The 70,644-nt window shown below is 39.8% G+C and overlaps 6 protein-coding genes across 8 annotated transcripts in view; 4 read left to right on the top strand and 2 right to left on the bottom strand.

Moving 5' to 3' along the window:
• The window catches only part of LOC121971824 (proteasome subunit alpha type-3-like), a 6,483-nt gene extending 2,170 nt beyond the window's left edge, over positions 1 to 4,313 (top strand). Inside the window, exons 4-10 of the mRNA XM_042523282.1 lie at positions 343 to 416; positions 618 to 704; positions 819 to 903; positions 1,216 to 1,262; positions 2,602 to 2,667; positions 2,906 to 2,996; positions 3,984 to 4,313. Of these exons, the coding sequence (XP_042379216.1) occupies positions 343 to 416; positions 618 to 704; positions 819 to 903; positions 1,216 to 1,262; positions 2,602 to 2,667; positions 2,906 to 2,996; positions 3,984 to 4,055 (522 nt within the window). The 3' untranslated portion in view covers positions 4,056 to 4,313. The remainder of the gene's footprint in view (positions 1 to 342; positions 417 to 617; positions 705 to 818; positions 904 to 1,215; positions 1,263 to 2,601; positions 2,668 to 2,905; positions 2,997 to 3,983) is intronic.
• Positions 4,314 to 4,825: 512 nt separating this feature from the next.
• Positions 4,826 to 8,363, bottom strand: LOC121971814 (probable protein S-acyltransferase 4). Its single transcript, XM_042523270.1, has 6 exons — positions 7,927 to 8,363; positions 6,859 to 7,050; positions 6,464 to 6,772; positions 6,153 to 6,386; positions 5,281 to 5,899; positions 4,826 to 5,137 (listed from the first exon to the last, which is right to left on the bottom strand). Exons 1-5 carry the CDS (start codon positions 7,993 to 7,995, stop codon positions 5,387 to 5,389), a joined length of 1,317 nt encoding a protein of 438 aa, XP_042379204.1. The 5' UTR covers positions 7,996 to 8,363; the 3' UTR covers positions 4,826 to 5,137; positions 5,281 to 5,386.
• Positions 8,364 to 28,991: 20,628 nt separating this feature from the next.
• Positions 28,992 to 33,685, bottom strand: LOC121971807 (histone-lysine N-methyltransferase, H3 lysine-9 specific SUVH1-like). Its single transcript, XM_042523259.1, has 4 exons — positions 33,551 to 33,685; positions 32,763 to 33,043; positions 30,913 to 32,669; positions 28,992 to 29,269 (listed from the first exon to the last, which is right to left on the bottom strand). The coding sequence occupies exons 2-3, from the start codon at positions 32,953 to 32,955 to the stop codon at positions 30,964 to 30,966; spliced, it is 1,899 nt and encodes a 632-aa protein (XP_042379193.1). The 5' UTR covers positions 32,956 to 33,043; positions 33,551 to 33,685; the 3' UTR covers positions 28,992 to 29,269; positions 30,913 to 30,963.
• A 215-nt stretch (positions 33,686 to 33,900) lies between these two features.
• On the top strand, positions 33,901 to 35,598 carry LOC121971803. The gene is made up of 2 exons (XM_042523249.1): positions 33,901 to 34,016; positions 34,180 to 35,598. Exon 2 carries the CDS (start codon positions 34,258 to 34,260, stop codon positions 35,278 to 35,280), a length of 1,023 nt encoding a protein of 340 aa, XP_042379183.1. The 5' UTR covers positions 33,901 to 34,016; positions 34,180 to 34,257; the 3' UTR covers positions 35,281 to 35,598.
• Positions 35,599 to 37,046: 1,448 nt separating this feature from the next.
• Positions 37,047 to 56,195, top strand: LOC121971791 (regulation of nuclear pre-mRNA domain-containing protein 1B-like). 2 transcript variants are annotated; one of them, XM_042523227.1, is made up of 8 exons: positions 37,048 to 37,298; positions 38,677 to 38,793; positions 50,067 to 50,314; positions 53,571 to 53,726; positions 53,839 to 53,995; positions 54,076 to 54,215; positions 54,308 to 54,343; positions 54,990 to 56,195. In XM_042523227.1, the coding sequence occupies exons 2-8, from the start codon at positions 38,718 to 38,720 to the stop codon at positions 55,752 to 55,754; spliced, it is 1,578 nt and encodes a 525-aa protein (XP_042379161.1). In that variant the 5' UTR covers positions 37,048 to 37,298; positions 38,677 to 38,717; the 3' UTR covers positions 55,755 to 56,195. The 2 variants fall into 2 exon arrangements, with proteins under 2 accessions (XP_042379169.1, XP_042379161.1); XM_042523235.1 differs by lacking the exon at positions 54,308 to 54,343 and having other exon boundaries at positions 37,047 to 37,298.
• A 1,214-nt stretch (positions 56,196 to 57,409) lies between these two features.
• LOC121971779 (F-box protein SKIP24-like) lies at positions 57,410 to 60,148 on the top strand. 2 transcript variants are annotated; one of them, XR_006109246.1, is made up of 6 exons: positions 57,410 to 57,714; positions 57,786 to 57,959; positions 58,717 to 58,879; positions 58,966 to 59,098; positions 59,639 to 59,921; positions 60,064 to 60,148. XR_006109246.1 is itself a non-coding variant. In XM_042523217.1 (5 exons), the coding sequence occupies exons 1-5, from the start codon at positions 57,500 to 57,502 to the stop codon at positions 59,695 to 59,697; spliced, it is 744 nt and encodes a 247-aa protein (XP_042379151.1). In that variant the 5' UTR covers positions 57,410 to 57,499; the 3' UTR covers positions 59,698 to 60,148. The 2 variants fall into 2 exon arrangements, 1 of the variants encoding a protein (XP_042379151.1); XM_042523217.1 differs by having other exon boundaries at positions 59,639 to 60,148.
• The last annotated feature ends 10,496 nt before the right edge of the window (positions 60,149 to 70,644 follow it).

Below are 70,644 nucleotides of genomic sequence, written 5' to 3'. Positions count from 1 at the left end.
CATCATGTGTAATAGTGTATATACCTATTATGTCAGTATCACACATATAAAAATGCACGTTATTTCGCTTATTATGGTCATATTCATGGTTTTGAAATTCTGATTTTATCTCTGCCCTTTTATGGGTGTCTTGTAATAGTATTTTTGTTGGAGACAATGTTTTATTTTCACATCTTCAATAGCCATGTGAAAGTATAAATTACTAAAGCACTTTATGCAGGGATATATATCATCCTTATTTACCAAGGAAAATCAATAAGGAATTTCTTTAGTCACATCTAGATATATCTGGCAGAGGCTCAATTGTTAACTTAAAACGGGAAAATCTTACCATGGACACAGGCTGTGGCTGGCTTAGCAGCTGATGGCAGGCAAATTGTTGCACGAGCAAAATCTGAAGCAGCTAATTATGAGAGGTCAGCAATATTTGGTCGTTTGTGCTCATTAGACAGTAGTTAGGTTAGATGCTCCATGGAATATTGTATTGTATTAATCAATATTAGTTATATTAACTAATTGTACCTAAAGATGCCTCATGCAACTATAAACACAATATAAACACAAAACAACTGTCTTTTACTAGTTTGATATACTATTTGATGTTTGCTCACGCGCAGAGTATATGGGGAGCCCATACCTGTCAAGGAACTTGCAGATCGTGTGGCAGGTTATGTTCATCTTTCTACACTCTATTGGTGGCTCAGGTAGGAATGCAATGCTTTGCATATGGTGGCATTTATCTGAAGACGACCATGCATGTTGGAAATGCTTCCTTCCATTTATTTATTTCTGTGTAAGATGACTATGTTTTATTGCAGGCCTTTTGGCTGTGGGATTATTCTTGGTGGTTATGACAGAGATGGACCTCAGTTGTACATGATCGAACCCTCTGGAATATCATATGTAAGTTCTCATAATGGTATATGTCTTAATTTGGAGTCTTGAATTAGATTACTGCTTACAAATTTCTCCATAGAATCCTTTTGTAAAATTTCTCATGCTATGTTTCTGGTACAAGTAGAATATTAAAGTTAAGAAAGTTTGTATTGAAATATGTGTGAATGGTGCATAGTGGATGATGCTATTTTCATACTTCCAAGCATGGGAACATAAGTTCTTTGTTGAACAAAACTGAGTGGATTTTTACTGATATGTTCAACATTAACAAGTTTCCTAAGTATTTAAAATTTCTACTTGTTGAATGTGTAACTGCAGAGATACTTTGGTGCTGCTGTTGGGAAAGGAAGACAAGCTGCCAAAACGTAAGTTGAATGACAAAGATACACACTATTCATGGATGGTTTGGTTTAGCAAGTTTGATGAAAACTACTATATTCATTGCCTGTAAATTAACAATTTTCGTATTTAATTTATAAATACTGAACTTTCAGTGACGTTGTGCTGCTTTTCTGTATTTCCAAGCTAACAATATTTGAGAAAACCCAGGCTTAGAAAAATCATTGTTCCAAAAGGCATTTGAGGTGTGCAGTTTCATCAAGGGGCCACTTTACATGATGACTAGGTAACCCTTGTTAGGTAGACCTTTTAAAATCGCACAGGTGGTTCACCTGGGCAGTCCAAGTAGGACTAAGGAAAAAAGAACTTTTTTTAATACATTGTTGGTTCATTTGCAATTAGAAAGTGACCCTGATTCTTTCTATTAGCCCATTCAACACCCTTATTCGCCTACACCTCCTATCCTTATCTCCTCCTAGAAAGGACCAAACATGATTGTTGACTTATGGATGAACTTTGTCATATGATATTGGTTATCTTATCTATATTTTGATATTATAGTATAACAATAATTCTAAACTTACTATGCGTTTTCTTGCAATTTAATTTAGGATTATGAATTATTGAATTTAGGTTTTGTTGTGATTTTAATGTTTTTAGTTGCAATATGAAAAATGAAATGTTTTGATGTAATTATGTGTTTTGTGCTTCTTATCAATTATGACTTATTTATAAATTTGTTTTGATAGCATAAAGATGTAACTGTTATATATAACACACACTAATATTAATCATTCTTAATTTAATATATTTATTTTTCTTATTTAAATATTATGTTAATATTGATCATTTAGCTGCTCAACAAAACCTAGACACCTCATCTAAACCTAGGTGCTAGGCAATGGGCCAACCACTTGAAACTGCCTTCTAAGACCTTGAAAAAAAAAATAATAATAACAACAGACTACCTAGACTACCTAGGTTGGGGTTCACTTCTCAGACATTGATTATACTAGTTGTGTATATAGTCCTTGGCCAACTATATGTTTGGCTAATCATTAGTTTTTGGCCAATAGTGATTCCTTATATTATTGTAAATTAGTTTTTTTTTATTTTTTAGTTTATGTCTAATTGTGATTTTTCATAACCAAATTTCACATTTTTGTCTTAAATGGTTGTGATAAATATGCAATCTACAATTTTGGCCAGTCCTACCAGTTAGTTTGGTAAGGCCAATGCCTCTACTGAGCTGACTAATTGAACCATTAGTCTGACCAGTGAACTAACCACCCAGAACTAACAAGTTTGGTTTGATTTTTATAACTGCGCCTAATGCTCCTACATTTTCCTGCCTTTTTTACTCAGTGAGATAGAGAAGTTGAAGCTTTCTGAGATGACCTGCAGAGAAGGAGCGATTGAAATAGCCAAGATGTAAGATGTGTTTTTCCTCCCTTTTTTTCTCTTAGAACTGTTGATGATTTTGGTTATTCTCTCAATTATATTCAAGACATTAAGATGCTAGGGGAAAAGAGCTGTGTAATTAAATTTTTGAACCAAATTAATAGAAAAGAGACATTGAAACATTTGTGTTTGGTTTCTGGTTAAATTCTTCATTGATGGAACTTCTACTAATTGACAAACACACTGTTTTCCCTGTTATGGAATGCAGAATCTATGCAGTGCACGATGAAGCAAAGGACAAAGCATTTGAGTTAGAAATGAGTTGGGTCTGTGATGAATCAAACCACCAACATCAGAAGGTTGTTGTTGTTACTTATGAACTTGTTGACAAGTATAAGCTGATTTAATAATTTAGTTGATACTCTTTAGTGATGTGAAATCCATCTCATTTGCTTTAGCATGAAATTTCTGTGTCAGAAGTCAATTCAATTTTATTTTCATAATTAATTGGGAATGCAATTATCAATCTACTCTCCCTTTTTCTTTGATCGCTTGGATTTAGTTGTCATATGTTAGCTTGACATCTCATTTGCATCATATATCATAGTTTTGCTTACCCAAGTCGTATGTGGAGCAACCTAGTGCCCTTTGCTGACCCTAGGAGTCCTACTAATTATTGGAAGTAATAGTTGATATATAATGTTATATTAATTCGTCACTTATTTATTTCTCATTCTTTCTTTGGTTTCTGGATTTTGCTTATTCGGTTATTGTCCAACACTTATTCTGTTACTTAAATCGTTAGACACATCTTTGTGGTAATCTTCATTTGCCAGAGTAAGTTATCTGGTGACCTAAGTTAGTGTCGTAGAGCAGCTTTACTTGCATTTGTCATTAACTTCAATTAACTCTCCTATTTAAAGTTACCTCGAACTCATAAATGAAGATTTAATCCCCAGTTCCTAATCCTACTGTGTTTTTCCTACTTAATCTGAGAGATCCGCCAAGAAAGCTCTATGCAGTTTTATTCAGTAAAAAAGGTGAACAACTTTATGAAAACTACTATGTTGCACCTCCCTAAGAATACATAGTCGTCTGTGCTCGTCTCCGCTTATTTCTAAAAACAAGAAGATTGAGCAGGAAATTTGCTTGTTTGAAATGATCCTTGTTTCTACTTTTCGCAGCTCTAAATTGTTTGTTACTCTTTAGCACACTTGAAGTGCATAGTGAAGCTGCCTAATATTAGTTGAATATTTATTATACTCCATTATTTTATTAACTAAAAAGAAACTTAAACACAGCAAATCTTTTTCCATTTCTCAAACTACAGATTTACTTTTTCACAGGTTCCAGACGATCTCTTAGAGCAAGCTAAGACGGCCGCAAAAGCTGCATTAGAAGAGATGGATGCTGATTAGGGCACAAATATATATATTTTTTTTGTCAGAAATGACCCACATGCTGGTCTAACATTATCAGATAATTACCCGATCATTGCTGAGGGTTTCCGCCATGGAAAACAATTTACTTGTGTTATTCATTGTGCGCTAGTGAATGTTGTTCATACGACACAAACTGTTTCCAGATATTTGAAATTATTTAGTTTGTTTCTTTAATAGGAAAATTGAAATGTATTTGAATGCTCGGGTTAATTAACTACTTGGCTTTCTTGCTCATGATTTTTCTTTTTCTTTTTGGACTAGTGAACGAACATGTATTAACATTTTTGTGATTCCCCCGATGAGGACATTTTTTTATATTTTTTTTAAAAACTATTTCGATAAAATTTGGATCAATTGGGTTAGGAATTTGTTTATTTATTGTTAAATCTAATTGCGTGTGCATGGTTTTATATGATGCAAATTTTAGTTCAAACTGTACCATTGGATATTGGGTAACTCCTGGCATTGAAATAAATAATTCATCAAAAAAATTGCCCCAATTATTTTCTCTGTCATAAAAATTAATTCATGTACTTTCTCAAAATTTGATCTTAGTTTATTTTTACATAATTTTGTTAAAAATGATCCTAATGACTTTCAAGACTATTTTTCTTCATTAAAAAAATCATAAATGTGAGTGCGGCTCCCAACAACGTCAAACTAACATTTCAATCTTGTAAATATTTCTAAGAAAATTCCATTTCAATCTTGCACTCATTCCCTTGCTAATAGGTACCGACTATAATTTCAACCTTTTTGATACATAAACATTGCAATACTTTATAAATATGCAAAAGCAACACGGTCAAAGTTCCACGATATACACAGAACTCTCAGGTGCCATCTAAGCATTTTTTTTTTTACGACTCTCCTGAAACCATCTCACACTTGCAAACTTGTATATGATGCAATTCTAAACAATTTTGGAGTTAAACTGAAATGATTCTCTTTCTATTTTACTTTGCATGAATGAGGCATCTCCATGAATCAAAGCTCGATAGGCTGCAGAAGAGTATAGGTGGGAAACCGAATTTCACTTATCTGAACTCAAGCTAAACCTGCAAAATTCCAAGCAAATTTTGTTAACGACTGAGAATTTCTATCATTTCTCTGATCAAAAGACCACAAGGAACGTTCTATTTTTCTCTTCTTCCTTCTTTCTCGCAAAAGGAACAGAAATTATGTCAAAGAGTTGGCATACCTGAATCAATAAATGGATTATGACTAGTTATGAGAAAGAGAGATGCAGAATTGATCCTTGCCCCGTGTTGAATTCTAGTTGATAGCATATCATCATCAGGCGAAGTTTATACCATGTTTGAGTATCTTTGATTGGTAGTTCTTTCATCATTGACAGCTTCAGGAGCTTCCTTAGCTGCCCTTTCATTACCAGACGCTTCATTTTCGCTACCGCAGCTTTTTGAAGCCGAATGCCTTGGTGAACAACAATGACACTTTTGAGAAAAATGAATACCAAGAGGATCGAATGCATTGTTGTCGGTTTGATCCTTGACATCTTCGTTATCCTCAATGCTACTGTAGTCCAGATTCTGTAGTATACTTGGAATGGTCATATTGTCGCACACTGCAAATTTATTGCCCATCTCTATGCCAAACTTCTCTTTCATGCTCGTTATGTTCATGCCAATGTTTGGGGTGTAAGGTCCAACTTCTATCGTTTCCTCATCTATAAATGATCTAAAATCATGCTCTGAAGGTGGGATCTTTGAGAAAAAAACCTCTTTGAAATTTCTCCAGTAGCCGTTGTTGTGGGGGTTGTCTTTCTTATCGTATCGATATCGGAAGTTTTCATAGGTTGTCTGCAACATCATTAAAGAACAGCATCAATCAAGCACATGTGGAAGGAAAAATTGCACAAGGGTGACGGAAAAATTGCACAAGGGCAAAAGAAGCACATTCAACCTTGTGATGTATGATGCTCTCTATAACAAAAGTATATGCGCTACGAAATGTTATAGGATAGGGGTCATGTTGCTTATATCATTTAAGTCTCATCGTTCCTAACTTATTGTAACAATATTCCCTCACATAAATTGGCAATAGAATTTTTACCTGATTTGTGCTCATTAGATAGCAATGGAGAACAGAAAGCCCGCCAACGAACCACACCATGATGAAAATGTACACTATGAGAACCAATGACATCACCTCATGTTTCATGGACTTCCACGTCGAGTTTCCATAGTGCTTCCTTTGATCAATAATGTTCAGCCAGGAGAAGATGAAGATGAAAATGCAGAGAAATGTAGACGTCGATATAAATAAACTGAAGAACCGATAGTTTCGCTGCAGAAGACACACAATAACCGGTCAATTTCAGAAAACCGGTGCCAAGATGATCTGTCATAGAGAACTCAGCTTACTAGTCCAATGCACTGACCAACCCATGGGCAATGATGATCGAACTTCTTCACACAATTGTTGCAGATCGAGCAATGTGAGGCGCGGGGTGGCCGGTACAACATGCAAGTATCACAATACTTCACTTTGAGGACAAAGCCATTCACAATGACATCCTTTGTTCTAGGCAACCGTAGACGAGGTGCTCTTCCACTGATCCACTCCATGGATGGAGTTGTGGCATTGTATGCTTCATTGCCATCCAGTGGCCTTGTGTTCCTTTGCACAATACCTGGGTCTCGACTGGACGTCATGAACAAAAAGGTCAAGTCCTGCACCATCCAAATCCCAACTCTTTAAGATGACAAGAAATTTAACACAAACAACTCTTACGTCAAACTTGAGTGGTTCCACTTACAGCAATTGTCATCAGCAATGTCAGTATCAGAACTGGAAATCCAAGGATCGTACTGGGTTGCTTCTCATCCTTGTTCATTTTCAAGATTATATCGATGCAGAATGTTATTGCTGGACCAGCTATTAGAATTGTTGTTAAGAATAATGAAGCAACATCTGGGCCAAATATTAATCTTCCACCACAAAAGAATATCTGAATCATTTCGAATATGTAAGGAAACAAAATACATTGAACATCCCAACCAAGAAATCATCAATGAAACAAGGAAAAAACAAGTGAATTCTACATTTGAAAGAAATATCACCAAGAGAATTTTATGATCATGGATTCGCAATTGAAGGTTTAAATTGTAACTTAATGGATTCTCCTTTGGAAGCTGCAAATTGTAAGCTTGAAATCCATTAAGGGTTCATTTTGCAGAAAAAGGATTCAAATAAGAGTGTCAAGTATTAAAATCTATGAAGTAAGATTGAACTACAATAACCATGATTGCTAAAACTAAATAGGGAAATGTATACCCATCACCTCTCAATCAAGCCTATGTGCTGATTTGATCGAGAAAGATCAAAGTCATGGTTATGTTTCTCCACTCAACATTGGCCATCTCTAGGAATGATTCCGTACTAAAGTTTTGCAGAGGAAATGCACCTAGTGTAGTAGCTAACAAGGTGGCATTAGGAACATGCATACAAGTTCGTAACAAGGGATATGATCTTGCTTGTGAAGAAGCTTAGGTTTCGATCAATTGTGGACAAAACAGGGTTTTGAACTCATGAAATTAAAAGATAGATATACAACAACGACAACAACAACCAATTCTCCAACCCACAAAATGTGTTTTATTTTAAATTTTAATAGGAATTGTAACTACATCACTTTGGACCTCTCAAACCCTAAGACAACAGAATACAAGATTACAATCATCTAATAAAAGCACCAGAGGCAAAAGCTCAAACACTTTGGAGGCATAAAATTGAAACCAAAATGCAACCTCAGAACATTGATGTAAATCAAACTACTGAATCAAAAACAAAACATAATTAAAAAAAAAAAAAAAAAAAACCTTACATTGTTTCCCTTCCAAGCTTGATACAATCTCAACCTCTTGATCACCTCTCTTTGCTCTGGCATCGCCATGCAGTCCTTTGCACCGAACTTAAACCTCAATAGCTCAAATCACCAGGAGGAAGCAGATACAGGCGAAACCAAGATGTACGAGTAGTCATCTAAAGGACTCCTTCCTTCTTCATGAATCAGCCCTTAAGGAAGAGATCGGGTGGATTAAAAGAGGGAAGAAGAAGATAGGAACGGATCGTTCCGTCGCTCTGTGTGTTGAGATCCAATGCATGCAGCTGCTGGATCAATCCATCCGTGCAACGTTCTTCCTCGAAAGAACGCCGCGCAGCTTTCCTTCATCTTTCGCCCCAAATCGAGAAGACAATCAAGAAGGAAGAGAAGCCGTTGGGCGTTGGCTTATGTGGAATGTGTAGCTTGTAGGTGGTGGACGACAGCAATGTCCATTTGGTTTGGCACGGGTGGAAATAATAATAATAATAATAATAATATGGCGATGGAGGGAGGTCTATCTAGAACGGGGTCAATTGTCAGGGTGAAGGTCAATGCCCGGGTGCCAAAGGGTGGAACGGAGGACAATGACAATAGTCGGTCGGGCAGCCAGGCCCCGATCGACAGGAGACAGGTCCGAGCAGACCTCCAGTCTAGCTCGGGATGATGCATAAGACAACTGACGCTCGATACGAAGCAGCAGGACATCGAGAGAGACTGGGTAACTTGTTCGAATGGGGGAAGGCAGGTGCTACAAAGTCATCGCATAGAAAAGCCACTAAGGTCGACATAGCGAAGGGGTCCCGGCAGAGCGGCTACCCCACTCGGCCAAGCAACGGGACCTGGTCATGGACAGAATGGAATCCCGGCCGAGTGACTACCCCGCTCAAGCCAGCAACGGGACCACTGTAGTATCTCTCGACATCCTTTTGGGAGGTAGTACTGCTAACACGAGGCATGGTCGACAAGTGGATTGTACGACGGAAGCTTCTACTATATTGTCAGGGATATGCATGCTCTGTTAAGGTATGGTGTCAGAGGTACTTTCATGACAAGCCATTTCGTGGGACATATTAGATAGCATGCCCATGCCTCGAGAAGCGAGCATGTCGTCCACTAGGGCTTTATATAAAGGGAGTTCCATCGCCAACAGAGGTACGCGTTATCTACTGTTTACGCATAGTTCTACAGTTGCTCCACTTTTCTCCATATTCCGGTGACTAACTTGAGCGTCAAAGAGCCAATGTCGGGGATCTCTTCCCTGGCCTGACACTGACATTATTTGTTTTGCAAAGCGGAGTGAGGTCTTTAGCCAATCAGCGAAGCCACCACATCCTCAGTTATTCACCTTCCCGCTTTCAGACGGGGTCATTTGGGCACCGTCTGTAGGAATGTAACCTGCATCCAAACGAGAAAATGGAAGACGCTGGACAATTCATAAGGGTGACGCTGATGCAAGAGGAGCTCAATATGCTGGTACAAGCCCGAGCAACCAAGATAGTAGAGCAGTAATAACAACAGGCGCTGGTCAAACACCAAGCGCAGGAGCCCGCAGCATCAGTCGATGGTCGACCAGCTTACCACGATGACCGAGCGGACTGAGTATCCGCTCTGGGTAATAGCAAGAAGTCGGTTGGCATATATGGGGAAGCGCCCAATGCACCTATCCCCTTCCACCAAGCGTTGTTCAAGACCCCATCAGAGGAACGGGGCCGAGCAGAAGAGGACCGGGGGTCTTCTTCAGACGATGCACCCGTTCGGGATGCAAGGAAAGGGAAGGTACCCAGGGAGGATGATTCACCTAAGCAAATCAATCAATAGTTTTCAGATGGGATTCTAAACGACCCTCTGCCAAAGTACTACACTCTGTTGGCGATCGGAGAGTACAACGGAACCACCGACCCAGACGACCACTTGGCCAAATTTGACAATGCGACCACACTTCATCAGTACACCGACGGAGTTAAATGTCGAGTCTTCCTCACCACTCTCTTCGGATCAGCACAACACTAGTTCAAGAGATTGTTGAACGGATCAATCCATAGCTTCAAGGACTTTCGGGCGACATTCCTTCACCACTTTACCAACAGTCATCGCCACCAGAAAAACGAGCATGAATTTGTTCTCGCTGAAGCAAGGGTCCAGAGAAACATTTAGGGTCTACATCCAGCGCTTCAATCAAGTGACCATGGACATCCTAGCGGTCTCCTCGGACGTGTTGGTGAACGTCTTCACCTAAGGGCTCACGAGAGTTCTTCCGATCGCTCATCTAGAAGCCGCCGAGGGACTTCAGCCACCTGCAAAAGAAGATCACCGAATACATCAACATGAAAGAAGCTTAGGCTATAAGGAGGAGAGAGACGCCTGCCGAGCCTACAGGAGTGTTTGAACGGCGGTAGCAGAGAGGCCATCAAGCCCCTAAGGGGCCTCGATCGGGAGGATCCCAACCACACCATAAGCCCAAGACGCATGTCATGCAGCATGTGACAACCGATCGCCGAAAGGCTGCAAAGGGCAAAATATGGACGTCGATGTTTTGTTCCTTCCATCAGTCGGCGACACACAATACCCGGGACTGCTACGACCTGACACCAATAGCCAACAGGCCGGCCCCAAGGGGGTATCACCATCGGCCACCATCTCCTTAGCGGAGACACAAGTGTCGATCAACCGGACGAAGGGAAGAAGAAAGGACAACAGCTGAGTTGCGCCATCATCAACCCCAACGAGGGAACAACCCAAGTCCTGCCAGAGCACCTGTCGAACGAAGCAGGCCTTCAGCTCGAGAGGAGGACAATAGGAGCAACATCGCTTGGGGAGAAATAGGAATGATCGTTGGAGGGCCAACTAACAGTGATTCCAATCGAGCGAGGAAGTCACACGCTTGATGACTTGAGATCCATGTTGTTGGCTGCAGCAAGGAGAGGGGGTCGAAGGACCCAAGATCAGCTTTGGCCCGAGGGACCTAGAGGGAGTGGATATCCCTCATGACGACGCGTTGATCATCCGAGTAGTAATCGCTAACTACGTTATTCACCGAACTTTTGTTGACACAGGGATATGGATGTAAATGAATCAAACGGTTCGCGAGCTATTCGGAGCTCGAATCGGTAAAAAACTCGTTCGAGTTCGTTCGTTTATCTTATCGAGTCGAGCTCGAGCTCGATTTCGAGCTCGACAGTTTTATCGAGCCGAGCTCGAGCTTAAGGATATTCGGCTCGTGAGCTCACGAACATGTTCGTTTATAGGCTCGCGAACTAAAAAAATGAGCCTTAAACCGAGCCTTAAAATGAGCCAAAAAAATGAGCTCTAAAATGAGCTTTAAAATGACCCAAAAAATGAGCTCTAAAACGAGTCAAAAACGAGCTCTAAACGAGCCCGAAAATGAGCCCTAGCTCGCTTAACGAGTTAGGCTCGTTAACTTTGATAATCGAGCTAATAACGAGCCGATCTTGAACTGTTCACGAGCTTGATAATTCTAAAATGAGCCGAGCTCGAGCTTTGTGATAAAAGCTCAATTCGAGCTCGAGCCGAGCTCGAGCCCGAATATAACTTAAACGAGCCGAGCTCGAGCCTAATACTGTTCGGCTCGGTTCGGCTCATTTACATCCCTACACAGGGAGCTCAGTGAATATCATATTCAAGAAGGTGTTTGATCAGCTGCAAATCTATCGGAGCGAGTTGCTACCCATGACGATCCCGCTCTACGGTTTCATGGGCAACGAAGTGTTGCCACTTGGCCAAGCCAATTAGCCATCTTGCTTGGAGAGGAGCCACCAAAGAGAACAAGGACCACAAACTTCATTGTGGTGGACGCACCGTCGACCTACATCGTCATATTGGGCCGACCAGCCCTCAATGAGTTCCTAGCGGTGGTGTCCACTTACTGCTAGAAGATTAAGTTCTCGGTGGACAACAAGGTGGGCGAAGTCAAAGGCGACTAGTTGATCGCTTGGTGGTGTTATGTCGAGATGGTCAAATCCGAAGCGAGAGCCGCTCGGAAGAATCCACACTTGGAGGTGAACACTATCACGGAGAAACCTCCTGCGTTGGTTTATGAAGAAAATGAGGAGGTTCAGATCCACCAGTTGGCTGCAACCACCTTTATCACCGCCTATTTGGAGAGCATGAAGAAGGCAGAGATGGTTGCCTGTCTTAGACAAAACTATGATGTGTTCGCCTAGTCAACACACAAGCTTCCCAGTATCTCACCGAGCGTGGCTCAGCATGAGCTTCACGTTCGACCGGACGCTTGGCCGGTGAAGCAAAAGAAAAGGAACTTCAGCGCAGAGCAAAACCTGATCATTCGGGCGGAGATAGAGAAATTGTTGGAGGTTGGCCATATACGGGAGATCCAATTTCTGAGCTGGCTCGCTAACTTCATGTTGGTCTCCAAGCCGGGCAACAAATAGCAAGTATGCATTGATTTTCATGACTTGAATAAGGTCTGCCCGAAGGATTTCTATCCGCTGCCATGGATGGATCAGATGGTGGATTCCATGGCCGGCTACGAGCTGATTTGCATGCTTGACGCGTACTAGAGTTACCACTAAGTGCCGCTCGCCCGAGAGGATCAAGAAAAGATCACTTCATCACGGTCGACGGAACGTACTGCTACAATGTCATGCCGTTCAGACTAAAAAACACCGGTGCCACCTACCAGAGGCTAATGAACAAGATGTTCTGACGGCTGATCAGTCGCAACATGGTGGTATTTGTCGATGACATATTAATAAAATTCCTCTGAGCTGTTGTGCAGACGTCGAGGAGACTTGCCAAACTTTGAGTGAATAAAGTTGGACCCGAACAAGTGCTTGTTCGGCGCAAAAGTAGCAATTTCCTTGGATATATCGTCACTGAGCAAGGGATTGAGGTGAATCTAAGCAAGGTAAAGGCCCTGCAAGACATGCCTCTGTCGCGCAACTTGAAGGAGGCCCAATAGCTGACAGGACGGATTACCGCACTGTCAAGGTTCATCTCCAACTCATCCAACCAAAATCATCCGTTCTTCAAAGTGCTACGTCGAGCTACAAAATTTCAATGGGACGCAGAGTGCGACCGAGCATTGGAAGAGCTCATAGAGTAGCTTAACTCCTTGTCTGTGTTAACTAAGCCAAGCGTTGATGAGCCACTTTGGATCTACCTGTCATCCACCGAGTATGCGGTTGGCTCGGCATTAGTTAGGCAAAACAGCCACGAATAACAACCCGTTTATTTTTTGAGTCATATATTGAAAGATGCAGAATCCCGCTACGCCTATGTTGAAAAGTTAGCTTATGCATTAGAGCTAGCCACTCGGAGACTCCGCTCGTACTTCCTAGTGCATCCGATCATCGTGATGACCAACAGTGTCCTGGGGAGAGTCCTCCTCAACCTAGAGGCGTTCGGCTGACTAATCAAGTGGACAACCGAACTAAGTGAATTCGACGTACAATATTAGCCCCGAATGATGATCAAAGTTCAGGCCTTGGCTGATTTCATCACAGAGGTCCAGAACGCCGAGCTGGAAGCAATTTAGAGAATATATGTCGACGGTTCTTCCACCCGGTAAGGCAGCGGGATCGGCATACTACTAATTTCACTGCGGGAGGATTGAATGCAACTTTCCGTTCATTTGGATTATCGGGCCACCAATAGCGAAGCTAAATATGAAGCATTGATAGTTGGCTTATAGGCAGCGCGGCATGTCGGAGCCACAAAAGTCCTCATTCACTCGGACTCTCAGTTAGTCGCTCAGTAGTTATCAGGAATGTTCGAGATAAGCAACTCCTGACTCAAGCTATACGCGGAAGTCTTTGAGAAGCTAAAATAAGTGAACATATAGTTATCAAATTCATCTGGCAGAACATCCTGTGTCGGCTCGTCATTCTCCACTGACTCGTCTCGGATAACGAGAGGCAGTTCACTGGTCAGAAGCTCAGGGAGTGGTGCGAAGGCTATGGAATCCAGCAGTCCTTCACCTCAGTGGCCTACCCCCAAAGCAACGGCCAGGCGAAAGTCACCAACCAAGAAATCCTCAAAGGCCTACAAGCTCAGCTCGATAAAGTAGGGGGCAGCTAGGTCGATGAACTCCCCAGTGTCCTGTGGGCTCTTCGCACGACTCCAAAGGAAACAACCGACGTAACACCATTTCATCTAGTGTAAGTTGGTGAAGCATTGGTCCTGGTGGAAGTTGAAGTAGAGTCCGATCGGGGTACAACTCTACAATGAGGGCAACGCCAAGCAAAGACTTATGGAGCTCAATTTGGTGGATGAGGCGCGGGATAAGGCTGTCGTTCAGCTGATGGCATATCAGCAGCGAATGAAGCAGAATTACAACCGGAGGGTGATCCTGAGTTCCTTCCAGGTCGACGATCTGGTGTGGAAGAGAATAAAGTCGGTTGGCGACATCACCAAGCTCGAAGGCTCATGGGTGGGACCCTACAAGGTCATGTAGAAGCTTCGCTCGGAAGCCTATTATCTAAAGGGCAAAGACGGAAGACAGCTCGAGCGACCGTAGAGCGCGAACCATCTCTAACCCTATAAGGCTAGGTGAGAGGTGCATGAGTACATATAAATGTACATGTATAAGTGCATGTATGTCTTTTAGATGCAGGATAGATATGGATAAAATCACAAGTATTTCAGACTCTTGAGCCAATCAGCCAAGTTAAAAGTCGAGCAGCAACTATAAATCCTAGTATTCATCGACGATCGAGCGGTGACCTTAAACTCTTGCCGTCATCAATGGTTGAGCGGCGACCTTAAACTCTTATCATCATCAACGGTTGAGCGGTGACCTTAAACTCTTGTTGTCATCAACGGTTGAGCGGCGACCTTAAACTCTTGTCATCATCTGCGGTCGAGCGGCAACCTTAAACCCTTGTCGTCATCAACGATCGAGCGACGACCTTATACCCCAGTCTACACCAACAATCGAGCGATGACGTTAAACCCTACTCTTCACCGACTGTCAAGCGGTGATGTTAAACCCTAGTCTTCACCGACCGTCGAGCGGAGATGTTAAACCCTAGTCTTCATCGACCGTTGAGCGGCAGCGTTAAACCCTAGTCTTCACCGACCGTCGAGCGACAACATTAAACCCTAGTCTTCATCGACCGTCGAGCGGCGACGTTAAACATTAGTCTTCATCGACCATCGAGCGGCGACGTTAAACTTTAGTCTTCACCGACCGTCGAGCAGCGACGTTAAACCCTAGTATTCACTGACCGTTGAGCGGTGACGTTAAACCCTTATCTACGTTAACGGTCGAGTGACGACCTTAAACCCTCATCTACACACTACAATGGTCGAGTGGTGATCTTAATCCTAAGTCTTCAATAATGGTCGAACTTAGGCCTGTGTCTTCAATAGTCGAGCGACGGCTATAAACCTGAGACCAACGAAAATTGGCTTATCCAAGCGAATAGTATGATGCCCACCGGTGGGCTATGGAGCCACACTTAGAAGTTTTTTCACAAAATGGTAAGCGGTTCGTAGTCCTACTTGATCCTGAGCAGCAATGCAGGGATAAACAAGTCAGAAAATAAAATAAGAAAGTGTCGAATGCGCAGCACAAAGGAGTGACATCAAAAAATAGGTTTGTCGAATGGACGACCATTTATTAACACTTTTATAGTTTTTACAAGGCCAGAAGGGCAATATAAAAAAGAGGCAAGATACGCAGGAGCAGGCTCACTCGAGGTAGTCGAGTATGTTGTCGGACAGCGACTCAGTCATCTTATCTTTACTGATAATCTTGCTCATCAGGTTGGTCAGAATATAACCACCGACCTTGAGTTGGTCGAGCATCCCATCGATGGTAAGGTTGAAAAGACAGAGCGCCCGATTGGTGAGCTGGTCATTAAAGGTGTCTGAACGGAGGTAAGTCTTTTTTTGCACCTCGAACCGGCTGGACTCTGAGCTTTGGTAAACTTCTAGTGCCAACTGAGATGCCTCTAAATCTGCCTTCAATGTGGCCAGCTCTGCAGCTTTACTATCGAGTTGAGCCTTCGCTGCAGATCGATTGGCTGACCTGCCTTCCCACTTAGCATTCAGCGAGGCCTCCGCCTCCTTCAGGTTTTGAGCTAACACCCGAAATTATTTGTTTTTGATTTCCAAGTCTTCGATGGCTTGGAGCTTCCTGGTGTTGGCCGAGCGGATCTTGGACTCGAAGGTGCTGGCATGTTTATTAAGTAGAGTCAATTGCGTAGCCTGCTAGGCGCTTTTGCCCCTCTCCACCTCAGCAGTTCAGAGCTCTTATTCAGATCTACCTTTAATTGGGTCATCTCAACGCTCATCTGCTTCACGCGCGCCTGAGAAGCAGACGATTGGCCACTCGAAGCACGTAGCTACTAGACTTTGTGCTCCAAATAGGCAAGCTTGTGGCACATGGCCAGACTCTCCACCCAGAACTACAGCAACAGGTAAAATTGTAAATGTCGAACGGATGAAAAGTAAATGTAAAAGCAGTGCACTTACCCCAGTGGACATCTAGGTAGGTATGACTGTTGGTGAGCTCCCTCGGAGAGAGGACCGCCGCACGAGCTCGGGCATCGACCCATATTTGTGCGAGCAACCCTTGGATCCTTATCTGGTGCTCGACGGTGAGGGACACTGGGTCATCCACACTGTGATACTCGTCAGTCGACAAATGAATAATCGCAGTTATTTGCCTCTGGCTGCTCGGGCTAAAAGGATCTGAAGTCACCCTGCCTGAAGACCGAGAAGCTAGAACTGGTCGGATGCGGGATGCTTGGGCAGCGACAAAGATGGCGGAATAAAGGCGACCGGTGGCACAAAAATCATCCCCTGAGGCAGCACAGACAGCGAAGGTGTCCGATCGGATGATATCGAAGCAGGGAGTTCTGCGATTCCCTGCTCGCGAGGACGAATGGAGGTCTCACCCCGCTCGGAGGAGAGTCGGGAGACGACCGGTGTTGGGGTATGTAGGGCAGAAGTCGCAGATTGGGAGGAACCTTCCGCTCAGTGTCTCTTGCACTGTTGCAAGGGTTCACCGGAGGTAGCTGACTCTGAAGCGACCACAATCAGAACCATCGGTGGTCGTTCGGGCACAAGGTTAGTAGTAGCTGCCGCTCCACTAGCTGCCGTCTGGCTAGCTCCCCCAGCGCTTGTGTTCCCTCCTAGTCGCCGAGCGGATCCTTGTGGGAGCCGACCGACTACAGGCCGCGACCTTCCAGTTCGGCCATGACCGCGACCTTCCAGTTCGACCATGACCGCAACATTGATCTCTGCGTCCATGAGCTTGCACTTGCCGGCCAAATGCACTCGCAATATGATTCGAGCTGCACAAAAGGAGAAAAAATCAGTTAGATTCAAACATTGGGAGAAGAAAGAACATACCTAGGCTGAACGGAAGCTTCATTTGGATCGGACTCAAGCTGAACACGTAGAGAACGCTCTCCAACAGTAACTTGTGGATATGGTACTTTTGACCGGCCAAGCTTGAAGCTACCTGGAGATAGTCCAATCAGCTTTTGTACTTCCTAAGCTCCGGAGGGTTCGACACTTCTAGCTGTCAGCTGGTCGGGAAATCTGCCCGCTTGAGAAAGCGAACAAAGAAATAATAGTCTCTCCAATGCTTGTTGGAGGACGATATCTTATCAAAGAAGACTAAGCCCACTCAAGCTTGAAAGAGAAAAGTCCCCGGCTCGGACAATTTCAGATAATAAAAGTAATCGAAAAGTCGAGGAGTCAAAGGAATGTCGTGCAGGCGAAACAAGACTACTACTCCGCACAGCAGCCGAAAGGAGTTCGACACTAATTGATCAAGGGAAATACAGAAATATTTACAGACTACAGAGCAAAAAGGGTGGACAGGGAACCGTAGACCGGCTGTGAACTGGTCCCTAAAGAAATATAAAAAACTCGGCGGGTGGTTCGTGTGGCCGGTCAAACGCAGAAGGAATGCCAATTTAGTAGCCAAGGGGAAATTCATAAGCGAATTTCAAACTCTCAGCATCGTCCCCGTCAAACCTGGACTCGGTAGAAGTATACCAGAGTCTAGGGACAGGGACGGGGGGTTGTGAGGAACTAACCATCGAAAACAGACTCAACGAAGGACAATGAACAGATGGGAACAAGAAAAAAAGAGGAAGCTTAAAGGAGAGATTGTTGGAGAAGAAGAGAAGGTGAGCCGCCGCGGAAGAGTTCAAAGACGAAGACGTGAGGGAAGAAGAGGACGGCGACACACGAGGGGTTTATAAAGCCTCGTGGCTGATCGTCCTAGACCGTCCAATCCAGGGTTGCGAAAAACTAGGAGGAGATCCGGTCATTGAATTCGAAAAACTAGGAAGGAGATCCGTCCAATCCAGGGTGCAGAGTGTATACAGATCATCAGAGTCTGAAGTACTTCTTCACTCAGAAGGATCTGAATATGCGACAACGCAGATGACTTGAGTTGGTCAAAGACTATGACATAGACATCCTCTACCATCCAGGAAAGGCCAATAAGGTGGCAGACGCACTTAGCAGAAAGTCCAGTGCTACCTTATTATCCCTATCAGTCATGTCACCGCCCCTACAAAAGGAGATTACAGATTTCGGTCTCGAACTAATAGTTGGGCAACTCTCTAATATGACATTAGCATCTACCCTGCTTGGTGACATCCAGACAGCTCAGGGTCAAGACCCTGAAATTCAGAGAATCAAGCAAGGGTTAACAGAATCAGAAAGTGGAGAGTTCAGAGTAGCTGATAGTGGAGTATTATATTTTGGTGACAGGCTATGTGTTCCGAATCAGGAGGAACTACGTAGGAAGATCCTAGACGAGGCTCACAGGACTCCTTATGCGATGTATCCTAGTTCCACCAAAATGTACCAAGACCTAAAGAAATATTTTTGGTGGCCTGGGATGAAAAGAGACATTGTCAGGTATGTTAGTACCTGTCTGACCTGCCAGAGGGTCAAAGCAGAACACCAGAGACCAGGAGGAGTTCTGCAGCCTATTCAGATCCCATAATGGAAGTGGGAGGATATCTCCATGGATATCATAGTGGGACTACCCAGAACCACGAATGGTTTTGATGCCATCTGGGTAATAGTCGACAGATTGACCAAGTCACCCACTTCTTAGCTATCAGGATATCCTACTCCATGGAGCAGCTAGCTCAGTTGTATCTCAAGGAGATTGTCAGACTGCATGGAGTTCCACGAACCATCATTTCAGACAGAGACAGTAGATTCATATCACACTTCTGGGAGTGTGTACAGTCAGCATTGGACACCAAGTTAAAGTTTAGCACATCCTTCCATCCTCAGACAGATGGTCAGACAGAGCGAGTAAATCAGTTACTCGAGGATATGCTCCGAGCGTGTGCCCTAGACTTCAAGGGAAGTTGGTGCAAATATCTGTGTTTAGCAGAATTTGCATACAATAATAGCTATCAGGCCACAATCGGCATGGCACCCTACGAGGCTCTCTATGGGCGGAGGTGTAGATCTCCAATCTGCTGTTATGAGAGTGGTGAACAGAAAGAGCTAGAACTTCAGACAGCAGCTATACAGCAGATTCGTAAGAGGATAGAGACAGCTCAGAGCCGCCAGAAAAGTTATGCTGATACACGGCGCCGACCCTTAGAGTTTTCAGTTGGGGATACAGTATTCCTCAGAGTAGCTCCCATGAAGGGAGTAATGCGTTTTGGGAAGAAGAGCAAATTAAGTCCCAGATATGTGGGACCATACCTTATCACTAGAAGAGTTGACAATGTAGCATATGAGCTAGAGCTACCCCAGGAGATGTCAGCTATTCATAATGTATTCCATGTCTCTATGCTGAAGAAGCATATCCCAGATGCCACCCAGGTGATTGAGCCCCAGTAGGTACAAGTCCGCGAAGACCTCAGCTATGATAGTCGTCCTATTCAGATAATAGACCGAGCAGTTAAAAATTGCTGAACAAGGAAGTACCATTAGTAAAAGTCATTTGACAAAATCACACAACAGAAGAGGCAACTTGGGAGACAGAAACTAGTATGAGACAGAAGTATCCAGAGTTATTCTAAGTTCGAGGACGAACTTTTTATAAGGTATGGGGGATTGTAACGCCCGAAAATTCTCAAATTTATTTTAGAAATATTATATTATTTTTCTGGAATTTTAGGATATTTTTATGGAATTTTTAGAATAGCCGAAGTAGTAAAAATAAATAAGGACGTAAAACAGCCTAAGCGGGAATTGAACCCGAGACCTAGCGAACTCTATGCCTTATAAATGACTTTAGTAACCAGGTGGCCCCAGCAGGGGTGTGCTAAAAGGAAAGGAGAGCAATTATATTTAAGGTTTAGTTGGGGTGTAATTATCCCTTAATATAAATAGGCAATTAAGAGAGGAGTTATTATTTTCCAAACGACAAATCTCTTCTCTCTCAAACCCTCACCGTCGAAACCCCTCTTCTCCTCACCCTCTCGGCGCCCAAGCCCAAGAAACCTACGGTTCCACCCTAGGGTCGTAGGAGCACCTTTCGGCGACGACTCCGGCACAAGGACGCTCCCCTCCGCGAGAAGAAAGCGTAGACGCAAGAGGATCGCCGAAACGATCATTTTCTCCAGAAATCTAACGATCGGATTGTAAGGAAAATTAGCGCAGGATGTAAGTAACCCCTCACCTGCAGTATAAGTAGCTATTCGCACGCTTTTATGGTTCTAGTTCACTTTTATGGTCTTAGTTTAGCTAGATGCAGAATTAGAGCACACCAAGTGCTCGATAAAATGCCTAGTATAGTTAAATGTTACAATATGTATTTTAATAGCTCAGTTAAATGCCCTAGATGCATTTTACATAGCGTACATAGCCTTGCTTCAATGATATGGGACTGCGGTCCAATGGGTGGGCTCCCACAGTCGCCTCTAGGTTCAGATAACCTAGCTCTAGGTTCAGATAACCTAGTAAAAGCAAGATAAGATAAATCAGTTATAAACAGTATTTTACTTTATCAGTGGCACTGTACTGGACTTCAGTTGTCCTTGGATTGGGCTCCCATAGACGTCCCTAGGTTTAGATAACCTAGTAACCCTACTAGATTTGAGACTTGCTACCTCGGGCCTAGTTAGGGATGTGCGCACAGCAAGTGCAGTTGTCGGGCCCATCAGCAGCATGTTTAGTATTTTTACCTATTTATGAAAATAGTTTTCAAACTTCACAAAATAGATAAGTGAATTCAGTTTGGCTTCAGTTCAGTTTTCTCTTGATATAGCAGACAACTTTATGTTTAGTTCTTGATTGTCATGATTTACATACTCATGTGCCATGTTTTAGCATTTCTAGTATGATTCTCAGCTTTCATATCAGCGTAGCATCTTTTGAAAAGCATGATTTCTACAAATGCATGTTTTTGTGAGGTAGATGGTTTCTTACTAAGCTCCCAAGCTTATAGTTGCATTTTCCTTATACTGCAGATAAGGGTAAAGGAAAGATGGAATAGCGGAGGCTGGAGGCAATGCAATGAAGATGTGTGTGAGAAGGAACCTAGAATAAAGATCCTTGGGGGAAATTAGCAAATTAAGAACTTAGTACTTCTTATAGTATTACTTTTCTGCACCTTTAGATGTTTAAGTGTCTTGATTCATGAAAGTATACACCAAGTTATGCTTAGATTGTTATTTGTCATGATAGTAGATAACTAGCTATGAGTAATGGCAAGCCCAATAGTAGTGTTATGGTTGTAGTTGAATTCCTGAAAATTCTGTACGAGGTCGGGTCTGATTTCTGTGGAAATCAGAAACCCAATCAATCAGCCGATCGATTGAGCAGTCCTCAATCGATCAACCGATCGATTGGAAGAAGTCCCCGCGTACAGAACGCTAGGGAGTCGATTAGCTGATCGATTGGGGAGCCCTCGATCGATCAGCCGATCGATCGAAACGCGATCTGTCGCGTACAAAGAGCTGATGAGTCGATCAGCTGATCGATCGGCCATGGATCGATCAGCCGATCGATCGGGAATTTAATTCCTGCAAACAGAGAGCCTCTGAATCGATCATCGGATCGATTGGCCAGGCTGGATCGATCAGCCGATCGATCCAGTTTTGACCCCGTGCACAGTAGCGAGTTGAATCGATTAGTGAATCGATCAGACAACTCCAATCGATCAGCCGATCGATTGGAATGTCTGATTTCAGCTAGAAGTGCCAAAATTCAGATTTTGACCAAATAGGAAGTTAAGCTCCTTCATTTAGCATATATATAACTTCAGAAATGTATCCCGAATATAAATTTCAGATTTCATCGTAAATTGCAGAGAGTTTTAATTAGTTCAGTTCTTTTCCGCACAAGAATAGTTAGCAGTAAGTAACCCCCAACCTTACAGCATAGTCAGTAGGAGGCGGGGCGTTACCCATACCCATCGAGTATAGGATCTCCGATGGGTATACCCATACCTATTAAATGATCGGATATCTTCTATAGTTATAATTTTTCTTCTTTCTATCCAACTATTATCATTCAACAAAAATATATTAAAATTAACAACCTATTATATATATATATATATATATATATATAAAATTAAAAAAATAGATTAAACATCTATATAGTCTTCTCCTAATATCAACAAAAATAGTAAGTTGATTTTGGAAAAAGAAAATTTTCTTTAATATATGTATATATATTATTTAATCGGGTATTCAGGTCGGGTATCAAGCATTGATAGTCTCTCCATACCCTCCTCCATTCGGGTCGGATGTCGGATCCTCCATCGGATTCGGATGAAATTGTCATCTCTAATCACCGGGGGTCATTAATGAGGCCTAATTAAAAAGGTATGACCGTGTGCTCCGTCATAATGATCGAAAATTTGCACGGTCTTCAAAAAATTTGGATGACATTAGGGCGGCCGAGAAGCACAAGAAAAAGAAGTTTTTCGCCAAGTATTGTCACCCATTGACCGAGTGGCACGGATAAGCGATTATCACACAGTCGAACGGTCGAGGCACAATTTGCTTTAAAAGGCTTGGGCCGAGCAGCAGTTATATACCCAGTCTGGCAATGCGAAGCCGAACGGCAAAGGCATGGGAGCCATTGAAGACTCTACTGGTCCAGTCAGTCAGACTTGCAGCCTCCTTCGATTAGACTTGAGGGGGAGACTTGTGATGCGGCTATGGAGGGATGTCTACCTGGCACGGGGTCAATTGTCAGGGTGGAGGTCAAAGTCAAGGTGGTCAATGCCCGGGTGCCAAAGGGTCGAACGGAGGACAATGACAATGGTCGGTTGGGAAGTCAGGTCCCGATCAGTGGAAGACACGTCCGAGCAGACCTCTGATCTATCTCGGGATGATGCGTAAGACAGCCGACGATCGATACAGAGTAGTATGACGTCGAGGGAGATTGGGTAGCTTGTCCGAATGGGGGAAGACAGTGTTGGTGCAACCTTAGGTCAAGGTTGACCTGGTTGACCCGACTCGAGTTGACCTGACTCGAGTTGTATTTTGATGTTTGACGAGAACAGAAGAGTTGTATTTTGATGGGAGATTGTTGGTGCAACCTTAGGTCAAGGTTGACCTGGTTGACCTGACTCGAGTCGACCTGACTCAAGTTGTATCTTGATGTTGACAAGAACAGAAACTTGGGAGGTTGTGGGTGCAACCCTTGGTTAAGGTTGACCTGGTTGACCCGAGGTGAGTTGACTTGGCACGGAAAAGTCCAAGCAGGGAGCTTGGCACGGGAAAAGTCCAAGCAGGGAGCTTGGCACGGGAGAAAGTCCAAGTATGGAGACTTGGCACGGAGAAGTCCAAGTATGAGAACTTGGCAAGTGGAAGTCGGAGAGGGCTCGGTAGCTCGTTCTCCGGACTAGGTCAGAGAGGGCTCGGTAGCTCGTTCTTTGGACCGGAAGTGAAAGACGGAGAGGGCTCGGTAGCTCTTTCTTCGGACTAGGTCAGAGAGGGCTCGGTAGCTCATTCTCTAGATCAGGAAGGCAAATGGAAAATCCTGGTGAGTGAAGCCAGGTGAAAATCCTGGTGAGTGAAGTCAGGTGAAAGTCCTGGTGAGTGAAGCCAGGCAGATAGAAAGTCCTGGTGAGTGAAGCCAGGCAGACGGAAAAGTCCTGGTGAGTGAAGCCAGGCAGATTGGAAATCCTGGTGAGTGAAGCCAGGTGAAAACCCTAGTGAGTGAAGCTAGGTGAAAGTGAAAGTCCTGGTGAGTGAAGCCAGGCAGTTGGTGAAAGTCCTGGTGAGTGAAGCCAGGCAAGGGAAAGTCCTGGTGAGTGAAGCCAGGCAGTTGGGAAGTCCTGGTGAGTGAAGCCGGGCAAGGAAAAATCCAGATGGATCAAGGCTGATCGGACATCTGGTGTTGTGAAGGTCAAGTAGGTCAAGGGAGTGACCAGATACTTGGCACGAAGAGAAAAGTCTAAGTGGGTCAAAGGGATTGACCGGACACTTGGTAGGGAGTCTTAGCAGGTCAAGGGAGTGACCAGATGCTAAGCATGAGATACCAATAGGTCAAGGTTGACCGGATATTGGTTTGGAAGGCGTGGGACTTGGTTTGAGCAAAAACCAGGACCGGATCGATCGATGGATCGATCGGTGATACTCGGTTATCGATCGATGCGGTGACCGATCGAATAAACAAGATGCTCTTGTATGTTATCGATCGGTGCGGACCGATCGAAAGCGAACGAAGGCAAAGAGAAAGGAGGGATCGGTCGTGGACCGATCCACTACTGATCGGTCCACGGACCGATCGGGAGAATCAGAGAGTTGGGCGAGTTCTCTGTGAAGAGTGTTGATCGGTGCAGGGACCGATCAGCATAGGTCTGATCGGTCCCAAGACCGTCGAGGAGGCCTCGAACCGATTAGGGTGGAACTGATCGGTCCGGTATAGCCGTTATGAGTGACAACGGCTATCTCCGTCTTCTTCACTGTCTTGCAGTGCAGGTTATAAAAGGAGATCGAGGGCTTCTACAGCAATACTTCTTCTTCTTCCTCTCCTCAGCTGCTACCTCTTGCTTCTGTAAGAGCTTGCTGTTGCTGAGCTTTGCTGAGCTCTTCTTAGCTGAAGCTTCGCGTGAGCTTCCTCGGCTGGAGTCTCCAACAGTTGCTGCTGTATTTGGCCCGTGAAGTTGCTGCTTCATCAACAGCCGACGAGAAGGCAAGATTGTTTGTTTATACATTCATATTGTTGCTTCTTCTTGTGTATTCTTGTACTCCTATTCTTGCTGGTGCAAGAAAGATTGTGGCAAGATTTCTCCACCCAGAAGGAGTATATATATTAGTCAGTTCTCCAGGGACTCATCCACCGACGGATTGATAGGCTTCGTCCACCTTACGGACACGCCGAGGAGTAGGAGTTTATCTCCGAACTTCGTTACATCGTTGCGTGTTGAGGTTTGATTTTCTTGTCTTTGTTTCTTTGTTTTATTTTCCGCTGCGCTAACGTCAACTTGTAGAAAGAAACGAAGATTTGGGGTCGGCTATTCACACCCCCCTTCTCTAGTCGCGACCATTGATCCTAACAGACAGGTGCTACAAAACCATCACATAGAAGAGCCACTAAGGTCGACAGAGCAGAGGGGTCCCGACTGAGGGCTACCCCACTCGGACAAGCAGCCGGACCTGGCCATGGACAGAGCGGAATCCCAACCAAGCGACTACCCCGCTCGACCCAACAACGGGACCACTGTAATATCTCTCGGCATCCTTTTGGGTGGTAGTGCTACTGACACGAGGCATGATCGACAGACGGATCGTACGATGAAAACTTCTATTGTCTTGTCAGGGATATGCATGTCCTATTAAGGTATGATGTCAGAGGTACTTTCATGACAGACCCTTTCATGGGACACATTGGAGAGTGTGCCCATGCCTCGAGAAGCGCGCACGTTACCCACTAGGGCTCTATATAAAGGAGTCCCATCACCGGCGAAGGTACGCGTTATCTATTGTTTGCCCATAGTTCTACAGTTGCTCCACTTTTCTCCACATTCTCGGTGACTGATTTGAGCGTCAGAGGGCCAACGCTGGGGATTCCTTCCCTTGCCCGGCACTGACGCTACTTGTTTTACAGAGCGGAGCAAGGTCTTCAGCCGATCAATGAAGTCACCACATTCTTAATTTTCCACCTTCCCGCTTTCACACATGAACAAATAAAAATAAAAATAAAAATAAAAATAAAAATAATAAATTTATTTAAAATTTTTGTTGATAATGTAAAAATGCCAACGGTAATAACAAGTATATTTTGGTAAAATAAAAATAATAATAAATTTATTTAAAAATTTTGTTGATAATGTAAAACTGTCAACGGTAATAACGGTAATAACAAGTATATTTTGGTCCAATATATCTATTATATTATGAACATTAAAAAAAACATTTATATACATGAAAAAAAAAGCTTTTCGACTTCTACTTTTTTTCATCCATCAAGTTGTTTTTAATTAAATTCAACATCAAACGTGTTACAATAAAGAATTGAATCGCGACACTCTTATTTTAAATTATCCTTCTCATGGAATGCCTTTCACCTGTCTCGTTCAATTCATTTCATTTTCAAAAATTACAATAGAACAGACAAAGACAAATATCAAACTATAACAAATATATAAAATCAAATGAGGAAATAGTTGAAAAAAAAAAACATAACTGCATTAATTTTACTATTTGAGTAAGGATATATCTTCTTTATTAATTATTTTTATAAAATCTAAAATAAAATTATATTAATATTTTTTTATACTAAAAATAATCTCAAGATTTATTAATAATTTTTATAATCGTATCAATTTATTTTTTTCATTGATCAATAAATAATTTAGAGTTCAAAACTCAATTATGAACAGAAATTTTTTTATAAATATCTTAAACTTAAATTGATGTATTAAAAAATATATTTTTCTTTAATTAAGATTCAGTATAATATTAAATTAATTTTTTTTATAAAAGCAGTCCACTACAGTTTGAATTCTTGCCCGACCTAGCTCTCAATGTGCACGACTACAAGTAACCCTTCTAATTTCTCTATTTCCTTGTCAATCGAGCCCTTCTAATTTGGGCAGTCATGCCAGTAGAGCTAGGTTATTCGAATTAACCGATTAAATTTAAAATTTTTAATTCTATTTATTCATAAATTTATTTTTTTTAAAAAAATATATATTAATTTAATTGGTTCGATTTCGATTTTGAAAGTTAAAATTCGATTAAATCAAATAAACTAATTTTTTCCTACCAAATCTAAATAAATCTATCCAAGCTAATAGAAATCCTAATTCTCTCCTCATGCGGTTCTCTCACGCAACTCTTCTTTTTCTCTATGTTTGGATGAGGTGAGTGAAAGTTTATTAACAGAAGGAAAAGGGAGGAAGAGAGAGGGGAAGTAAAGTATTTATATTCTTCTTCTTTGAGAGAGAGGGAAGGTCCATTAAAGTAACGTGCATGTGTTGTCGTGTTTGAGAAGAAAGTGAAGATAATGAAAGTTAAATATATAAAGTTATAAAATTATCCTCATTTTTATTAAAAACTTATGCGTTCAAGATGGCAAAAGGTGAATACATTTGCCCCCAGCGCACCTGTCAACCCGTCTCAGGGCCAACACGTAGGAGGTAAATCACGGGCGGCTACTAGCCTTTGAAATAGTGACTAGCACATAAGGGAGAAAAAAAAACTTATGCGTTCAAAAATCTAGTACATTTTGTATACATTTATTGGTTAAGACTTACGCGTTCAAGCAATTGAAGTTCATTTGTTAAAATCGACATCAATGTCGACGTCGGCATCAACGTCAGTGTCTAAGTTGACGTCGAAGTCGAAGTCGACATCAACGTCAAAGTCGACGTCGTAGTCGACGTTAAAGTCGACGTCGTAGTCGACGTCAAAGTCGGCATCGAAGTCGACATCAACATTAAAGTTGACGTCGACGTCAAAGTCAACGTCAACGTCAACGTTAGTATTGACGGAGTGTGAGCGTTGGGTAGTACAAGTATTTTTCATTGTGACACAAAAATATCTAAAATAATAATTATTGAAATTAATATAATATAATAATATAAAATTAGAACATATTTTTTTTTAATTCTTTTTACCCCTCCTTACATTTCAAATCAGGATGTAAACAATTCTTAAGATTAAAATTTACCCTTTCTTATATTTTTTTCCATAACTCACTCCCTCCAAATAGGATTTTAAATTTCGTTTCCCCTTCTTACCCTTCCCTCCTCTTCTCTCACCTCTTCTCAAACAGTGCATAAATCGTGACTTCTCCTCTCTTCCTCACGTTCGCCTATCGCTGCTTTGCACTTCTTCTCAGCCGTCTTCCTGTCTCTCCGTTTCCTTCTATCATAGCATCCCTGTTTAGGGATTGTCATGCGGCACCATAGGGGGGCGGATCGAGCGAGAAGACACTCCGAGAGGAAGTCAGGCGATTCGCCCACTGAGAGCCCTAGTTAGCGCCTTGGCCTTGTCTCCGACGTAGCATACACACGACCTCCCTCCCCTGCTCGCTCCTTGGCCTTGTCTCCGAAGCCTTAGTTTCTTTAACGCTGAAAAGCTAATCTCTTCTGTTTTCACTCTGACAAAAGCTCCATCGAGTCTTCTGTTTCCTATTATTTTTTACTTGTTTGATGTTAACAATTCTAAAATCTGCAAAACGCCTTTCTTAAAGGTAGATCCGCTACCTTAGCGGCCCCCCTAGTGCTGGCCCCACGGATATGGAACCTTGCCCCCCTAGTGCCGGCCCCACGGATATGGAAGAAGGTTCATGCAGGTACACAGGCCATAGGCGCATGACGGGATAAACCCCAGATCGTCAGTTTCTGAGAATCGACCCCTGACCATTACGCCAAAGATATCATGCGCCCATCGTCTGCGCTACGCCCTGGGGGCTCTCAATGATGTCGATTGTCAAATTCTATTTGTTTCTTTTGGTGAGTTGTTTCTTGCTTGTTTGATGTTACACTAGCGATTTTAAAATTTCAAAACGTTCTTGATTCCCAATGATGTTGATTGTGAAATTCTACTGAAAATATCACCTTTGCTCCATGAACTAGTGGGTTTCACCTTCAGCTTGAGCAATCAGTCTCCATTTAATAATAATAAAAAATAATTAAAATATAGAAATAAAATAATAACTAAACCATCTGAATGTGATCTAAAATCATCAGATCTAATTAATACTTAAAACTGAATTCATCACTTACTTTCAAACTAACAATATTTTGCCCATCAAATACACATTTTACAATTCAGAAAGACTACCACAGCATGAAAGCAAGAGATAGGCAGTCAGTAGCCTACACTACACTACAAAGCATCAGCTCCTGACTTGAGTTCAATGATGTCCAAAGATCTCATAATGCAATTAGCCGACGCCATGTTGACAACAAAAACAGTTTGTTGGTTGCGGCATAACAAAATACATCAAACTGGAAAGAGCAACAAAAGGCCGCGAGTTAGAAAAACCTCTTCGCTGTTCAGCAGAAGCATCCAAATGTAGAATTAGTGAAGATTATCTCATGCAAATGTTAAAGAACAATGAACAAATAGGGATTACAAACAGCTAGAGCGAGAACTGCAATATACACAAGATACACAACCATATACATCAGGATGAATAAAACAACAATTTGTCAGATTTGAAACTGCAGCTAATCCAGTGATGAAATTGTTTTGGTAAAGGAATGAATTAACTACAGGAGAGAAAAATCATTAAAGTAAATCTAAGCCATTAAGAAATTAAATTAACCTTATAAAGCTATTCATATCAACGTTCGTCTAAACTATGAGTTGAATGAGCTTGGCAGTTTTTTTTTTCTCCTCCCTTCTTATTTTCATAGTCAGTGCTTAGTTTTCCCATATACGATGCCAAATTTGTTATGATCAATTTATGACAGCTTATAGAAATCTGCCAACTATAGCACTTTGCCTAGACCTCTGTCAGGAATGAAGCCAATGGAGCTCGAGTTAGAAAATTGAATGAGTTCTGATTAGGCTGGGAAATTTGCCCAAACTGAATTTAGTTTAGATGGAGTAGATGGGATGGGATGGGATGGGATGGGATGATACGGAGTTGAACTAGTGACTGAATTGATTGGATTTTATGATTTCAATGTATCCAGGAAAAGAATTAGAATTGCAGCTCGAGGAGACTTTCGTAGTCATGGATCAAAGTGGAGAAGACTTGGAATGGGTTGCAGTGATATCAAAGAATGTCCCAGATGAGTGATTTTTTTGTCATTCACGACTAGAATTCCCCTTTTACAGGAACATCCATCCAATGAATGAGCATCCATTCCCATAGAATTCCCCTTTTATAGACCCTATGAATGAGCATCCATCCAATAACACCTAGTTACACATTGTCTAATCATCAAAGAGTCCAAAATGTTCTCTGTTGCACAATGGCCTCATTGATTGAACACGCATGGCCTCCGGATTGATTTACTACCCTGAATGACCTTGCCCACACCGATTATGCTTCCTCTGTACACAGTCACACATCTAGTGGTAGCAAAATTAATAGTTTTTTTTACACACATTAAAACAGAAGGACGATATTTAAAGGCATCAATTTGTAGACACTCCTAGAATTCATAACTTCTTAAGCTTTGTCTTGACCGCCTTAGCTCTACAACTGAAAAGAGATGATTTTCCATCATCATCACCAACAGAGATAAGCTCCTCAATAAGGTAATATATGACTGCCAGGATGGATATGTGCATCTTCATACACTAAAAAATGGTTTAGAAGGAAGGGATATGTCTATTTTGTTACAATTGAAAAGAAGAAACATGAAAGACTGGATATAAGCCTCATGGGAAGAAAGTCATGTCCATAAAGCTTAATCCTTAATAATGAGATTATCTCATGAGATAGAAAAATCAAATGGTGATAGTTTTTTTTCATGATATGCAATATATACAAAAACATAAAATAGGCATTATTGAAAATACAAAGTAAATGATTCATTTAGTTGATGCAATAAAGAAAGCATTCAGCTATGCATGATGTTCAGAAGAATTGGAATTGAAAATAAAACATATATTTAAATAAGGAGCAAATCCTTACCCTTATGGATCTGTAGTCGTTTACAGTACTTGATATACTATTGATCAAGCTTTATCCAAAATAGCCTCGACAATTTGGAGATTTACACAAGCATTTCCTGCTTCGAAGTGATTCTGAGCCAGGACCGTAATCATATGTCAATTCAGTCATAGGAGGAATGTGTTTCAGCGCAAAGAACATTATATGCGGATACTCCTCATCACCATGATCATGTAAAACTGGTTGCCAGAAAAGATTAGGAGAGCAGCTATGATTCATAAAACGTGCAATGTTGCCTGAATTCTTCGCACTTATTGTAAAGGGAAATGGCCTAAACACCTCATTAGCGATTCCTAATTCAGGATCTTCCAATAATTCAGGCCTATAATTGAATCTCATTACTTTTTCACCGAGATAAGTAGCTCGAAAGATATACTCATCCCCTTCATCTTCATCTTGAACCCTACTATCAATAATCTCACCTGTATATTCACAGACAAATGTTCCTGCTCTAATAGGGTCCCAGGAACGAAGACCCCAACCACATTCTTTTGTCCTAAAAACTTCAAAGTGGAGCCTAATGCCCTTCTGAGTGACCCTATTTCGGCAATTAAAAGAGCATTGGCAGGATAAACAGCATTCATATATTAAAGGCTTACGACATACAAGAAGGCCCATTGAATTATACGGTAAATCACCCCCATTTTGCTGGGCACAAGAGCAGTTCCGGTCACCAGGGAGACACACACTAAGACACATGCAACCCCGTAAAGGCTTCATCACATTAGTAGGGTGTGAACACTTAACATTTGTTATGTATACAAAATGGTTTGGTTTTCTCTCATAATCAACATCATTGACAAGGCAAACTGGAAAGTTCTCTGCACCTGACGATATGTCAGGTAGTATCACTCTACCTCTACTAGATGGATCCTTTTTCCACTTCTGCACCATTTTCCAGGTTGCAATTCCATCAGGCTGCCCTGGCTCTCTTAGTAACTTGTACTTGAACATGTTGAACCCTGCCTTGCCTTTATCAGTCCATGAACTTTCAATCTTATAAAGACCATCATAGATGTATATTTTACCAGTTTGACAATTAATATCTTTAGCACTACGTACAACCCGAATCTGATTCTTCCTGTAAAAACTTGTATCAAGAGCAAGGTTTCCTCTTTCCAGCTTTTGGTCATCTGGTTGTTTATGCCTGCCTGTACCTCCCTGGCCACTGTAAATCAAGACATCAACATCATCATCTTCATTATCATAACCACCAGATGACACAATACAAATGGCAACACGCTCTTCTTTGTCACCAAAGCTAGTTGTTAGGTAATCAATACCTGCCATACTAGGAGCATGCAATCCAATCAAGTTCATTTCAAACCTGAAGTAGAAAATTTCTCCAACTTCAACACCTGGAACAGATCCAATCCTCTTGCCTACATTAGTCCTCACATCCCTAGCAGCCATGATGGACCCAATTTTCAAGTCTTGGCGCCTGACCACATCTTTTGCCTCATCCAACTGAAGAAGCCTCCTACGGAGTGCATCAAACATCATAAGTATCATATCTACAGATTCCCTAGGGTCATCTGGCATAGATAGGGACAAGGGAAGTAGTTTTATTGGACTCTTGATAGGTCGTTTACTTTTGGCATCTGTCTTCTGGCTATCTGCTCGTACCTTTCTAGCTCTCTTGCCTGAGGATGTTGTATTACCTTCAAAAGAAGGGTCGTCATCGTCATCATCATCGGAGAGTGCAATGGTAGTACCTGCTGAACAAAAGAAGCTAGAGAATGATGTCCTAGTTGTTGTCTCATTTATGGAGCCATTAGGACCATATTTCATTGCAACCGTTTTCTGGGTACCTTGGTCGACAGGATCAGGAAAGGAAAGAGAGAAGCCGGAGGGAGTGATGCAAACAATGGGAGGCACAGTTGACTGCGTAACCGTGTCAAAGCCAAATGGCGCAGGGAACATTGGCGCCAAAGTCCGTAAAGGCTTCACGTCCAATACCCCTTTTTCCTCGGATGGAGGAGTCCTATTGGATCTTCTTTCCATGACAAAGCAAACAACTGAAGTGCAGAACAAAAAGAACCAAGTTTGACAAACTAGTAGCTCATTTCCCTTCTTCAAACCGTATGAACTACTGAAGAAAATGCAAACATAAGGTTCAAATCACAGCTAATAGTCTCCAAGGCGAAGAAGTAACAAACAAATTAGCTATAAAGTATCCAACCATTCAGGAATCTAGGAGCTCATCAGAAAGCTTGGAAGTAAACATAAAATAAAAATACATCAAAAAAATCCAAGTTTTAGAATATTGCCAAAATAAATATCGTAATGAGATAGCGAATCCTAGTCCATATCACTCAAACAGGGTACGAAGAAGAAAGGCAACTAGGGATCAAAAAGAGTATCCCAAAAAAGTTGCGGCATGACTAACCACTCTTCAGGGTCTCTCGGTAACCCAAGTAACCCCAAAAGTTCATCAAAACGAACCTTCGAAAACCCGCAAGCACGAAAGTCGCAACCCTAACTCGAAGTCGAAGGGATCTCACAGATTCGACAGCAGAAGCAGCTTCACGCGAATCTCTCGCCGTACAGGAACCCGATCAGGGAAAGAGCGGAGGACAAAGAAGGGTCAAACAAATACCAGTAACGCCGGCTGAAGGATGCGCGCTTGGGGTTCGCCTCGGGGACCTCGGGCTGCCTCCCCTCCTCCTCCGCCGCTCGCTCCTCGCGTCTCCGCTTTGCGTTTCGCCTTCTGGCTTTCCATCCCGTACTTTGTTTCTTTATTTACCTTGCCGCCCATGCACCGCGTGGTGCCGCACCAGCCGCCCGATTGAAACTTTTCATTTTGCTCCATCAAATTATATCATTTTACCCTTCAAATTTATAAATACTATTAAAATACCCTTTGCAGTTCACTGTTAATTACTTGTGACATATTTTCCGAACCAATCAAATCTTGACAAGTGGTTGGTAGGTCAGCCAGTGAGATCTCCCTAATAGATGTTCTTAATCATGCACATATTGGCCTAAAGAAAGAAGAAGATGAAAGATTTACTTCTTTTCTTCTCCTCTTTCTCCTCAAGAGATTCAAATATTGAATTCCAAAGGTAAATCTTCCTCTGTTCTTTCTTCCATATATTTATTTCTCTAGGAAAGGAAATCTTATTCATTTTCTCGATATTGTTTTTTGCCCCTTCCGAAATTCGATATCTCTATCTGAATAGAGATTCAGAATTAGTTGATTGATCATCTTCCAATTGTTATGAACAGACACTCAAGGAAGGAGGAGAGAGGAGAAGAAGAAGGATTACTTTTGGCTTTAAGATTAGCAAATAAAAACAATCTGTAATGTGGCTCTTGTTTGTGCTGCACAAGGTCTTTCCCCCTCTGTTTGTTTTGTTCCTGAATTCCCTCCCAGTCATTGCTTGCACAACTCTTCTTCTTGGAGTCCTTTTGGTCCACAGCGAGCCGAACACCCGCAAGCACAAGCCCCGCGGTAGCCGCGATCGAACGAGGAAGGATTCAGTCACTGACAAGGAAGGTTTGGAGCCCGATTCTAGAGCCACAAGGAAGACAGTTGTGAGAAGAGTTGTTTCTAGTGCCATTTGTGTTGAGAAAGCAAGTGACGAGAAGGATGCGGATAGTGATGAATGGCATGAAATTGATCAAGAACAGGACGGCGATCTTTCCGATTTCAAGTCAGCCGATGGTAGTGATGTTGGAGAGACATATGGAGAGAAAGATGGTGATGAAAAAAATGTCGTGTCATGGAGTGAAGATGATCAGAGAATTCTCATTCAAATCGGGAACTCCGAGCTCGAAAGAAACCGGCGGTTGGAGAGGGTAATTGCCATTCGAAAGGCAAGGAGGCTGATGATGGTGGACAATGGAGGAGACAAGCCAATTCTTCATTCTCATCTCTCTTCTATCAATGCATCATCAAGAAAGAACCCAATTGAAGATCCTTATGACTCAACCGAGCCACCGGGCTCAGCCACCCCTTCGGCGCAAAGCCCGTTCGATCTTCCTCAGGATCCTACAATATCCAAGGAGAATTCGAATTGTAGTTCAGATTCGTCGAATTCACACAATGAATGTGAGTCGATTTCATCTGAGGCAAACAAGAAGCCTGATGCAACAGGAGCTGATCAATTTAGCTGGTTCGCATTGAGTCTGGCATCGGTCGAAGAGCATGAATCGCTGTCGAAGGAGGTGTCGGTGATCGAGGAGGCGGATGTGATCGGGCATGAAATGTACAGAGCTCGCAAAGGTTTCGGTTCCGATGGCCTAGTTGTGAGCAGGGCTGTGCCGGCACCAGCAGCAGCTAAGAAGGCATTGCTGCGGTCAAGTGTGGTTTCAATGAGGATGTAGACTGAAACCGATGGAAGCATCAAGCTGAGTTCTTTATGTTGTTGCATATGGAGCTAGTGTGTTGTCTCGTGTACTTGTTCGGTCGGGTCGGTCGGTTAGCACGGGTCTGGTTCGATTGAAGTATACCCGTAGTCTAGTTGCGGTGCTCGGATTGAACTTGGTTTCAAAAGTGTGGGCCTAGCTCGATCGAGGTGCGCTTAGTCCAACCAAGGTGCTTGGATGGAGTCACTTTCGAGTCGGGGCTGAAGTGGATTGAACTCGGTTTCAAACACCTTGTTAGTCGGGGCAATGAATGGTCAATGTGTCTTTCTCTTCTTAGGCTTGTTGGAAAAATATCTCATATAATGAGAATTATTATATACAACATTTATATGCGGACCATCGTTTTTTATTATTTTTTTAATTTACGGTTATATTATTTAAGGTTTACTTTTAGGATTTTAAGATTTAAAGGTTGAATTATAATATTAAGTATTAACAAATTTTTAAAATATTTTTTCATGTGCACGAGAAGTACGACATAAGGTGCTTAGGGATTCTCCCTCGTACCAAAATAACATTTATAAGCTATGAATAGATTTAAACAACACAATGAACAAGTTTATATAGAATATGTGAATTATTCATGAATCATATTACAAAGCTTATACATTTCTAAAACTTTATCAAACTTATAGATAAGTCAAATTCAAAATATATAAATAAATTTATAATATTAAACTCACTAATCAACCAAACACAACATTAAAAATATATTTAAAAAATCAAATAGCAAATTTAAATTAAAAGGTAAATAATCAACCTCAAACTAAAAAACAAAAAAGACCAAGTAAATTTGAATAACAGTTTCATCAACATAGTTAACTAATTTTAGTCTTAGTTTGGTTTAACTGATAATACTTGAATATTGATCATTTTTACCATGTAAAATTATAAAGATATATTTAAAAGGATGTATGTGAGAATTTTATTTTTTTTATGGTTTGGGCAAAAATAAAAAATATCTCTTTTTTTTTAACTAAATCATCAATTTACCTTGATTTTTTTATCCAAAGGACATCCACTATTTGTTCAACCATATATAATTACTCAACTGTCTCCAAGACATAACACAGTTGAGGCATGGTCTTACGCCCGAGAGATACAGGGTTTGATCCTCGGGGTGTCATGACTTGAGGTTAACGTCTCTGTCATGCATTTTCAACTGTGTACTTACATTTATCTCCCTCCATATCCGTGAGACCGACTCTAGGAGAACCGCTGATGTAACAGTTCCACATATATAATTACTCAACTATTCTTCAGTATTATTCAATATTATTATCTTCCACTTAATTTTTAAATCATAGTTATTATAATATGAATATTAAGTGAGTAAATTAAATTTATATTGTAGTAATTATGCTTTCATAATTACTACAACAATCGTAGTAGTTCAGTGGTAGTGGCTAAAATGTGAATATAAAACGCCTTGAGAAAAAAAAAACATCAATTTTTACTCTTGCCCTAGTTTTAGGATTTTAAAAATTTTGTGCTAAAATATCTATTTTTTTAATTTTCAAAATTATTAAAAACTCCTTTGTTTTTTTTCCTATTGAGTCCTCAAAGATATGAAATCTTTAACTGTCTAACACACGGACCAAATCGAGCTAAAAAGATTATAATTTTAGAAATTTCAAATATTATTAGATGCAAATTCTAATATAAAAAATTTACTTTTTTTTCCTAATCAAGCAAAATTTAAACCGGTGTGGAACAGAACAAAATCGACATCCTCGATCGAATTAAATTGGCAAGGAATAAAAGAAAATTCATCCCCCCTTCTTCTCGGCTCCTGCGTACCGTCGCCTCGCCTCCTGCTCTTCGGTAGGGAGCAGCAAGCAGAGCGAGCGGGCGCTGCCCATCTCCGCCGCCAGGAGCCCTACTCGTCTCCACTGCGTCGCGCTGGCGGCCGTTTTCCAGATCGGCCGAACCGTCGTCGAGTCCTTCCCAGCCTAGTGCTTCTTTCCTGCTGCCGGGTTGGTTTTTTTTACCCCGCCACCTTTTTTGATGCCAAAGATCGTACTTTTGTACTGTCTCTTGATGGTTTTTATTTAAGGGATTTTTGTTGCAATATGTTTCTGAACTGATATCGCGTTCCTTGGCCCCGTCGAACACTAGCTAAAGTAGATGGCGGATTTAGAGTCCAGGGATCGGTATTATTTCAGTATTATAAGAGCTATGTAATCTCGCTGCTCCAAAACGGTACAGCGACGATGTGGTCGATTGTCGTAGTTTAGGGTTTAATTCATAACCAGAAAACCGTAGTAGGAATTTTACGGAAGCAGTATGAGACAAAATACAGAAAACATGTGATGAAAATGGAGAAAAATGAAATATTGTTAGGACATGGAGGTGGAAGGAAGCAAGGGGGAGTATGGGAGATTCTTTTTTCAAAGTTGTACTTTGATACGTGAATCACAGGAAGTGCGTGTGCACTTTTTGCACCATCATTGCTAAAAGAAATGCTCAAATTTTCATTGAATGTGATGGTTACTCATTTAAGAAGCTAGAAGTATTAGGTGACAGAAGTTTTTTTTTTTTTTTTTTTTTGCATTTTTCTCTCACAAAAATGAAACAAATTGTGTAGCTATGTCAAGAATGAATAAATTGTTAAGATTTCTTGAGTATAGATCAAGACATTGAGAATTCCTGAGTTACCCAATTTTGATGGCACATTCATGTACTGGAATAGAAGGGGGAGCTTTGGTGCAATGGTAAAATTGTTACCATGACAGTTCAAGTCACGGAAATAGTCTCTTGCAATGCAGGGTAAGATTGCATACAATAGACTCAATGTGGTCCAACCCTTCCCCAGGACTCTACATTGGTGTGCACCGAGGTGCCCTTTTTTATTCATGTACTGGAATAGGAAATAGATGTTGGTTCCATAAAAGTTGCTTTAAGTTTTGTTCATACATGTAGAATTGAGAAGCAGTTTGAGAGCTAATTAATATTTGTGGAGTTAAATGCCTACCTTTTTTTTTTTAATTTCCTAAAGAGCTAATGCGCCAACAAAATGACCTTGGTTGCATAGATGATTTCAAGTATATGTCTCTGCTTTATTGATAGAGAAAGTCACATGCTCTGTAAGTATACCACACTTATGGATATTTGATTTTGAGGAACAAATGTTATGGGAATTTATAATAAGTCACGATCAACTGATCTTTCATAGATTGAATGGATAATTCGTGTCGTTTATAATTCTCTTAATATGCTTCGTACACATTTGCTGTTTTTATACTTACATATTGGTTTGTTATAAGCTTTCTTTTTTGCTAAAATGAAGGAATTTACATAGTACTTGAGTTAATTGGTATGACATCCTGGTTAACTTTTGAATCTCTGTGTCAGAAATCTCTTGCTTCAGTGAGCAGCTATATATAGAGAGAGACATGACTGATGCTTTCAACAACCAGATATTAGTTGAGAAGCTCTCGAAGCTCAATAATTCACAACAAAGTATTCAAAGTATCCTTTGTTTCAAATTATTAGTGTCTATCTTATCTATTCATTCAGATATTGGATTTGAACAATTAAAGTTCAAATGCTAGGAAATTCTAAGCAAAATCATGGCATGGCAACAAGTTTTTTTTTTTTTTTTTACATTAAGGTTCATGACATACTGCTCTTTTGGTAATAAATATAAGTGAATTATGTTTTCTACTGTATTTATCAATATTCATCTGTTTAACACCATTGTGTTTCCCAAGCATTGGAGTTATCAGTATTGGTATTAAACTTTTCAATACAATAACTATGGTGGTTTATATAACTCAATTTCTCATCTAGAGAGTTTCTCTTCTATGTCTTCGTCATTTAGGCCTGCACTGCATTAATAGTTTTGAAGTTGGTGCTTGGTTTGTTCTCAGAATTTTTTGTTCTTTGTGAGAGATTGCCTTAACCTAAATGATGAATAATTGCCAAGTTGGTCATTGATAATTCTTTTAAGCTAGGAGCAAATGCCATAACTTTGCTAATGTTTGGTGTTTTTGAATAGTTACTAACATGGTACACATCAGAGCCTACTTGACAGATATGGTAATTAAGTCATATTTTATTGGGTTCTCCAAAGGGTAGATAAATTTGATAGTTCTTGTCTACTCAACAATCCTTAGCCCTTTGCAAGCATGCTCAGGGTTGAATACTCTAGATTTAAGCTTTGACTAGTAAGAGATTAGTAATCGTAGGAGCTGAGCATATGGTGTAGTTACACGCATTATTATGTTAGAAAAATAAGTTGCCAGTGTACTTTAGAGCAGATATATTAAGATTGTGCATGAAGCAGTAAAGATTTATCATAGTATATGCAGACTTGGCTAATCAGGTGGTAAGAACTCTGATGAGAATGAAATAAAGAACATTAACCTATTAATTCGTTAATTTAGTCTACTAGAGACAGATATTAAGTTTGTTTCGTATACACAAGGAATCAACTGTCATCATTGTATTAGTTTTAGTTGTTGACGTAGCAAACCCATGCTAACATGGGAGAAATTTGCAGTAGACTTTGCCAACTAGTTCAAACCTGCACAAAACCTCTTTGGTCCAATTCCATATGCAAAATAATGAGTTGCTTAGTTTCAAGCATATTATGGAGGTCTATTTATACACAACTAAAGTCAATATCTCAATATGCTACCAAGATATTAGATAACTATGTTCCATGGATACGGGTACGGGTATCGTATCGAATACGATACAGATACGACAATACAACAAATTTTGAAAATATAAGATACGATACGACTAAGATACAACAATCATTAGTGTGTGTGTGTATTGAAAATTAAAAATTATAGAGATGGAAAGCCATATTTCATCAATCATAATATCTCAAGTACAAAATATAAAACACCAAATCTATCTTAAGCAAGTAAAAAGAAATCAAACATCCATTGCAAAATAGCTGAAATAAGAAAACATAACAGTAAATAGTCAATAGATGAAAGATGATCAAAATCGAGAATGAGTGGCAACTGGCACAGTGGCATGTAAGATCATGAAAGATATCAAAACTGGGACTTTTAGATACTGTTCATCAAAAATTGAAAGACAAAAAGAAGAAAAAGGATATTGAAAGATTAGGGCTTATATTCAAATTTCTAAACCAAATCTTTTTAATAAAATGATTAGGGTTTAAGCCCTTTAGATGAGTGAAGCAGAAATCAGAAATAATAATTTAGGGCTTACATGGTGGGCCGTGGCAGTGACAGAAGAAAGGGAGGCGGACGACGTCAAAGAGGCGATGAGAGGCTAGTAGGATGAGAGGCGAACAAAAAAAGATTAGGTTTAGGGTTTAAAAGCTCACAATCCAATTCATTTTTATTAATTATTTTCCAATTAGTTTGGGAACATTTCAAGTTTTTCCAATTAACCCCTAAAAATTTTACATATTTTCAATTTTGCCCAAACGTATCTGGAAAAACATATCCTAGCCATATCCTTGCCATGTCCTTGCCGTGTCCAAAATGTCAAAAAAGTCCACGACACGTTTTTGGCCGTATCCGATAAGCGTATTTGCATATTGTATCTGTATATGTGTTCGATACTTCAAAAAAAAATTTTCCGGTAAGGATGCGGCAAAGACACAGCATATATGCTCTGATCTTTGACATGACAAAGACACGTATATTTTTAAATATTTAGATTACATTTTTGATTTTTAATTTTTAATTAATATATTTTATTAAAAGTAAATATTATAAAATGATTATTTATAAAAAATAGTAAAAAAAATTCAACCGCCTAGGCATTAGACCGCCCATAACCGCCTATTGCTGTTTAAAACACTACTCTTATCTATAGGTAGCAAATATTGGACTAAACTTGTTGGTGACGACACAATACAAAATGAAGCATATAGATGATTTGGAAAATGACAAGGAGTTATAACTAAATTATTTATCAAATAGATTAAAATTTAAAAATTTATCTTCTTCAATATGAATTGATTTTTTAAAACTTTTATTATTGTTATATCAACCCACAGTTAATGACAATTATGAACACTAATACAAATTGCAACACCTTTCATTGTATAAGAGCGATAAGCTATCTATCTTTGCTTTGATAATTGAATCTAACGACTCTAAAGACATGGTCCAAGTCTAGAGTGGCTTAAGTGAAATGGTGTTGTTTTATCCATGTCTTTTTGCTAGACTTGCATAAATATTGGTTTCACTTGCCTCAAGGGCATCCTACATCATAGTATGCAAAATTGATTGATTTTGAGTTGGATTGAAATCTACCGTTGTCAATTATGTTTTTTTTCCAAGATTAGTTGAGTTGGATAAAAATCTACCATTGTCAAAACTTTTTTTTTTTTTTTCAATTTCTCAAGCATTAGAAGGAACAATTAAATACCCTTGGTTCTATTAGGGCTCACTGAATTTCATGGGAGCTAGATGAGTTGACCAAACTCTTGAAAAAATAGAGTTCGCTTGTTTGTTATCATGCAAGTGATGAATGAGGCAACCAATTACAACCATCTCTAATAATGCTATCACTAGCTGCTAAAGACCGATAAGAATCGTCTCCCAACCATGAGATTTCGGTATGCCATCATGTCTCTCATGCCAAAATTGCCTCAGTTGCTTCAACTAATGCTGGTACAATTGCCTATTGTTATCACTTATCACCCACCTATATAGAATAGGACAATATCATAAGGAACAAAGAAAAATGGGTGTTGAAAGTCCCTGTTCAGATCTCATTTTTTTTATCAGGTATCCAATTCTTGTAGCCCGGCTAATGCTGGGGTGGACAGCTAATGCTGGGGTGGACAGCCCGGTCCCACATACCGGCACCAAGTAAATCCGGGAAGTGCAGATGGGTCCTGGCGGGCGGCCCAACATCAAAAGGGGTTCGAGCACTGTGGCCGTTTAATATGCCCAATGTGAGAATCAAAACTATAGTGGCCCATTTATAAACTCTATAATTTTAGTTGAATTGATTCTACTGAAATCAAGTCAACATTTAAAATCTCAAGCTGTGAGTGTGAGTTTCAATCTTTGATTAGAAAGAACAGTGTGATTTTGGTATTGTGTTATGCCACTTATAATTGTAATGGTTAATATTTGAGCCAATATATTAAGTTGATTGGTTTAACAATAATTGATCATACAATTAATTGAATAGTGTTAATAAATTAATTTTCCTCAATGAGTTCCATATGATACCAAAATAGGAGTTGCGCACACAAGATGGAAGGTTTTAGAAATTGATAAGTTAAAAGCACACTGGAAAACAACACACTAGAAAATACATTGATCCCTCAAGTAAGGTTCGAGTGAACGCTCCATGCCCTTGCAAGAGGCTAAGCTTCCTCTCTTATAGCAAACGCCGGGTGCTCTGTGGGCCCCATCGTCACGTTTGTTGATAAGAAGATAGGAAGGAATCACATCTACTTTTCTAAGTAGTACATTATTGATTACACTCCTCTATTATAGAGTTACATCTGTCACATCTACTTTTCTAAAAGTAATGCATTATTGACACGCGAATCTTTCTTTTGGGTCCATCACGCTGCTACCTTTAGATTTTGAAGTTGCTCATCCTTGTCATGCAATCTTGGAGAAGATATGCAGCATGTGATAGTTGTTTGTCGCATTGCTCTACCGCAGGATACTAGTCGTTCCACCAGTTATCCTTCCCTCGACATTTATTACATTCCTGTTTCTTAAGGGAATGGATAAGTCTGAGTTGCTGTAAGGCATTGAGGGCTCGGGCGGCTGTCCTTTGTTCAATATTGTGTAATTCTTCTGAGATTTGGTGGAATTCGTCAAGTGGGACTGGTTTCCCATGCCTTGTGTCAAGCATGTACTGGTATTGTTCAGCGAAACTAAGAGGGTTTGCATCATCTTGTTCAATAGCTCCTGAGCATGAGGATGTGGCTGGCTCCTGACTTTTTTGATGGCTGGTGCTAATAAGGCTAGTTGGCCTAAATGCTGCTCCGGCCATTCTGAAAATATTAACACAGAAATTAAACCAGATAAAGAGTCAGCTACCTGATTATTTTCCCGTCTATATGCTCGAATTGTATTGTTGGTCCAGCTCCAGTAATATAATCCGTAAAAGAGATCTCCAAAAGGTTTTGATTTGCCGTCTTTCCAAAAAAACTAATAATTGTCTGGCAATCTGTTCTGATAAGAAGCTCGATTTTATCCAAGAAATAGATTTTTAAGGCTTCCATGGTATTCATGACTGCATAGATCTTTGCATCAATTGTTGATTTGGGTGGATTAAATTTGCCGTTGGAATAAGCACATATTTTTTCTGAAGAAATGGGATCAAATTTTCTTTTCTTCCATTTACAAATGCCTCCCCATCCGTCCATGCATCCGTCTACTTCTAAAATTATATAACACTTGGGTGGGGGTAGCTCAAGATCATGCAACTGTTTTACTCTGGTCTTGATCCGATGAATTAGATCCCAATCCTGCTGGTTTAATCTCTTCTCTCCATTAGGGGATGTTTTAGCATATAAGGGCCCAAGTAATTTTCCCAGATTCGGGATATAATTTCTTGCATAGTTTAATAGCCCTAGCCAGGATCTCATTCCCTTGGTTGTTTTCAGCTCATTATCATTAAAATCAGCGATTTTTGTAATCACATGGGGCTGAAGCTTGATTCTACAATTTCCAATAATATCTCCTAAAAATTCAATTTCAGGTACCGCAATTTTCAATTTTGTGGGACTCAGAATTAACCCATTCTTCTGGCAGATACTTAACATCTTTTGGAGGTGCTGCTCATGGCTTTTCTCATCCGGAGAGAATACCAAAATGTCATCTATATATACTGCAATAAAATCTTCCGTTCCCTTAAAACATAAGTCCATTTTCCTTTGGAAAATTGCAGGTGCATTTTTGAGACCAAATGACATAACCAGTCATTCATATAGGCCGTCGGGAACCAGAATGCAGTCAATTCAATAAAATCAAGATGCATAGCAACCTGATGAAAGCCACTTTTCAAATCGAAATTAGAGAAAATACAACTATTACTGACCTTTTTAAGTATGGTGTTGATGCCTGATAGACTATATTGGTCTTTATGTGTGATGTCATTTAGACGTTTGTAATTGAACATCAATCTTTCCTTTCCTTTCCTCCTTTGTAATAGAGTCAATAATAGTTCCTGAATTTACAATAATTGCTGTTGTTCGATGTCGACTTTTACTGGGTCGAATGATACCAAGATCTAATAAGGCCTTAACATGCTTTATGAAAGCTTCCTTCTGAGTGGGGGTCAAGTGCTTTAGAGGTCTGTCTTCAATAATAAACTCCTGATTCTTGATATTCAACTGGCATAAAATCTAATTTTTCTGCCAATGTTGTAGGGGATTTTCCCCAATTATACCCTGATCCTTTAGTTTTTGCAAGAGAGGCCTAAACTTTTGCTCAAAGGATAGGTTTCTTTTAGGAGAAATTGAGAAGATAACCTGGATACAATGGCGGATGACTTATACAGCAGAATATGATGCCCTTATAACTATCAGCGAAGGCCTCTAGAGAAGGAACTCAGAATATATTATCTCAAATGAGAAGGGTATTCTCTGCAGAAGATTCTACCCAAGGGTCAACTGAAATACAGAACTCTGCTTACAGAGATCTTGATAAGTTATCTTGCGACAATGTAAAAAATATAATCCAGTATATTAATGACTATATGAGGTTAGCAACTAAGACTGGAAGACTGTATGCAGTACCAGAATTGTCGGAAAAATTTTGGCTCAAAATGCCAGGAGACCTTGGAAATAGAATTAAGGCAGCTTTTGAGGCAAAGCATCCTGGTTTTACAGTGGGAGTATTCCCAAGAATCATCTTCGCCCATAAATTCCTAGAACAAGAATGTAAAGATGCTGCATTTAAAAGGTCATTAAAAGATCTGTCATTCTGTAGTCAGATTCCTATCCCTGGCTATTATCAGAAGTCTGGAGCTAAGAAAATGGGGGTGCGGCAATCAAAAACCTATAAAGGTAAATCCCATAGCTCTCATACAAGAATTGAAAAGAGAAAGCATTTACTACGAAATAAAAAATGCAAATGTTACTTATGCGGACAAGAAGGGCATTTTGCCAGAGACTGCCCTAATGAAAAAAGAAATGTGAAGAGAGTTGCAATTTTTGAACAACTAGACCTTCTAGAAGATTGTGATATACTATCAGTACAAGAAGGGGAAGCTCAGAGTGATGCAATTTTCAGCTTATCTGAAGGAGAAGACGGCCTATATGAGATACAACAGTCTCTTCAAACTCTCCAAATAAATTCTATATATATACTTGGCTAGAAGATGGAGGATATAGGCAACAAATTCGGCTAACGGAGGGCAATCTAACTGCCTTCATCAATGGAAGAACAATGAAAGGATATTTGCTCCTCAATCTCACATGTGTACCTGTTGCAAACGAGCAACTGTGCAAAGGGCGCGAATACACTGCCCAGATTGTTTCCTTACGGACACGGTTTGCAATCTCTGCGGACCCTACTACTTTAATAAGGAGGTACCAGTTACTCCTGCTACACCATTCAATCCTAACAATCTAATACACGAACAGCGTAATTATATTATATGGTGTGAAGAAGAAATGAAAAGGCTGCAAGAAGAAGTCAAGTATTTTAAGTCCCAGTTTGAAGCATTGCAACTGGAAAAAGAATTACAAAAGGATTTCCAAGATTTGGAGGAAGACGAGGAGGCCGCTCATATGTTAATAGAAGAAGTGGTAGCTTCAAATCCAAGTCCAAGGTTAGTAAAAAACATACTGTATAACCTATTAGTTGAAATGGATATTCCAGGGATTCCAAGATTCAAGTTGAAAGCAATATTGGACACAGGGGCTACCACCTGCTGTGTTAATCAAAGGTCAGTTCCCAAAGAATCATTAGAACAATATACATTTATTGTAAGTTTCAGTGGGATAAATTCTCAACAAACAACAAAGATGAAGTTAAAGAATGGTCGTATGATGATTGGTGATAATATTTTTAGAATCCCCTACACCTATAGTTTTCCTATAACTTTGGGAGACAATATTCAATTCATCATTGGATGTAACTTCATAAGAGCTATACATGGAGGACCAAGGATTGAAGGAAACACGGTAACCTTTTATAAGAATCTAACAACTATCAATACTTTACCCTCTGTGAATACAGCTATTGAAGAACTGGAGTTAGAAGAAGAAGAATACATTCAAATAAAGGAGATGGTTCATATATCAGTCGGAAAAAGAAACCTATCATTTGAGCAAAAGTTTAGGCCTCTCTTGCAAAAACTAAAGGATCAGGGTATAATTGGGGAAAATCCCCTACAACATTGGCAGAAAAATTAGATTTTATGCCAGTTGGATATCAAGAATTAGGAGTTTATTATTGAAGACAGACCTCTAAAGCACTTGACCCCCACTCAGAAGGAAGCTTTCATAAAGCATGTTAAGGCCTTATTAGATCTTGGTATCATTCGACCCAGTAAAAGCCGACATCGAACAACAGCAATTATTGTAAATTCTGGAACTACTATTGACCCTATTACAAAGGAGGAAAAGAAAGGAAAGGAAAGATTGATGTTCAATTACAAACGTCTAAATGACATCACACATAAAGACCAATATAGTCTACTAGGCATCAACACCATACTTAAAAAGGTCAGTAATAGTTGTATTTTCTCTAAATTCGATTTGAAAAGTGGCTTTCATCAGGTTGCTATACATCCTGATTCTATTGAATGGACTGCATTCTGGGTTCCCGACGGCCTATATGAATGGTTGGTTATGTCATTTGGTCTCAAAAATGCACCTGTAATTTTCCAAAGGAAAATGAACTTATGTTTTAAGGGAACGGAAGATTTTATTGCAGTATATATAGATGACATTTTGGTATTCTCTCCGGATGAGAAAAGCCATGAGCAGCACCTGCCAAAAGAATGGATTAATTCTGAGTCCCACAAAAATGAAAATTGCGGTACCTGAAATTGAATTTTTAGGAGCTATTATTGGAAACTGTAGAATCAAGCTTCCGCCCCATGTGATTACAAAAATCGCTGATTTAATGATAATGAGCTGAAAACAACCAAGGGAATGAGATCCTGGCTAGGGCTATTAAACTATGCAAGAAATTATATACCGAACCTAGGAAAATTACTTGGGCCCTTATATGCTAAAGCATCCCCTAATGGAGAGAAGAGATTAAACCAGCAGGATTGGGATCTAATTCATCAGATCAAGACCAGAGTAAAACAGTTGCCTGATCTTGAGCTACCCCCACCCAAGTGTTATATAATTTTAGAAGTAGACGGATGCATGGACGGATGGGGAGGCATTTGTAAATGGAAGAAAAGAAAATTTGATCTCATTTCTTCGGAAAAAATATGTGCTTATTCCAACGGCAAATTTAATTCACCCAAATCAACAATTGATGCAAAGATCTATGCAGTCATGAATACCATGGATAAAACCGAGCTTCTTATCAGAACAGATTGTCAGGCAATTATTAGTTTTTTTGGAAAGACGGCAAATCATAAACCTTCTAGAGTACGATGGATCTCTTTTACGGATTATATTACTGGAGCCGGACCAACAATACAATTCGAGCATATAGACGGGAAAAATAATCAGGTAGCTAACTCTTTATCTCGTTTAATTTCTGTGTTAATATTTTCAGAATGGCCGGAGCAGCATTTAGGACAACTAGCCTTATTAGCACTAGCCATCAAAGAAGTCAGGAGCCAGCCACATCCTCATGCTCAGGAGCTATTGAACAAGATGATGCAAACCCTCTTAGTTTCGCTGAACAATACCAGTACACGCTTGACACAAGGCATGGGAAACCAGTCCCACTTGACGAATTCCACTAAATCTCAGAAGAATTACACAATATTGAACAAAAGACAGCCGCCCGAGCCATCAATGCCTTACAACAACTCAGACTTATCCATTCCCTTAAGAAACAGGAATGTAATAAATGTCGAGGGAAGGATAACTGGTGGAATGACTGATATCCTGCGGTAGAGCAATGCGACAAACAATTATCACATGCTGCATATCTTCTCCAAGATTGCGTGACAAGGATGAGCAACTTCAAAATCTAAAGGCAGCAGCGTGATGGACCCAAAAGAAAGATTCGTGTGTCAATAATGCATTACTTTTAGAAAAGTAGATGTGACAGATGTAACTCTATAATAGAGGAGTGTAATCAATAATGTACTACTTTAGAAAAGTAGATGTGATTCCTTCCTATCTTCTTATCAACAAACGTGACGATGGGGCCCACAGAGCACCCGGCGTTTGTTATATGAGAGGAAGCTTAGCCTCTTGCAAGGGCATCGAGCGTTCACTCGAACCTTACTTGAGGGATCAATGTATTTTCTAGTGTGTTGTTTTCTAGTGTGCTTTTAACTTATCAATTTCCAAAACCTTCCGTCTTGTGTGCGCAACTCCTATTTTGGTATCAAGCAAAATCTTATTTCAACCAGATCAATTAGTTATTTCGACTAATTCAAATTCATGTTGTTTGAGTATAACCATATTACATAATTTTATTTAATACATAATTTAGTTATTATGATTTATAATTAAATTAAATCTAATTTAATCAATAATTTTTAATCATATTTTATCTGATTTAATAAATTTAATTTAAACTAGTTATTGCATAAACTACTTAAAGCATAACTTCATCTTTTGATAAATATAATTATTATAATATAAGGTATAATTTATATATGACATAATTTATGTATATTATGAATAAGAAATAATATATGATATTTATGTAGCATATTACATAAATTATATAGTTAACCTATAAAACTTACATAATTATATAAACATATAATTTTTATATATTAGATAAATTAATATAGAGGGATAATTAATCCAGAAATGATTTATAATTAAATACAATGATTAATTAGTCTAGTAACTAATTACACAGTATTATAAAAATTAATAAATACTGTACACTAAATTAAATAGTAATAAATCAATTAATACTCTATCATACAATATTATAAAGACTAATACTGTAATTGTATAATATATACACACACAGTTTTATCAAAAAAAAAAAAAAAGGAAAAAAAAGTGACTAACTCCCTCCTAATTCGTGAGTCACAACTCCTCTCTGAGATGTTGCCTGATTGCGGTGGTCAAAATTTTGGCAAGTCTCGTGACTTAACAAAATCTCCTTCAACGAGCTTACCTCATTCTTCTTGAGGAATATCCAAAACTAGCAGAAAGCCTATTTCTCAAGTTGCCCAGGGTAATATCCAGCAATCTGCAAGGTTTTTATAAATATGCATGCATAGTCTCCACCATTGAGTCGTAAAAAAGATCCAAAATTGTGGTTATGGTAGTTTACTTTCATGTGATTTTAACAATATTTATAAGAGACATATTAGTCACTGAGGGGCTTGAGATTTATTTGTCAAAAAAAAAAAAAAAGAACCTATGTAATAATATTTCAGCTTTCACAAACTCAATAAGGACCATTATCTTTCTTTTGATGGTTGCTCGTCTATCTCTATGAATAACTTGGCAGCTTTCTGTCTTTTTATCCTGAAATATGACATTTTCTTTTGGTATTCCCATGTCAAGTGTGTTCCTTTGTTTTCTTCTAATCTATTATCTTTATTAACAATTAAAAGCTGATTTAATTGAAATAGTTGTGACATACTTCATATTTTTCCCTATTCAATCCTGTTATAGTAAGTGCAGTATCTGTTGCTTCTTAACTGGGGATTAGCCTTGTCAAATTGGTGTGTCATTAACCGGAAGAAAGCAAAAAATATAGTTGAGACATGGGACATAGCTTTCAACAATTCTCCAAGAGAAAAAAGAGTGCCTTTTCTATACTTGGCCAATGACATCTTACAGAATAGTAGACGCCAAGGAAGTGAATTTGTGAATGAATTTTGGAAAGTACTTCCTGGATGTTTAAAGAATGTCTATGAGAATGGTGAAGATCACGGAAAGAAAGCGGTGAATCGATTAGTAAGTATTTTTAGTTTTTACATTAAATATTTGCGCGAACTTTTCTGGAATTATGTTTGGGTATCCCTCTTATTATTGCAAATATATTTTGTACACAACTAGTGAGCATACTTAGGCTATGATTGATATTGTTGGGTTTATAATTCTTGAACTTATTTTCTATGCTACAATTAAGGCAATCTCTTTTGGTGTGTTCTTAATGGTTACAAATAAATAAATCTAAGGTGAAATGTTGATTATTTGTGGAATTAACTCCAATATGATCATATTTGGTTCATGCCACTACAACCCATTTTTCTTCTTTGCTGTAATGCTTAATTCTTCTCAACATGTTTCATCTCTGGACTTCAACTTGTAGTAGATCAAGCATCTGTGGGTGCTTAAAGTGATAATTTAGTACATAGGTAGTTGCAGAACGTAGTTTGTTTTTTCCTCTGAATATTTGCAACTATTGGTACATCCTAGACTGGATGTCTTAGTGTGGTTTCATGCGTTTTCTTGATCTTATATTCTGGTTTTATCTTCTTACGGATGTATTCATGTACCACTTGTCATTACTTGATATACCTATTTCTACATTTTCTCAATCTATGAGACTTATCTGGTCAGCATGCAATCTCAATCTATGACATTGTTTATCATCTCCAGACTCTGATGAAAATTTTCATTTTTATGACCAACCCTTTCACAGTATGAAGGGTGTTTCTCCACTTAACAATCTCAGAAGTGATTTTGCCCCTGTTTTTTTAAAAATCATTTTATGTAACCCTGTTTCATTTCTCTTGTAGCTAGCTAATTATGTATGATCCTGTGAGAATTTTTTGCCTTTCTGTTCACGTGCAATTGTGTTCATCTGCTTGTGCACTTGAGTGCATAACCATCTGAATACATGTACCATATAAGGTTTTGATGAGTTTATTTTGTTGCATGGAGAATTCAAGCTTTATACAGAAAGCTGTTTGACGAAGATACAAAGAATTTATCCATTTCTGTTCCAGTGTATTTGAGGAAATGGCATACCAACAAAAATCTGAATAAGTTACAGAATAAAATTTCATATAATGTGTAAAAGGGAAGGGATCCCTTGCAATAAAAGTGAAAAGAAGGCTATGGATTGGAGTATTTATTTGTGCCTTCAATCAGTACAAGTTGGTAGAGCAAGCATAACCTCTCATCATCGCTTTCAGCATCTATCTGATGACATGCCTTTTGAAGTTGATGATTTTACATTGTTATTTTTAGATGCTTCTGACAACATGTTTACTATCTTATTCTATTTTGTGATTTTCTCTTTCTCAATTATGTAGGATCCCACCTCCTTTCTTGTATTATGGTTCACCATCTCTCACTACTGTCTCTCCCTATCCTTTCTAATTATGCGGGCTTCCATACCCTAAAAGATCTCTTTGTCCCATTAACAATTCAAAACTGTCTCTCTTCATTGTTTCATTCATACTTAGCATCTAATTCCCATCCAATTAATGACTTGGTTGAGCTTTGGATCACTAATTTAATCAACTAATTGGCCAGTCAACCCATTGTACTCAATGTCTATTTCAGAATATTTGAATACATATATAATTTGTAATGTGTTTAGAAAATAAAAATACAGCTGGTTAATCAAGGTTTTGCTTCCAAAATTCTATTGTTTAATTGATTGATCTACTCAGGTTTAATAACCATCAAACTCAATTATTGTGACTATTTTGATTGGTCTCAACTTTCAATCATGCTGCTTGATGAGGAATCTCACGAGGAACTCACCACACAAAATCAATGTCTTCAAATTCTCGAAGTGGCAGGAGTCTGATTATGTTATTCTTAGTTCCTTAACAGTATGAATTTTCTATTGCCCCCAAAGTTTGTTTTAAGAGTCTGTGAAGGGTACACAAGATTTCATTCGCAGAATACGTCCTATAATAATTTTCTTGCCTTTAATATTCTTAATTCAGAGATACTTTCATCACATCAAAAGATCATATAGGATCATCTTGCATGGCAAAAGAAGCAAGATGATTTCTTTGTGGCTGTCTCTTTGGTTTTCATCCTTCTCTGCTGAGAGTTCAATTGTAGTATATCAAGTTCTCCATATAGTGTTTCACAATGTTGTATTGGCTTTTAAGTGATGGGATTTTGCTCTGTCCAATGATCGATCAATTCTTAGTCATATGAAGCCACCTACCCAAATCATTACTGGCAGTATGACTATCATGTCTTCTCAACATGCTCCCGCTACTTTCAACCAATCCAATGTTTTTTTTTGCTGGATCTAGCTTAGAATTTGCTCATTCTGGTTTCTCTTGGTTAGATTGACCATCAATTTCTGTCAGTTAAGCTGTCATGATCTAATTGGGGCCAGTCCATTGAATTGTGAATTGTATATTTTGCTTTGCTTGATGTACTTGATCTTAGCTGATGCTAGAGCAGTATATAACTAAACATGGCATACCTCTATGCCAAATTAAGAAATCATGAATGACTAGTGCAAGAATCGGGTCCAGTTGTAGTCAATTCATTGAATTGTGAATGGCATATTTTAGTTGTAGTCAATTCATTGAATTGTGAATGGCATATTTTGCCAGATGTACCTGATCTTAGCTGATGTTGGAGCATATATAACTAAGCATGGCATCCCTCTACTCAAAATTAACAAACCATGAATGCCTAGTGCAAGAGTCTGAAGGCAAGTAACGATAGAAGGTATATCATCAAGACATCACAATAATCTAACTAATTTTATGTCCTTTAATAACCTATCACAATACATCACAATAATCTAACTAATTTTATGTCCTTTAATAACCTATCACAATGATAATTAATGCATGCAAGTAGTAAAACTGGGTGGAGTTGCAATCACTTCTGATTTCATATTCATGTATGAAACTATAGATACATTTCTATGATACTTGGAGATATGTACACTTCAGATGCAATTACATGGTAAATTAATGCCCCAAATCAGAGATATTTTGAAAGTTGAACCTTAGTTTATCTAGACTGACTACTATCTGTGTTTGATTTGATGTGTTAATGAATGCCCCCAAATCTGATACTTGTGATTGACGCTTGTCTGTGTTTGATTTGATGTGTCATCATCGCTTGCCCAGTGTTGTTAAATGTAAATTTAGGGTGAAAATGCAAAAAAAAAAAAAAGGTTTACCAATTCTAGTAAGAGACTGGTGATATAATGCTCCAATTTGTTGGATAATTTGACATTTTTTTTGTATTGTTGCATTTTATCTGATGATTTCAGGTAGAGATTTGGGATGAAAGAAAAGTATTTGGCTCTCGTGGACGAGGCCTAAAGGATGAGATCCTTGGTACTGTCCCTGCCCCTGTTTCAAACAATGGCAAGAGCAATTCAAATCCCATCAAATTAATTCGGAAAGATACTGATTCAGTACGAGTAGTGAGTATACATTTAACTTTGCCTGTTTTTTGTTTCCCCTTGACGGACTCGAGTATTTGACCATTTAAAGCAGATTGTTTAATATTCATTCCTTGTGGATTTTTATTCTCAGAAACTAGCTCTTGGTGAAATGCCTGAAAAGATAGTGACTGCATATCAGTCTGTGTTTGATGAATATTCCAACGAAGATACTGCTTTGAGTAAATGCAATGATGCTGCTCAAGTTCTGGAGAGGGTGGAAAAGAACATTGATATTGTAACTAAACAAGGTACTCCAGTTTTGCAATTTTGTTTGATAGTATGTTCATTGATATTCTCTTGATCCTCTTATGACGATATTCTTGGTCAGGTGACCAACAAGGGCCGACATTTATAACTGATCTTCAGAACCAGGAAGCTGTACTTAAACAATGTATCGAACAACTAGAAACTGCAAAATCAACTAGAGCTACACTGGTTTATCAGCTGACAGAAGCTCTAAAAGAGCAGGTGTTACTTCTCATCCACCTAAGGTTCTAGGTGATAAAATTAGACTCTTCTTCTAATGCATTTTCACTTTCTACTGGAAATAAATATTTCAGGAATTTAAGCTGGATCTCATTAATGATAAGTTACAGGTAAGAAATATCTTTGAGGATTTTATAATTTTTCTGTTCAAGTAAATTTAATATCCAACATGCACTTTACATATCACTTTGTCACGTTCAAATACAAAATTCTGCAACTGTTGTGAGTGTATGTTATTCTTGGTATTTGGTTAATCACTACATCATTTGACTTAATTGTTCTGTTTTTCTATTTGAAACCTGCTAGTAGTCTGTTACCTGATGATTCTGGGATATATTTTTTGCAAGGATATCTACTACTATAAAGTGCTACTAGTTTGTATTTACGTATCGAATGTTGATGCTTATCCTGAAATTTTTTATCACTCTTTACGGGTGCACTTTCTTGCTGGATGAAGATACAAACTTTCTGATTGTATTTTTACTAGTGAATCGATTTCGTCATCGATCATTTGTAGATTGTTTCAATAACTTTTATATTGGAAGTCAGTTACTTGGCACTTTCACATTCCAGTTTCCTAGTCCCTTCAAGATTATAGTTGCCTCGAAACAACCACTTCCTAGTTTTGATAAGATCATGAGATAGTTAAATCAGAGACGAATTCTGACCTTTTTGATTGCTTCTGACATAAATCTATTATATCTATGTGAATTCTTCTCGAGTTAGTAAGTGTTTCTTTTTCCATCTCATTTCCAGATTGCCCATTCCCTCAGTGAACATGCCGGTAGCATGCGGCGGCAACGACTACTCTTGGCTGCAGGGGAAAGCAGTTTTGACCCTACCTCTAGCCTACCAATGTCCAATCCTCAACTTCCACCACCACACTCTGTAACTTCATTCGCTGGCAGCGTAAGCAGTGCAGAAGATGATCACAAGAAAGCTGCAGCTGCAGTTGCTGCAAAGCTGGCCGCATCATCATCATCGGCGCAGGTTCTATCTTCTATCCTGTCGTCTTTGGCTGCAGAGGAAGCTGCTTCCATGGGCAACAGCCTGAATTCCCAAGTCCTCTCTGATGGCCAAGCTGCTTTCCCTTTGGAGAAGAAACCCCGGCTCGAGAAGCTGATTTCCACGCCCGATATGGGCATACATTCCTACTTTAGCCAGGCGCAGCCGCAACAGCATCAGTCAATTCCATTTCAATCCCAGAGCATTCAGGCACCTCCAACATTTACACCGCCACTGCCGCCTCTCCCTCCACTGCCGCCGCCATCACTGCAGCAATGTGCACAAACAAACGGGGTAACAAACATGGGACCTTTTCCATTTCCAGGCAGTTCAGTGCCGCCTCCACCGCTATCCCACGCATCACTGGGGTTCACAAGACCTATTATCCCACCTATACCTCCGCCACCGCCGCCACCACAGCAGCACCAGCAATCAACCTCGATGGGCTTCTACCAATCTCCAGGTGTTGGGTTCTATGGTCAGCCACAGACAGCTCCAACTGTCCAACCGCAGTGAAGCCATTATCACACTTTCAGTGTTGCATATGCCTTGCAGTTTTCACTCTAGTTCTGCTATGTATACTATCAATAGTAGCTTCATTAACGTATCACAGATTGATAAATTAGGCCAAGTCTATCGCGGCAAGGTTGGATCAGGCGGCACTGGATTATCAGTAAACCTCGTCTATAATTATCCAATGCCGAAACATTAACCCATAAGTCTGATATGGAGAAACCCATTTGACAATGGGAAATTTACTGGGTTTGTTGTAACCCTAACCAATCTATACAGATTGTGTAGATTTATGTTTTTTAATATATTTTTTTTGTTTTTCACTATTGTAATGGATGATGACCCACCTACTGCTGGGGAGCAGAATTGGCGACAAGTTTTCCCGTAGTTGTTCTTTTGCTTGAGGATGCTTATTGTCTAGCCTAAACTAGCTCATTAAATCAATCTATATAATTGTCATACTAAAAGTATAAAAAAAAGCTCACAATGGAATTTGCATCAAAGTTGTTTACATTCAAAATGTCAAGGGTTTTATAAAGATCGCAACTTCACAAGTCCAGCTCAAGCACCGTCTCCTCTCCTTTGTTCGACGCATTGCTATTCAAATGAGAATATATTAACTTGTGTATACTAAATGAGCACCAAGATGTCAAATGGGTCAGATCGGTCCGTCAAAAATTGATCGTTTGGGGAGGCAGACCGATCTATCAAAAACTAACTATCATAGGACAGACAAGATGGATTGTTCCGCCATTCTACCCGATTGAAAAATCTCCAACCTAATTCAAGAGGTTAAAATAAAATATTAAAAATTTGAAATTTGGATCGCGGATTAGGCTAGTTAAACCTACAAACGCATTGAGTTTTCACTTTAGTTTTAAATTTTAGAAGGAAAAAATTCTCAATCTGTTTACAACCTAGGCTCGTGCTGATCCGTGCGAGACCCATTTGGATCCATATTAAAATAAATTAATAAAATTTTAATTTAATCTATTTAAATTATATGACGGAAGGGATTAATTCAATTGAGATTGACGTTATCATAAACTATAAAATTATTATCATAAAGCCACGAGTTTGAATCGCAAAAAACCCTTCTTCCCTGCAAGTTTCATACACGGGTCTCTATTTTATTTTATTTTATTTTATACGGAATGGATATAAATAATTTTTTATAAAAAGGAATAGTTGATTCATTTATAATTTGATCCAAAATAAAGAACATATTCAAAATCAAAATTATCAAATGTGAAAATAAATACATAAACAAACTTTATAGGAGAGTTGTGGGCCAGCACATGGGCAAAGCTAAAAACTAAAAGAGATTCTAATCTCACCTCACTCATAAATTATGAATGAGGATGATCCATAAATTATAGATCAAAGGATGATCCATAATATGAATTGGTTAAATTTGATAGATCCCACCTATTTAACCATCATAATCACAAATCAAATTTTACAAACTATCCTCTAGTCAAAAATTTACGGAATCCAGCCTGCTCAATTGAGCGAGAAAAAAAACTAACCAAGAGGTATATACCTGAATCTTAACTTATTTTAGCAAAACAAGAAACTATAAGGGTTAAAGACAAATATTCCACTAAATATACTGAATCTGACATGAAAATGAATAAAATAAATAAGTGAATAATAGGGCAGAAAGTATTCCTTCAATCTCTCTCGATCCTTCTTCGGCGGAACGGCTGCCTATCAGTCATCTTCGTGTCGTCGGCGGCGGCGAGAGCATGGCGATGTTGCCGGACGAGATATGGGCTCATATCTTGGAGATCGGCACCGACTCGGCCAGCCTCACCTACCGCGACCTCTGCGCCCTCGCCATGGCTTCCCGCCGCCTCAGCCGCCTCTCAGCCGAACCCGCCCTGTGGTCTACCCTCCTCGCCATCGACTTTCCTGACGGAGAAAAAGTCTCCCCGTCACCCAAAGCCCTCTACCAGACTAGGTAAGCGACGCGCGCCTGCCTGCCTTCCTTCTCTACTCCATCTTTGACGCGGGAGTTGAGTTTTGATTTAGATTCAAGTTGGAAAAAGCAAAGAGGGTCGCCCTTCAGAGAGCGAAGATGCTCTTCGCACAGAGTAAGGTAGCTGTTTCTCGGAAGAGGCTGCAAGAGCTGAAGTTGTCGTTGGTGCGGGAAGGCGACCGGCTCAAGGCCGCTGTCGAAGAGTTGAGAAACTTGGAGAGAGCCAGGTGCTTTATTGTTTGAATTCAATCTGCTGTTTCAATAGCAAGAACACTTTCATTCCTTCTCGTCATGATATGTTCATTGTGGATTGATCACAAATTAACTGCTTCAGTTTCTACTAAAACTCATAGGCTTTTTCTGGATTGGTTCCTTCGAGCATACTGATGACATTAATTCCCAACTTTTATTGTATTAGATAAAAGAATAGATCGAAATGCCTATGCTTTGTGTACTAATCAAGGGAGCTAGTTCGTGATGCTAAGGGGGGTAGAGAAATTTTGACAACTTTGGCATTGTTCAACATGAAGTTCATGTATGGATGATTGGAATTTCAAAAAATCAAAATAACAAATTGTGTTCTGGCTTGCCTTTTTTCTTAGGATATGTTGAATGTGTAAGATCAAGGTTTCTAAGGACATGCAATCATTATTTCATAAAGCACATGTGGTATGCGACACTAATTGTAGTCATAACAATTGCATAAATATGTGTAGCCAAAATTTTTAATTTTACATCTGCCAAATGAAGTACATACTGAAGTTACAAGAAACATAATATCGAACACATGAGCAGCATAACACTACACTAGAAAGTCGAATGTAGGATATGTGATGAGATCATCCTTGTGCATATTATTTCATTTAGACTCAGATTGCTATGATTTCGACATTAGTAATCCAAGCCCTAGTTTATTATCACTAGGTGAATGCTTGGTTTTCTAATTGTTACTGTTGTCTATGTTCTAATACTTTAATATTTCAGGACTGCATCTGTTGCTCTAAACGTATGGCAGCCAGATGTCGTTCGTGGGAGACAGAAGCAGATAGTTGAGCAGTGCACTGTACCAATTGAATCTCGTGTCTGTGCTCTAAAGATGGAGGTTCAAGTCTGTAAGCAACAGATTGCTAATTTTAACAAGACTTATGTATGACTCTGATATTCTTGTTCTATATATGTAGAATTGTTGCGGCTCGCCATTTTTATTATGTAACTTGTCTTTATGTTTCACAGGAGGAGGAGAAGAAAAAATTAGGGAAGCACAAACAGGCACTGGCATCGCTGGAATATCATCCACTTCAAAGCCATTTTAATTCAACCCCCAGTGATTCTAACAAAAGGAAAAGACTGGAGTTAAGTAGTGATTGTAAGTCACTTTTCTTGAATGTTTACCTTGATGCTTTTTGATCTTTCAAATGCGGAGAATAAAAAGAGCAAGATAAAAAGGAAAACAAGGAAGAAGAACATATCTCACAACAATAAGGAATGAAAAGAAACTCAATGCAATAGGTACTTAATTTCCACGACTTGAGAAAACTTATCCATGGAAGTTATTTAAGAGAGAGCGTTGTTTTTGCATGCCTTGAATCTGGCTTGTGTGGCGATGGATGGAAGGTAAAATCATGAAACTGTGCATGAACAATTATTATTTATTTTATTTGAGAACTTGTGCTTGATCAATATTTCTCGATATGAAGGGAAAATGAATCATGATTTGGTAAAACATGCCCATACATAGACTGTTAGATGCTGATCTCTCTTGTTTGTTCATTCGGATTTGTTTTTGGCATGTTCAGAAAAATGCCCTAATAATATACACCTGAAGATCCTGACAATTTATAACTGTTCTTTGTCATATGTATTTTCCATTTCTGAATCCTTAGTGTAGTCTGATTTTATGTTGCAGCAAAGCTTTCTAGTGCTGCTTTCGAATGGGACGAACAAGAAAAGGCAGAGAGCTTCTGATTAAGCTCTCCTTGTATGCTGCATGTACCATAGCATTCCATCTTTGATTCCGATCAACCTGCAACACAGGACTACTTACAGCTTAAAGATCATGTATCAGCTCTCACTTTGAAGCTACCTAAAGAAAGCTTTTTTAGACAAAATGAAAAAGAAAAAGAAAGAAAACTCATGTGCAGGGTCCTTGCACACAAGTGTTGCTTGCTGATATGAGGCGATAATACGAGGTAATGCGAAGCTTCTACCGATTCTGTGTTTTAGCTAACAAATTACCGGCTCGAATTGGAGAGATTTAAGACATTTGGATCCATTGACATTGCCCATCCAACAGCTTTTCAATTAAAGGTCTCTCTTCTGTTTAATCTTCAGTTGATAAATCGCCGGGCAACTAGTGAATCTTTTTCAGAAGGATCCCTCGGAGAGATTGCTATAAAAAGCTCATGTTGTCGTTCTAGCTGAGTGAACTGGATATTCATCTTTGTAACTTAAATCAAATTTGACGAGAGATCATAATGGAGCAGGATCTTCGGAAGCGGATCAGGTCTGATTGGAGGGATTTAATGACTTTCATTTGTTAAATAGATGGGATCATTGAATCCCTCTAATCACTGCCCCTGATCCGGGGGTAGATCAGGACAGACGGGACCAGAGGATCTCGCCTGATCATAATGAGAATGTTATTATTTAAGAATAACATATTTATTAGAGTTCAATAATAGTCGTTCTTGTTCGAAAGTGAAGAAGATGGTTAGCTGGAAATGTGGTTGAAAAGTTGACAAAGTGAAGACTCCACGTGGTTATGCAACACAAAAGTGTCAGTACTGAGACGGGAAGGGGTTTTCGGCGTTGGTTCTGTGATGCTCAAGTCAGTCTCCGACGATGTAGAAAATATCAAAAATGTTGTAGTAAAGATATCTGTTCCTGTAGATGGGAACTTCCTTTTATAGTGTCACTATAATGTTTGCGCACGCATCTCACATTGTGCACATTTTACCAAGTGTCCTATGAAAAGATCAGATAAAAAGTGTCTCTGACACCTTTCCTTAAGTGAACATCCATATCTCTGATGTGATAGGTTGAAACCTTCTAAAGTACAATTTACTTGCGGAATATGTTTTGTTGTCAGTGGCACAAACCTCCAAAAGAGTACGAGGAGATACGTAGGTGGGTCCTGTTATAGGCCGAGGGGTGGTCGCTCGATCGGGACATGCTTGCTCAGTCGTGCTGCACTGAGCACTCTCCCTTCACTCAACTTTCTTGTTGTCGGAGGCCTGTCTCTCATCCGGATGGACACACCTATCGCTCGGCAGGGACGACAGTCGGGGGATGTACTGCCTGTTTGTCTCTTAACCTAAGTTATCCGTTTGGCCTTGTTCGTCCACTCAGACATGCCGTCCACTTTGTCGTAACTTGTTCGTTCGGCTGACTTTGACTTCCACATCAGCCGGTCTTCCTTTCTCTGGCCTATCTTTGGTCGGGCCCCTCTTTATCCCCACATCACAAACATTCCTTTCAAGTCTAGTCGAAGGAGGTTGCAAGATTGACTCACTGGAGAGTTAGTGTGGCCTATCATTCTTTCTTTCCAATCGAGTGTGCTAGAGTTTAGAGCCGTCGTTCGGCTGTGATGTCTACCGCTCCAGAATTTATAGCTATTGCTTGGCAAGAGAAAGTCGGGAGGCAGCAAGCGAGGCAGGGGGAAGCTGGGTGACAGTTAGCAAGGCAACCACTTATACTAGCGAGATGCCACCTGAGTGCCCATCCATGATGCCTGTTGCGATCCCATCGAGTCGGTCACTTCTGGCGAGCCGCTGATCCAACGCCACAAGTGGCACCGAGCGGAATCATCCTCCCACTCGACAACTTCGGCTTTGCAGGCCCAGGCTCCAGCAACGACCTCCCGACCTCCATCTGAGCAAGGCGAATCCTCTACTTTTGCGATTCCTGAGAGGGAGGCTGTGCTGCCGACTCCTCCTTCTTATGATCGGACCCCCTCGCTATCCGTATTGCTGTCCGAGACAATAATCGCACCATCAGTTGCCTATCTTCCACCTCCACCAACTAGTGTAGAAGTGCCCATATCCATTATTCGCTCCTCCTCGCAGTCCAAATCCAAGGGCCCGACCTCCTCAACGCCTTCAAGTCCGAGCGGTGGTAGACACATTAAAGCAATTCTCTGTTTGCCGATTGATGAATGGTGCCGTTCGGATGACATTGAGTCACGCTCCCCCAACATCAAATAACAATCCAAGGTCCTCTAACGCAAGTCTGAGCGGTCACTAGGATCCACGTGGCAACCATCCTGCCTAGGGAGTTCACAGACGATTTCACCTAGAAATCAACTGGGGTAAGTTTAATAAAGTCTTTTCTTTACCTTTCTCGATTGGCGCTGACTATCTTCATTTGGCTTGCAAGTCTAGGTGGAGAGTCTGGCTATGTGTCAGCGGCTGACCTTCTTGGAACACGAGAACTAGCAGCTTCGAGCGTATGTCGGACAGCCAGATACCTCGCAGACTCGGATCGAGCAGCTAACTGCGGAGCTGACCCAGCTCAAAAAAGATTTAGATATGAGTTCCGAATAGCTTCAAGGATCCGAGCGGGCGCTGATGCTAGAAAAAAAAAAGAACCATGACCAGGCCACCCAGCTCGACTGGTTGACCAAACAAGCTCAACATTTTGAGTCGAAGATAAACTCTGCCAATGTCTGAAAACTTCGAGCCATCAAAGATTTGGAGACTAAAAATAAGGAGGCATGAGTCTTAGCTAAGAAACTTGAAGAGGCAGAAGTTACGCTAGCGGCGGAGCAGGCGGCGAGCAAGCTCCAGATTGGGGAGCGCAAACAAACGATAGATAAGCAAGCCACCGAGCTAGAGGCGTTGAAGGCTAAGCTGGAGGCGTCCAAAGGTACATTTGACAAGTTCAAGGAGGAGGAACCCGGTCGGTAGGAATCTTTCCAAGTGAAGTACCTTCGCTCCTCGGAATTTAACGAAATATTTACTGACCAGACTCTTCGCCTTTTTTACTATGATATCGATGGGACCCTCCAACAATTGAAGGATGACGCCTACATCTCCCTCGATCTACCAAGCAATATTATAAAGAGGGAGAAGATTTTAGATTCGCTCCTCAACAATGTGCTCAACTACCTGGCATAATTCTTCTTTAAGTTTTTCATCCTTTTCTTGTACCGCCCAGCGCAACTTGTAAATATTTTCTAAGTATGAATCAATGCATTTTCGTTCAGATCTCAATGCAGTTTCATTCAGATCTCTAGAGCTCTCTGTCCTTCGAACTTATCCTTCGCGTAAGAGACTTGGCCTTGTATATTTGTCCGTGCAACATGTAGAACGTAAGCTGAGCTCGCCCATACTATGACCAAACGGTTTGCGAGTTTTCGACACTTAGTGTGAGGGCTCCGCTCGCTTATAACATAGTCAAACAACACGTGAGGCTTTGACACTTTGCGTGAGTTCTCAACTCACTTATAGCACGATTGAATGACACGTGAGTCTTTGACACTTTAGCTTGAGGGCTTTGCTCGCTTATAATATGACCAAACGACAAGTGAGTCTTTGACACTTTAGCGTGAGAGCTTCACTCGCTTATAATATGGACGAACAACACGTGATTCTTTGACACTTTAGCACGAGGGTTTTCCTCACTTATAACACAACCGAATGACATATGAGTCTTTAACACTTTAGCACGAGGGCTTTGCTCGCTTATAATATGACCAAACGACATGTGAGTCTTTGATACTTTAGCACGAGAGCTTTGCTCTCTTATAACACAGCCGAACGACACGTGAGTCTTTGGCACTTTATCGCGAGGGCTTCACTCACTTATAACATGACCGAACAACAAGTGAGTCTTTGACACTTTAGTGTGAGGGTTTTGCTCGCTTATAACACGGTCGAACGATACGTGAGTCTTTGACACCTTTAGTGCGAGAACTTTGCTTACTTATAACACGGCCGAGCGGCATGTCGGTCTTTGACACTTAATAATTTTTCATTGAAAACTTCCTACATTCATTGAATGAATATTCTTACAGATTACATAAATTTATTCATGAACTTACTAACTGACCCGATAGGACTATAGATAGTTCGCGCTCCAGGGTCGCTCTAGATTTCTCTCAATCTTATCTTGCAGATAATAGGATCTTGAACTGAGCTTCTGGATTACTTTATACGGTCCACCTCATGGGGCCTCCAGCTTGGTTACGTCGCTGACCGACTTGACCCTCTTCTAAAATAAGTTGCCGACCTGGAAAGATCTAGGAATCACTCTCTGGTTGCAGTTCTGCTTAATCCTTTGTTGGTATGCCATTAGCCGCATGACTTCTTTTTTCGTAACTTCGTCTATTAAGTCTAATTTCATAAGGCGTCGCTCGGGATTTTCTTCATTATAGATACGCACCCGATTGGACTCAATTCCCACACACACACACACCACACACACACACACACACACGCGCGCGCGCATATACTAAGTGGAATGGAGTTATGCCGTTAGCTTCCCTGGGCATGGTACAATAGGCCCACAACATGCTCGGCAGTTCATCTACCCAGCTTCCCCCAACGTGGTTGAGCCGTGCCCAGAGTCCTTTGAGGATCTCTCTGTTGGTGACTTTCGCCTAACCATTGCTCCGTGGGTAATCTACTGAAGTGAATGTTGGGTCACTTAGGGAGCTAGAGGGGGAAGGGTGAATAGCTCGTTTTGCTTGTTTGCTTGCATTGAAGATGATGATATGCAGTAGAAAATCTCACAGTAAACTCACAATGCTAACATAGGGGATTTAATTACTTGGTATCCACCTCATGATAAGGTGACTAATCCAAGGATCCACACACGAGCACACACTCCACTAACAAAAATATTATTTCTCGGAACAATCCGGAGGTGGAGAAATCTCGTACAAACTCACACAACAAGATACAACTCAAAACAAGAAGTAAATACAGAAATACAAAAGAAAACCTCTTCTTGCTTGATCTTGTGTAGCTTGAGGATGTCTCTTGACACTTGGAAGTGCAGCAACACTTGTCCCAAGAACGATTCAAAATATGGCGGTGATGAGTGTGAAGAAGCGAAGAAGAACTGGTGTAAGCGTTGTCTTTATTTGAACTCGTTGTCACCTTTATATTCCACGATCTAGGGCTCCCAATCGATTGAGTTTCCTCCCAATCGATTGCCACGTCAAATCCCAGTGGTCCAAAACCTATATCCTGCGCAACGGTCATATCCCAATCAATTGACCAATTGATTAGGTGTAGCTGGATCGATCAGCTATAGATCCAGAAGCTTTCTATGCTTTCGTAGAAAGCCCCGAAATCGATTAACCAATCGATTCTGATTTTTTCTCGCGTCACTGCGAGAAACTGAGCCCCAATTGATCGACCTATCGATTGGTGGTGCCCAATCAACTGGTTGATCGATTGGGAACCTCTTTGTGCTCGCGAGAATGTCTCCCAATCGATCACTCGATCGATTGAGCCCCTTTTTCTTGCAACACTCTCCAAATCGATCTGCTGACCGATTGAGCTTTGGTTCAATTGATCTTCTGATCAACTTAACCAACCCTAACTTGCCTAACTCAAGTTTAGGGTTCTCAAACTCAACATTTGATCAACTTTGACCTATTGGGACTCACCCGTGTCTAGCATCTAGTCAATCTTGATCTGCTGGGACTTCATCACCAAGTGTCTGATCAATCCTTTAACCCACTTGGACTTTCCTCCTTGTGCCAAGTGTCTAGTCAATCATGTCCCACTTGGACTTCCAAACACCAGGTGTCCGATCACCCTGGATCCACCTGGATTTTCACGTGTTTGGTTTTACTCATCATGACTTTCTTACTATCTAGATTCACTCACTAGGACTTTCACCTGGCTTCACTCACCAGGATTTCCATCTACCTAGCATCACTCACTAGGACTTTCATCTAGCTTCCATCACCAGGATTTTTCATTTGCCTAACTTCACTCACTAGGCTTTCACCTGACTTCACTTACCAAGATTTCCCTTCTATCTAGCTTCGCTCACTAGGACTTTTCTTCTATCTGGCTTCACTCACCAAGACTTTCACATCTTCCTCGCTTCACTCACCAGAACTTTTGTTGGATCGAGAAGCGCTAAAAGGGGGGGCGGGGTGAATAATGCTCGTGGCTTTCACTTGTTTCGTATTCGAAAATTCGACGAGTAAGGAAGCGGAAATAAAAAAACACACAGAAATACTACTTGGTTTTGGAGCCTTAGGCGACTCCTACTCCAAGGTCTGCGATCGTTGATCGCTTTCGGTGGATAACAACTATAATATCGTAAAGAGTACAAGTGTGAAATAAGTACAACAGAAATTTAAACAATACCGACAACAGAATTATAGAAATTGGAGCTCCAGGTCGTCGGGGACTTGCTACAGCACTTCTGGGTCGTCTCTTGAGCATCAAACAGTTGAATGATTGTTTGGGAATTGTTGATTGAAGCTGCTGGTTGAGAACCCCATATAAAGGCTATTGAAGGCACCTCAAAGCCTCTTGAGGGCGCCTCCATCACTACCGAGTCAGCCGCGCGGATGAGCGCTGAAGAAGTCGACGCTGATCCACTTGAAAGCGCCTCCATACCTCTTGAAGGTGCCTTTAAGGCTGTCCGAGGCGCCTCAAGCTTCCATGAGGGTGCCTCCAGCCCTGTCGCGCGCACATCTTCTTCTTTGCACCCGAGGCACCTCCAAGCTCCATGAGGGTGGCTCGGGTACTGTTCATCCGAGGCATACTTTGTTTTTTCGTCCTTGCAAAACATGTTAGTTCATAAAATATCAACATATCCTGCAACACAAAGTTAGCACATAATAAACATAGTAACAGAAATGTTTTGACAGTCTCCGGGCTGTCCGATTCTGACTTCGGATTTCCAACCGGAAACCCTAGGTCGAACCAACGCCTACTGTTCCCTCTTCTGGGGAACGCGTCCTCACCTACTCCACTCAGGAGAAGTTACCTTTTGCTAGTTTGACCCTTCAGACCGACTGAACTTTTGCTCAGTGTCCAGTGCTTCCGGTCTTCATGCTGGACGTCTAGTCCACGACCCGTCTAGACTTCCACCTGGTTCGCGACACTAGGATTTCAACCTAGGGTTACCGCCCCCCTAGGATTTTTGCTCGAAGCTCCGACCCGCCAAGACTTTCCGCCTAGGGTTACCACCCCCTAGGACCTAGGGTTACCACCTCCTAAGACCTAGGGTTACTGCCCCCTAAGGTTTTCCACTTACCTAACCGCAGCTAGGACTTTTGCCTAAGAAACCTTAGGACTTTCCTGCAAAGCTCATTCAACATATCAGATAACAAAACACCTTAACTTTGAACCCTTTGACATAATCAAAACATAGGTTCAATCATCGGATGCTTCCTGCACCAATAATCTCCCCCTTTTTTATTATAGCAACACAGTTCAAAGTTAAGTAGAAATATGACAACAATATAAGGAATTTTAAGCATAAGAATAAATGTAATGAAGTAAAAACAAGTTTCCTTATGCTCTAAGAAAATTTTTTATATTCCTCCTTACTTAACTTTGACTTTTCTCTCCCCCTTTGACATAAATAAAAAAGAATAAGTAGAGAGAAAAAATAGAAGAATATTTTATTTAAATCTAAGCTCCCCCTAAAGGGTAGCACTTAGCTAAATTTTTTTCTTTGAAAATAATTGTTTTTGAGAAAACTTAGTTAAGTACTTAGCTTAGCGGGATTTTTCATAATTTACTTTTCAAATAAATTGATTTTTTTTTGAAATATTTAAAAGAAATTTAAGAAAAACTTAGCTCGACTTCCTTCACTCCCTCTTGATTAATGCCTTAATAAATTCTTAGGGTTCTAGAGTCCAAGTATAAAAATTAATAGAAACTTAACAATTGCTACATATGATTTTCCTAAATTTCCATCTCACCCATTCTAGGTTATCAAGCATGTTCAGCTTATGAGTGAGTGTGAGACGAAGTAAATTTTATTTAATTTTTATCAATATTTAAAATTGAGATGAGTTTGAAAATTTAGTGAGTTTGAATTTCAAATGAGTAAATATTTAAAATTTTGAAGATTTTGAAAGCATAATTAATTCAGTTTTAAATCATAATTTAGAAATATGATTTGAGAGTTGATTTTTTTTTCTAAAATTAATTATCGTTAAGACTATAACTTGAAAATTTAAAAATTTAATACTTAATAATTTGAAATTTAATTATGATTTTAAAAATTCTAATTTTGTAAATACTGATTTTGAATTTTGAAATTATTATGATTTGAAAATTATAGTTTTGTTGATAATGATTTTGAAAATTGAAATTATTATGATTTGGAAACTAAATATGATTTGAAAATAATTATCATTTAATATTTTGAATAAAAAAATATCATTTGAGCTTTTAAATATAATTTTTAAAGGATTTTTTTAAATGATTTTTAAAAGGTTTTTTAAATGATTTTTAAATGGTTTTTTAAAATGATTTTTAAATGGTTTTTAAAATAATTTTTAAATAATTTTAAAAATGTTTTTAAATTAATTTTTAAAAGGTTCTAAAAATAATTTGTAAAAGGGTTTTAAAATACTTTTTAAATGGTTTTTAAAAGGTTTTTTAAAATAATTTTTAAATTTTTTAAAAATAAATTTTAAAAGGTTTTTTAAAATGATTTTTAAATGTTTTAAAAATAATTTTTAAAAGGTTTTTAAAATAATTTGTAAAAGGTTTTTAAAATAATTTTTAAATGAAGTAATTTTTACTAAATTAATTATGATTATAGGATAATTAATTATAGAATTAGATAGGATTTTAAAATTAATTAAAATTAATTGAATTGATTAACTATTTTAATCCTAGTTCCATCTCACCCTTTTTCTATATTATCAATCAGGGAATCTTAATAATTTTGTGAGATAGTTATCTTTAATCTTTAATTTAAATTTCATCTAAGGATTAATTTACATTTGAGTTAGATTTAAGTTTTCCAATTAGTCAATTAAATGTACATTTCAAAGATTGGCTCTCAGGCTGTGGCGAGGCACTAGACTTTTTTGAGTATGAGATCATTCATCATTTTTAGACAGAGCCTTTCAAAGAAATTATATATTTAATTTTCCTTTTGAAACCCCTAGGTTTAATTAAACAAGTGTAAATTATGCATAGATCCTTAATCTATCTTAATCTAAACATGCATATTATAAAGAAAATAAACAATTATCAAACAATACTATTTGTTTATAAAGATAGTTTTTCTATTGGCTTCCCCGGGATCATAACCTCGATATGGTCTATCAAGGTAATGTATTTGATCCTTGGGGACCCAATAGTGTCCAAGTCCGACTTGATTAACCAAGTTTGACTTGGGGACCCATGCTTGGACTATTTTTCTATTATTTTTATTAATTGGGGATAAGTATGATTTATACTTTCTTTTAGTTTTAAATTCAAGTCCGGATTTGTTGTAAACGGCTTGCTATTTTCCAAGAATCAGATCAAGATTCTTGGAATCCAGGGTGAACCGTTCCAACATGTCCTTGAGTTCTTTAACTTGAGTTTTCAAATTAGAATATTCTTTCTCAAGTTGTTGGACTTGAGTTGAATTTCCAATTTGAACCGGCTTAGTCAAAGAACTCGAGTCAGTCGCTTCCTTAAGGGTTGTTATCTCCTTTTGGAGTGACTTGACTCGGACATTGGATTTAGCCAATTTCTTTAACAAATAAGGAACTAAGTTTTGTAAATCGTCTAATTGAGTCTCGGTGAGTAGAGCACTTACAATGGGGTTAGGCCCTTCGGAAATGGATATGGATCCATGGTTTCGCTCGGACTCGGTTTCTGATTCGCTATCGAATTCTTAATCAGACTCGGTTTCAGCAACATATGCTTGCACTGGTAAAGTGAGGAAGCTTGCCGGTTCTTCTTCGTCGGACTCGAATTCATCTGATGACTCGGACCAAGTTGCCTTCAACACTTTCTTTCTTCATTACTTCTTATTTGGACAATCTGGCTTGTAATGCCCCTTCTAGTTACAACCGTAGCAGGTGACTCCAGGCTTGACTTTTGTGTTCGTTTGAGTCACCTTTTTCATTTTGCATATCTTTCGTATGAGCCTTATTAGTTTGGAGGTAATCTCATCGTCGTCTTCTGAGTCCGATTCGTCTTTGGACTTGGATTTGGTTTTGTGCTTTGTTTTAGCTTCCCGGGTTCTGCTTATACCTGCAATCAAGGTAATAACCCTTCTCGGCTGGACGTGCATTAGTCTGTTCATGCAATTCGAACTCGGAAAAAAGTTCATCTTGTTTAATTAAAGATAAAGCCTTGGAAACTTTGTAAGCATCAACCATGGATGCCCACAAAATGTTCCTCGGAAAAGCGTTAAGCGCGTACCTTATTACGTCGTGGTTTTCTATTCTTTGGCCGATTGTGTGAAGACCATTCAGCAGGTCTTGGATGCGCGCGTGAAGTTGGCTTGCCGTCTCTCCTTCCTGCATTTTTAAGTTATACAATTTATTAAACAATAAATCACGCTTGCTTACCTTCGTGTCGGGAGTGCCTTCGTGCAGCTCGATTAGTTTTTCCCATAGCTCTTTCGCACTTGAGAATGGCCCAACTCGGTTCAGTTCTTCTTTTGTCAGCCCGCATTGTAGCATGCAGGTTGCTTTGGCATCGGCTTCAACTTTCTTCATTATGCTAGCATCCCAGTTGATGCATGAGACTAGTTCTTTAGTGCCGTCACGTGGAAGCTCGAGACCGGTCTGGATAATGATCCACATCTCGACTTGTGTCTTGAGGTGGTATTTCATCCGATTCTTCCAATAGCCAAAGTCCTCGCCAGAGAAGAGCGGCGGGCGGACTGTGCTGTAGCCTTCTTGATGGGCCATTAATCAAAAACAGATATCTCGCACACACAAAAACAAAAAAAATTATTCCAAGACTTGGTCTT

This window comes from Zingiber officinale, chromosome 1B, assembly GCF_018446385.1.
Source record: "Zingiber officinale cultivar Zhangliang chromosome 1B, Zo_v1.1, whole genome shotgun sequence".
NCBI lineage: Eukaryota > Viridiplantae > Streptophyta > Magnoliopsida > Zingiberales > Zingiberaceae > Zingiber > Zingiber officinale.
Note: the sequence above shows the minus strand (reverse complement) of the source record. Positions and strands in the feature narration are given on the sequence as shown.

What these genes read in the sequence shown, in the direction of transcription:
- LOC121971814 (XM_042523270.1), bottom strand. Translation starts at nt 7,995, where the DNA reads ATGGCGATGCCAGAGCAAAGAGAGGTGATCAAGAGGTTGAGATTGTAT. An exon ending in CATTGCTGATGACAATTGCT is followed by an intron (nt 6,773 to 6,858) that starts GTAAGTGGAACC and finishes TGGATGGTGCAG; the next exon opens with GACTTGACCTTTTTGTTCAT. An exon ending in ATCTAATGAGCACAAATCAG is followed by an intron (nt 5,900 to 6,152) that starts GTAAAAATTCTA and finishes ATGATGTTGCAG; the next exon opens with ACAACCTATGAAAACTTCCG.
- LOC121971779 (XM_042523217.1), top strand. Translation starts at nt 57,500, where the DNA reads ATGGCGATGTTGCCGGACGAGATATGGGCTCATATCTTGGAGATCGGC. An exon ending in CTAATTTTAACAAGACTTAT is followed by an intron (nt 58,880 to 58,965) that starts GTATGACTCTGA and finishes TATGTTTCACAG; the next exon opens with GAGGAGGAGAAGAAAAAATT. An exon ending in ACTGGAGTTAAGTAGTGATT is followed by an intron (nt 59,099 to 59,638) that starts GTAAGTCACTTT and finishes TTTATGTTGCAG; the next exon opens with CAAAGCTTTCTAGTGCTGCT.
- LOC121971803 (XM_042523249.1), top strand. Translation starts at nt 34,258, where the DNA reads ATGTGGCTCTTGTTTGTGCTGCACAAGGTCTTTCCCCCTCTGTTTGTT.
- LOC121971807 (XM_042523259.1), bottom strand. Translation starts at nt 32,955, where the DNA reads ATGGAAAGAAGATCCAATAGGACTCCTCCATCCGAGGAAAAAGGGGTA. An exon ending in TCCTGATCCTGTCGACCAAG is followed by an intron (nt 32,670 to 32,762) that starts GTACCCAGAAAA and finishes TCTTTTGTTCAG; the next exon opens with CAGGTACTACCATTGCACTC.
- LOC121971791 (XM_042523227.1), top strand. Translation starts at nt 38,718, where the DNA reads ATGACTGATGCTTTCAACAACCAGATATTAGTTGAGAAGCTCTCGAAG. An exon ending in TTCACAACAAAGTATTCAAA is followed by an intron (nt 38,794 to 50,066) that starts GTATCCTTTGTT and finishes ACTGGGGATTAG; the next exon opens with CCTTGTCAAATTGGTGTGTC. An exon ending in AGAAAGCGGTGAATCGATTA is followed by an intron (nt 50,315 to 53,570) that starts GTAAGTATTTTT and finishes TGATGATTTCAG; the next exon opens with GTAGAGATTTGGGATGAAAG.